The sequence below is a fragment of the Fringilla coelebs genome (genome assembly GCF_963513975.1).
Source record: "Fringilla coelebs genome assembly, chromosome: 27".
NCBI lineage: Eukaryota > Metazoa > Chordata > Aves > Passeriformes > Fringillidae > Fringilla > Fringilla coelebs.
Genome location: NC_140053.1, coordinates 3,698,816 through 3,768,301, shown reverse-complemented (window position 1 = coordinate 3,768,301; position 69,486 = coordinate 3,698,816). Strand labels below are relative to the sequence as shown.

Here is a 69,486-nt window from a genome sequence, read left to right as displayed (position 1 = left end):
CAATAAAGCTGCAGAGAGCAGCAGTAATCAGGCTGGTGTACAAGATCCCCACAGACATTGTTAATGGCAAGGGAACTGGGATCATCTATTGAAAAGTTTGAGAGGATTGTTAGAGAAATTAAGAACAACTCAGAAGGAAATGCAGGAACCTGACTCCATGTTCTTAGAAGGCTAATTATTATATATTATATTATATTATATTATATTATATTATATTATATTATATTATATTATATTATATTATATTATATTATATTATATTATATTATATTATATTATATTATATTATATTATATTATATTATATTATATTATATTATATTATATTATATTATATTAATGCTATACTAAAACTATACTAAAGAATACAGAAGGGATACAGACAGAAGGTTGAAAGATACTAATGAAAAACTCATGACTCACTCCAGAGTCTCTCCACAGTTTGACTGTGATTGGTCATTAAGTAAAAACAATTCACATGAAACCAATGAAACAATCACCTACCACATTCCAAAGCAGCAAAACACAGCAGAAGCAAATGGGATAATATTGGTTTTTATTTTTTCCTTTTTCTCTGAGGCTTCTCAGCTTCCCAGGAGAGAAATCCTGGCAAAGGGATTTTTCCAGAAAATATGGTGGTGACAGTAGAGTAGCCCATCCAAGTATCTGAATTGTTTCCCAGATGCAACATCTGTATTGTGAATTAAAGATGATGATTTCAAATGGTTTGTGCTTTCTATATTTTACATAATTCCTTCTGTTTGCAATGAAATTATGCCAGCACTGAAAGGATTTTCTAATCTTCTGTTACCTGGTGTCAGCTTTGCCTCAGCATTTCCCCCTGGCTGGGATGGGTTAGCCTCAGTGAGTAACCAAATTCCCACTCACACCTTCCACCCCACAGTGGGAAAAGAGGAAAAACAGAAACAAAAATTCTCCTAGATTGAGATAAATACAGAGAGATGGTTTGCCAATTTCTACCAGGAGTGAAACACACCGGATTTGGGGAAAACCAATGTCATTTATTGCCAACTAAGATAGTTTAGATTGTGAGAAACAAAATTAAATAGTAAATACCTGAATAAACAAGTTCATTCATTCATTCCAGAGTACTCCAGCACTGTCCCAGGTGGGGAGGGTTATGGTCAGTGCATGTGGGTCCTTCACAGGCTACAGAGAACACACTGAGCTACCAAGCCACAAAGCAAGTACAGAAATACCATTCTTATTAATATTTTCATTTTTAGAACTTCAGCTTCCACAAAGCTGTGTTTACAATCACTACCATACACACTGAACCCGTCAACAGAATTCCTTGTCCTCCCTCTAGTTCAGTCTAGGATAATCCTGGATCCCAAGCACAATTCATGGAACATTTTGTTTCAGTCTCAGCTGTAAAGGCATTTCCAGGTCTGGGGCTGGCTTTGGCTGTGTATAGTGAATCCAGAAATCTCCACCAGTAATTTTTACAGCTGTGTGGATAGTCAGGGGAACTTGGAATGGTCCTTTCCACTTTTGCTTTAGTGGTTTTTCACTCAAAGTCTGGACATATCCCCAGTCTCCTGGACAGTGAGACTATGGTTGAACATCCAAGGTCACTGATGATGCCAAAACAATAAACCTATGCAAGGATGAGAGTGTTCTTTCCCAAAGTTTCCCAACCCTCTCAGATTGTGATTCCTTACTGTATGTTTTTCATTGGGTATAATTACAGCCTGACATGTGCCAACAACTGGGACTCTCAAAGCTCTGAATAATCTTCTCAGTTTTTTTTTACACTGTTGTGACTCCACTGCTCATCTGCAGTCTGACAAATAGAGAAGTGAAGGATACTCTGAGCAAAGTGATCAAGAAATGTGAGTAATTCCTAAAGCTTAGGGAACTGGGAGCATTTTATCCCCTAGAAAACAATGAAACCAAATAATGTATTTGAGAAAAGCTTCTTGTTAAATTGTTAGCCCTCAGAGCCTGTGACACTTGCTCTTGACTTTTTACTATCAAATTGGCTAATCTGAGTGACTTCAACTGCCCAAAGTGAGGATGAGGCACTTTTCTGTGGGAAAAGGTTCTCTCTTTATGAAGTGCACTAGTTCCTGGATGTCCAGTTCAGATTTCATCTCAGCAGTGATCCCCCAAATCAGCTGACTGCAATCCCACTCCTCTGCACAATGTCCCATTTCACTCTGTCAGAGTTGTTAAGGACCACTGAATCTTTAGATTCATAATTTAGATTTAAGGAATAATTTTTTAGACAGCTAAAGATAGGTCTAAAGATGAATGAATCAAATTCAGAGGGAACAATCCAATCTCTTGTTTAAAATAACTATACCAACATAATTGGTATACAATTGTCTCAGTGGATGTGAATGCTAGACAGCTGCAAGTGGGAATATTTTTTCAAAAATTAAATTACATGCTAGTAATTCTTAACTGGTTCCACACTTTTAGACATTTCATATTAATTTTAGCTGTTTTCTGCCAAACTTCAAAACTTTTCTTTTCTAGCCCAAACACTGATGGCAAAAGTTATCATGAGTTCTACAGCCATGTAGAATTTACCAGCATCCTCTTTAAGGTTTTTTCTCACAGAGCAGAGAGGGATGTGCTGAAGCTCTGATAGGACAGAGGACAGGGCCTGGGGTGTTGCATTTCAACCTGCACGTTTGAATGCAGGGCTCAGCCAGAGTGGGGTGGAGGGAGGGAGCTGGGGGGTGCTGCTGGGTCCTTGAGGGGTCAGCAGGGTGTGATACAGCCACTGTCTGCTGCAGTCACAGTGCTGCAGTCACAGTGCTGCAGTGACAGTGATGCAGTCACAGTGTTGCAGTCACAGTGAATTGCAGTGTCAGTGTTGCAGTGACTGCATTGCAGTGGCAGTGTTGCAGTCACTCTGTTGCAGTGACATTGTTGCAGTGGCAGTGTTGCAGTCACAGTGTTGCAGGGACATTGTTGAAGTCACTCTGTTGCAGTCACAGTGTTGCAGTGGCAGTGTTGCAGTCACTCTGTTGCAGTCACTCTGTTGCAGTCACAGTGTTGCAGGGACATTGTTGAAGTCACTCTGTTGCAGTGGCAGTGTTGCAGTGGCAGTGTTGCAGTCACTCTGTTGCAGTCACAGTGTTGCAGTGGTAGTATTGCAGTCACTCTGTTGGCAGTGACATTGTTGCAGTGGCAGTGTTGCAGTGACTGCATTGCAGTGACAGTGTTGGCACTCTGTTGCAGTGGCAGTGTTGCAGTGGCAGTGTTGCAGTCACTCTGTTGCAGTGGCAGTGTTGCTGTTACAGTGTTGCAGCTGCAGTGGCAGTGTTGCAGTGACAGTGTTGCAGTGGCAGTATTGCACTCACTGTTGGCAGTGACATTGTTGCAGTGGCAGTGTTGCAGTCACTCTGTTGCAGTGGCAGTGTGGCAGTGGCAGTGTTGCAGTCACTCTGTTGCAGTGGCAATGTTGCAGTCGCAGTGTTGCAGTGACTGCATTGCAGTGACAGTGTTGGCAGTCACTCTGTTGCAGTGGCAGTGTTGCAGGGACAGTGTTGCAGTCACTCTGTTGCAGAGGCAGTGTCTGGGCTGAGCCCTGCAGCTGACACCTGCAGGGCAGGCTCTGTCTCTGCCCAGTGTTTGGCAGAGCAGGTTTGGGTCCGTGGCATTTCCTCTGCCCTGCCTGGGGGTGATGCTGACAGAAAGCACCACCTCGGCCCTGCCTGGGCCCTGCTCTGGGACCTCTGAGAGGGAAGGATGGTGCAGGAGAAGTTGGAGGCTTGCTGAGCTGTCTGTAAGCAAAGTCTGGGAGTCTGTGCTCTAATGAGCCCTGCTGGGAACACTTTGTCCAACTCTGTTTCTGTCTCTCACCTCTCACTGGGCCCTATTAAAGCTCCCAGTAAGTTTGTTCCTGCTCCTGCCTTGTCATTCCCTCAAGGCACCTTGCCAGACTGTGCCACAGCCAGGAGGAACTGGGAGCTGGTACCACAGTCCTGCAGGGCCTCATTAAAAAGCTGACAGCCATAATGAGCTCTGTGATTGTTCTTGTGCTGGAAGCATTGTGTGGTTAATTAGGGAGCTCCCAGCGGTGTTTCAGTGAATACCTACAGCTTAATTTCTGTTTGTCTTTTGTTCTAATTAGGTGTGACAGGGAGAATGGAAATGGAAACATTTTAATAGGGAATTAGTCCTGTTTATACCCTGGTGGGAATCAGGCACAGAGAGGAAAATATCTTTGGGATCAAGCAGGGAGAGACCTGAGTCAAAGTTTGATTCTGTGCTGGCAATAAGACAATTCTTATTCCAGCCTCTTCTGTTACTGCAACCCACAGAAGAGCCAAAGGCTTTGTTTGTAAAGCCTTTCTCTGCTCTAATTAGCACTACCTTTACCTGCTGTACTAATTATACACAGAGACAGAAGCAATATTCATCACCATTGCAAAAGGCTTTCAAGGCCTTTTTTAATGAGTGAAAGAAAAAAATCTTAATCAACAAATAATGTCATATATTTTACTCTGACCTCCCTGGGCTCCAGTTTTCCCAGGACATGAACCCTGAAAAGAACTGGCTCAGTGGGGAGATGGACAGGTGATAGAAATTTTCAGGCCCAATTAGAAAAAGAAATATTTAAACAATGAATTAGGAAAAACTGAATATCTGCCTCGAGATCATGAGTCGTGTCACTGAAATGTCTGTACTGGGGCCTGCTGCACACTACAAGACTAATAAAATAAAATTATTCTTTTAAATTAAAAACCAGTAGATAAACCACTTAGTTATTAGAATATATATAAAGAAGCTGATTAGCATCTTAATTATTAGATAAGATATAAGAAAGAAAATCTTTATTTTGAGGGTGTGAAAACAATTAAATGGGCTGCCCAGAGAGCTTTGGATGCCCCATCCCTGGAAACATTCAGGGTCAGGTTGGATGGGGCTCTGAGAAATTTGCTGTAGCAGAAGGTGTCCCTGTAGTGCCAGCTGGGGGCTGTGTACAAATCACAAATGGGACAGGACTGCTGTGGATATGCCTTGAGCTGTTTTATTTCCCAGCATCAGTCTCATTACATGGGTATGAGAATGGGAAGATGCCAGCAGCTCACATCCCAGACAGCAGACAAAGAACTTAATGCTGCAACTCACTTTAAAAGTGTTTTGACCAATCACACAAAGCAGAAGCACATTGACAGTAGTTCCATCCAACCGCTGTAAGCACAGGTACCTTTGGTTAAAACAATGCTTGTTTATTTCTAATACAATACCTGCTTGTGAGCCTTAAAACACAATGCACAGAGCTCCATTATTAAGCTTCAAACTTCCTAATATCTTGCTAGATAAACTTTTCTGCAGCTTGGGGAGTTATTCTAGACAAGCATCAATACACAGACCATTGTTCTATTTGTCCTTGCTTTTCTACTTTTTAAATAATTTTTCTGCTGGCCAATCTCATGGCTACTGCTTGGCTCTAATCACAGTTCTGCTGTCTCTGAGGCCTGCCTTTTGCAGCTTTCCCAAACCCCTCTGATTTTATGGATTCCCACTTCCCTGCTCATTGTACAGGGGATGAATTACATGATCCCTTACTACTCAAATTATTGTAGGATGCTGTTTCAAATAGCTGGAGGGAGGTGATGCTTCCCCTCTGCTCTGTACTAGTGAGGTGACTCCTGGAGTACTGTGGGGTCTGAGCTCCCAGTAAAAGAAAGACACTGAACTGGGGAGAGCTCAACAAAGTGGCCTGAAGATGATGGAGGGACTGGAACACCTTTCCCATAGGGAATGCCTGGTACAGCTGAGTTTTTACCCTGGCAGGTTGTGCTGGGACATTATGGACATAAATCTCTGAAGGTAGGATAGAAGAAGAAGAAATACAGGTTCATTTCACAGTGGTGTGCAGTGACAGGACAAGAGGCAATGGGCACAAACTGACACATGAGAGGTTCTGTCTGAGCATCAACAAACACATTTATTTGTGAGGGTCACCAAGCACTGGTACAGCTTGGCCAGGGAGGTTGTGGTGGCTCCGTGCTCGGAGATGTTCCAAAAACACCTGGAACTGGTCCTGAGCAATTGGTGCTTTAGGTGGCCATGCTTGAGCAGGGATGTTGGACCAGAAAACAAGTGAAGGTCCCTTCCCACCTTGACCATTTTGTGTGACTCTAGGGCAGTGTCAGTGTGCAGCAGAGTAGAAAACAGCTCCAGTTCATGCCCTGGTGACCATCTGCATGCAAGGTTTCCTGTGCATGACCAGTGGTTTGCAGACAGTGTCTTCAGGGTGGGGAAGGCTATGGTGGTGGCAGCACAAAGGTGGGGTGATGCCACCAGAGCAGGAAAGGGAGGTGGGGGTGAGCAGGGATGTGGTGGTGAGCAGGGATGTGGTGTTCAGCACATTGACCACTGTGAGAACAGAGCAGGGGCTGCCTTCACACTGCTCTGCCACCAGACACAGTTCCAGAGGGTGGGACTGTGGAGCCACCGCGGGCCAGGGTTAAGCCAGGCAATGAAGCTGGTGGTGCTGGACACAGCACCCCAAGTGTGCCTCCCCAGGGCCGAGCAGAGGGGCTCGATCCCCTCCTGGACCCTCTGGCCACACTCTTCCTGATGCACCTCAGGATCCTTTTGGCCCTCCTGGCCCCAAGGGCACACTGCCAGCTCATGGGCAACCTGTCACCACCAAACCCCCCAGGTCCTTCTCTGCAGAGCTGCTCTCTGGTAGGTCAGCCCCCAGCCTCGTACTTGGGGTATTTCCTCCTCCAGTGCAGGACCCTACACTTGTTCTTGTTAAATTTCTTCAGGTTTCTCTCTGCCCATTCTGCCAAGGTCCCACTGAATGACAAAACTGCCTTCTGATGTATCACCACACACTCCCTCCAGTTCTGCATCATCAGCAAACTTGCTGAGGGTTCATTCTGTGCCTTCCTAGATAAATGATCAGGGGGAAAAAAGCCTAAAAGAAATGCAATGTGGTAGTCACCTGTCCTCAGGGCAGAGGGAGGCATGGCTCTCTCCCAGGATTTTCCTGGGGGACTGTGAGGGGCTGTGGGAGAACTCAGGGAAAATGAGAAAAAATTCTTATTTTCACTTGCTACCCTGTTGTGCACATGTGGAATGTGTTATGGAGATTGTTTACCAAAAAGTGGTTTCTTAATTGACCACTAGTAATGGCTGTTTAGATTAATTGTCCACTTGAGTCCACATGTGTGACAAAACTGCTGGGCAAAGGAAATGAGTTTCTTCTTATTAGCACAGTATAGTATAATGTGGTAGCAATAAAGTGATTAATCAGCCTTCTGCAATCATGGAGTCAATGCTAATTATTCCTTGTTCAGGGGCCTGTTGCTAAGATAGTGCAACTGTTCCTCACAAAAGTGGCCAGGCTTGTCTCTGCCAGATTTGACATTTTCTATCCCATCTCCACACCACAAGCGCATCTCCTGGCCCAGTCAGGTCTGATCAGCTGATCCAGTGGGAGAAAGTTTCCAGTTCTACCACAGGTATTTTACACGTGTAAAGGAAATGCTTCATCTGGGGTTCAAGGAGATTGAAGGCAAGACAGGGTGTGAACAGGCTGGCTGGTCTTTAATCTGTCTAAGCATCCTAAGAGGGTTTAGGTTGGTACCAGAAACCCCCTGATCTCCCCTTGCATGTGGAGATGCCTCTGTTTCTGAAAGGCTGGATAAATGTTTCCTACAGGCTGTGCCTGCTGGCTGGACTGCAAGGGGCTGACGGAGACAAGGGGAGCATTTGGGGACTGAGACCTGTCCTGCATGTCCCACCTATGCTCAGGTTCTCCCAGAGTGCCATCTCCTCATTCTCACACTCAGGGTTTGCCTCCAGCTCCCAAGAAGGCTGCAGACACAAGTGACTTTGAACATGCTTTTATTGATGGCCAGAAGCAGAGCTGGAGCAGCAGTGGGAGGAAGGGAGCAATGGGAAGCTGGGTGTGCTTGGGACCTGCATTTGTCCCTTGCCATGGAGACTCTGCTTAGTGCCAAAGCCTGTGCCTGCACCACAGGGGCTTCTCTGACTCCACTTCAGCTGCCCCTGGGACTCTCTGAGCACCAGCAGGTGTTTGATGCATTGTGGAGAAGGGGCACTGAGCATTTAGTCAGAGAATGGAAAGCAAGAAATCACCTTGCGCCCAAACCTCCTCAGCTGCTTATGGATCCAGGGCTCAAAGTGCGAGATCCTGGTGAATACCTCAGGGAAGAGGTCGTCTTCTGGTCCATAAGAAACAATGCCATGAGCCTTCTTATTGCAGACTAATGGGCCACCAGAATCACCCTGTGTCATGAAAGGAGTGAGAGGGGTCAGACATGCCACAGCTCAGCTCTCCCTGCCTTAAGCAGCAAGGTTCCTCTTCCCTCCCTCCATGTGAAGAACCTCCTCTTCCAAGCACCTCCCTCCCTCCAGACCCAGCTCTCACTGTTTGTAGCTGCCTCACTACTCCTCTAAGCCCACCCATGAAACAATTCAGGCCTGCAGGCTCTCTGAGATTCAAAAACCCTAAAAGAACATTGACCTACTTTAGACATGGGGAATATCTAAGCCATCCAAGCAAGGATATCAAAAGGATCTTACACACCAAAGCACTGGTCAGGCTGGGTAGAACATCTCCAGGTAAGTAAAAAAGCAAATGTTGCTGATAGTTGGAAAATGCACCCCAATTCAGGGAGCACATCAGCTTCAGAGCTTCTGTGAGGACCCTCAGCTCATCATTCTGAAGGTCCTGGTTCATTCTGGTGTCCTTTGGCTTTGACTGGGAACCAAGCTGAATTTCCAGTCCCAACTTCCTCCCAGTCTTGTAGCCCAAAACAACACTTACCTTGTAAGATCCTTTTATAAGGTATTCATCACCAACACAGATCATAGACTGACGCTCGTAGTTATGGAAAACCTTCTGACATGTTCTCTCATTTTGCACCTCCAGTTCCACCTCCCTCAAAACATCAGGCATATTGTTTACTGCCATAGATGTCCGGCCCCAGCCCGACACAATACATTTATCTCCTTCTTCCACACGTTCATTTTGCTCAGCAATGGAGATACATTGCACATTCTCATTGATCTCAGCATTTTCCTGCAGCTGTCAGACAGAGAGAACACAGGGTCAGAGCCAGCAAAGGATTAGGAGCAAGTTCAGACTTTGGGGAGCTGAGCAGGGGGAGATCCCTGAGGCAGGAAGGATGTGTTGGGCCATACCTTCAGCAGGACAATGTCATTTTTCAAGTCATCACGGGAATATTCAGGATGGATGACCCATCGTTTAACAGGAATCTTCTGCTGGCTCCGTTCTCGCTGCCTTATGTTGTGGGCTCCCAGAATCACAGTGACCCTCATTGTCCTGCCAGGAAACACCAACACATTCCAGCTGCATTGACTGGAACAGCCCCCAGGGCAGGTGGTTGGAGCGAGGGGGTGGTGGGAGAAACCTCCCCAGAGCAGCTCTCAGCAAGTTGTCCTCTCTCCCCTGGGTTCCTTCCAGAGCCCAGCTGAGGATCCCTCACCCCACACTGACACAGGTGGGAGCTGCCCCGTGCTGAGCACAAAGGGAAGCAGGGCAGGGCAGACCCTGGACCCTGCTCCAGCAGCAGCTCTAAGCCATGGCAGGAACCCTGAGCCTGGAGAGCCCTGGGAGCATTGCTGTCCCCAGGGACACTCAGCCCCCATCAGGCAGACAATTCCTGCTCTCACAGAGGGGAGCTCAGCTCCAGAGATCCCTGCTCTGCCTCAAGAGACACAGGGTACTGTTTCAGCCCAGAGCAGCGCTCAGGCACTCTGGCACAGGGTGAGACTGGAAAAAATCACCTGTGCAAGAACAATGGAGTCTTACCCTGGAAAATCCACACAGTGAGCTGCTGAGAGCACTGCATCTGGGCGTATCAGGAACCCTCCACAGTACCCAATAATATGGAAACCATTATAAACTTCTACGAAAGCCATGTAGGGTCTGGAGTGGGCTTTAACTGCCCTTCCACCAATGATCCTTCCTGGAAGAGAGATGGGAAATGTTAAGATGAATGTTCAATATAAATGTTAATATAAATGTTAATATGCTGCTGTTTCCCATCAAGTTTGAGGCTGCATGAAAGGAAAGAGTCATCCTCTAATGCCAGGTGCCAGTGATCCCAACAACTCTCCCTCCTGGGGCTGTGCAAGGCATTGCTGGGGCACAGTGGAGAGAAAGAGAAGCAGCACTGTCTGGGGTCTGAACACCCCTGGCTCTGGGTGACTGCAATGCCATCAAGGGCACAGCTCTTGTGCCTCTAATGCCTCACTGCTTTCAGGCACAGGCTGAGCTGGGAGATGAGAGCAGAGAGGAAAGTAGGAGAGTAGAGACAGGAGAGAAGGTGAGGCAGGAGCCTTGCCTGAGATTGACTACTCCCATCCATCTGTGCCCTTGCATGTTCCTGTCTAAGTGCCATCTCTGTGTACTCACCAGCCCCAGCCCAGGGCAGAAGGACAAAAGCATTTGTGAGCAGAAGGAGCAGCAGCATCTCCCACCACTGTCCTGATGAGCCCAAGCAGCAGCTGTGGCCCCGCAGGAGACAGGTACAGAATGGCAGGTACAGAACCTCTATATATGTCATGTGGAACTGACACAGGAAACCTCAGCTGCCTGTACCTGTGTCATTTACTGCTTTTTTTGTGGCTTGGTGAGGGGCTCATGACACCTTCTCTGTATTTTTGTCACAAACTTCTCAAAAAGGTGGAGAGATGTGGGTTGGTTCAGAGCAGCCACAGTGCACAGGGAGAGGAAAGGGCTGTCTGTTGAGGGCATCTCCCATCAGAGACCTTGGGAGAGAGAACCCCTGGGACCCTGCATGTGGGCTGATTTTTGTCTGGATTTTTTTCTTTTGGTTTTTTCTTCCCTCCCCACCCATCCTCTGATAGCACTGGGGAGATCTGGCCTGGTTCAGGCAAATTTTCTGGTTTTTATCAGAAGGGCTGACTGCCATCAGAGATGTCCTTGCGATATCAGAAACCACCAGTCAGGGTCACCAAGGGACGAGGCCAGTGGGAGCCTCATGACCTCAGCCCTGGTGTTCTAGGGAATCTGACAAGTCCATGGTGATGAGGAGGTCTGAGGTCCAGCTGGGAAATCCTTCTGTGAGCCCAGTCCAGAGCAGCAGGTGCCCTGGGCAGGTGCAGTGTGGTATTTTTGGCGTTCCCTCATCGTGGGGAAGAAAGGATGAATCTGACTCCATGTTCTCAGAAGCCTCATTTATTATTTTCTGTTACTATATTGTATTAAAGAATTCCATACTAAAACTTTTCTAAAGAAAAGAGAAAGCATTCTTACAGAAGGCTTAACAAGATAATAATTAAAACCTTGTGACTCTCTCCTGAGCTCCGACACAGCCTGACCATGATTGGTCAAGAAGTCAAAACAATTCACATGTTGGATAAATAATCTCTGACCACATTCAAAGCAGCAAAACACAGGAGAAGCAACTCAAATAATATTGTTTTCCTTTTTCTCTGAAGCTTCTCAGCTTCCCAGGAGCTAAGTCCAGGCAAAAGGATTTTTCTAGAAAATATGATGATGACAGTTCACCCTTTTTGTGTAATTAATATAAAAGGAGACTGTGTTTGTAATTCTTGTGCTGAGCCCTTGCAGAAGAGAGAGCAAACACATCTCCAGAGGTTTATCCGTTGCCAATCAAAACATCAGTCAGTTGCTGATGTGGAATTATCAAGGAGGTTCTTTTCCTGTAGAACATCAGCTTCTATCATAACACTAATACAAGGCTTACACAATATAGAAGATGCAAAAGACAACGTAAAGAATTGTTCATTGTTCCAAGTCCAAACAACTGAGTTTCAGGAGAAAGTCTATTGACTGGAGATGTTGCTCTTTGGCATCCCTAAAAGGTCCTTTTGGTCCTGAAACAGACTTGCAGAATCCTGAAACAAAGAAATGCTAAAGAAAATCTACAATTATTAAAAATCCATTGATAATTAACAACCAATATTGAGAAAATTTATGGAATGCCGTGGCCAGAGACGTTATTTGAACAACAGGGGCCCGAGGCTGATTTGTGGCTTTGAGTACTTTGCACTGATAGCTCTTTTCACCTTTTTTATTTTATTTAAATTTTTTGTTTGTTCCTTTTTTTACATAGACTGATCATCAGCAGCAGAGGGTTTCAGGACCCTGCAGGGGCCCCGGTCCTGGTGGATGGACCAGGACACCCAGACCGGGCCCACAGAACGGTGGCCCCGATGCGGTGAGGGGGATCAGAGCCCCAGACCCGGCAGCGGGCAGGGCGGAGGCCCCGGCCCAGGGAAACGAGGCGAACGGCCCCAGAGCGGCCTGCAGGGCAGGGTCTCTGTTCTCACAGCCCGGCACGCCATGCTGACACTGCCTTGGCAGCAGGAGCGACCGAACGCCTCCTCCCGCTCCCCTCAGAACCAGCGGCGCACGCCGGCGGCTGGGAAGGAGAAGCTTTCCCGGAGAGCCCCATCCCGGACCTGGGGGTCGTCTTTCCCCAGAGCAGGCGGACAACGCTCGCTTTCCGCTGTTTCTCTCGGCCCGCGGTGCGAGCAGCAGCGCTCCCGCTTTCTGCCCCTCAGCACCACCCCCGTCCCGTCCGGGCCCGGGGCCAGAGGCAGCGCCTCAGGGAGCCGCCTCCCCCGGGTGCCCGGGCCACGCGGGGGGACTCGGGCATTGCGAACCCCAGCGAGGAGCCCCCGAGCAAACACCAATCGGCCCGCGAGAAACGCCGTGTCCCAGAAAAACCCTGAGTTTGGACGTGTCCAGCAGGGAGGTGCCTGCAATCAGCTGTCGAGCTGTGCTGCCTCCCCTGAGGGACAGGCGGCTCGCAGGCTCCGACGCCGATGCAGAGGACGGAGTCCCTGAAGGTGGCGGCACCGCCGCGGGTGGCGGCGGGGGAGCGTCCCCTGCCGGGCTGGACGCAGAGAGAGCGGCCACCGCCGACTCGGAGGCGGCGGCCGCGTCTTCTCCTGCTTCTGGGAGCAGCAGCGCAGGCAGAGCAGCGGCGGCACGGCCCCTCTCTGAGAGAGACCGCCCTCGCTCACCGCTGCTGTCCATCGCATTGCCGGGAAACCCGGGCAAAACAGCGAGAGACGGTGCTGCCGCCGGAGCTGCACATGGTCCACAGAAGCAGTAAAAAACTTCTCCTCAGCAGTGGGCAAAGCCTCAGGTCCCGCACTGCAGGGGGATGGGAGCCAGCAGTTTGTGTCCTTGCACGGATCCTTCTCCTGCTGGCTGTGGTGGGGAGGTGGTGAGTCCCCACACGAAGCGAGGTGCTCCACCAAATGGGCTCTTTTCCTCAGAACAGAGAAAGGTGCTGTAAATGCTGGATACATTCGGGGCAGTCCAAAGCCCGATTCACATTTCTCCCAAAAATAGGGATCCGTGGACTCTCAGACTCTAAGGTCCAGGGAGCATGTCAGAGCTGTAAGAAACCCATGAAACTTTGCCCATCTAAAAATCTCATAGAAATCTCTCTTCAACATGTGAAGAGACAATGAGTGACTGAGACCTGTTCTGCATGTACCACCTATGCCCAGGTTCTCCCAGAGTGTCATCTCCTCATTCTCACACTCAGGGTTTGCCTCCAGCTCCCAAGAAGGCTGCAGACACAAGTGACTTTGAACATGCTTTTATTGATGGCCAGAAGCAGAGCTGGAGCAGCAGTGGGAGGAAGGGAGCAATGGGAAGCTGGGTGTGCTTGGGACCTGCATTTGTCCCTTGCCACGGAGACTCCCCTTAGTGCCAAAGCCTGTGCCTGCACCACAGGGGCTTCTCTGACTCCACTTCAGCTGCCCCTGGGACCCTCTGAGCACCAGCAGGTGTTTGATGCATTGTGGAGAAGGGGCACTGAGTATTTTAGTCAGAGAATGGAAAGCAAGGAATATCATTGGGTGAAAACCTCCACAGCTGCTCACGGATCCAGGGCTCAAAGTGCGAGATCCTGGTGAATACTTGTGGGAAGATGCAGTTTCGAGGTCCACGAGAAACAATGCCATGAGCCGTCTCATTGCAGACTAATGGGCCACCAGAATCACCCTGTGTCGTGAAAGGAGTGAGAGGGGTCAGACATGCCACAGCTCAGCTCTCCCTGCCTTAAGCAGCAAGGTTCCTCTTCCCTCCCTCCATGTGAAGAACCTCCTCTTCCAAGCACCTCCCTCCCTCCAGACCCAGCTCTCAGTGTTTGCAGCTGCCTCACTACTCCTCTAAGCCCACCCATGAAACAATTCAGGCCTGCAGGCTCTCTGAGATTCAAAAACTCTAAAAGAACATTGACCTACTTTAGACATGGGGAATATCTAAGCCATTGGAGCAAGGAATTTACACACCAAAGCACTGGTTAGGCTGGGTAGAACATTCCCAAGTAAGTAAAAAAGCAAATGTTGCTGATAGCTAGAAAATGCACCCAATTCAGGGAGTACATCAGCTTCAGAGCTTCTGTGAGGACCCTCAGCTCATCATTCTGAAGGTCCTGGTTCATTCTGGTGTCCTTTGGATTTGACCTGGGAACCAAGCTGAATTTCCAGTCCCAGTCTTGGGAATCCCAGTCTGAACTTCCTCCCAGTCTTGTAGCCCAAAACAACACTTACCTTGTAAGATCCTTTTATAAGGTATTCATCGCCAACACAGATCATAGACTGACGCTCGTAGTTATGGAAAACCTTCTGACATGTTCTCTCATTTTGCACCTCCAGTTCCACCTCCCTCAAAACATCAGACATCATGTTTCCTATCATAGATGTCCAGCCCCAGCCTGACACACTACATTTATCTCCTTCTTCCACACGTTCATTTTGCTCAGCAATGGAGATACATTGCACATTGTCATTGATCTCAGCATTTTCCTGCAGCTGTCAGACAGAGAGAACACAGGGTTAGAGCCAGCAAAGGATTAGGAGCAAGTTCAGAGTTTGGGGAGCTGAGCAGGGGGAGATCCCTCATGTAGGAAGGATGTGCTGGGCCATACCTTCAGCAGCACAATGTCATTTTTCAAGTCATCACGGGAATATTCAGGATGGATGACCCATTGTTCAGCAGGGATCTCCTGCTGGCTCTGTTCTTTGGCATTTATGTTGTGGGCTCCCAGAATCACAGTGACCCTCATTGTCCTGCCAGGAAACACCAACACATTCCAGCTGCATTTACAGGAACAGCCCCCAGGGCAGGTGGTTGGAGCGAGGGGGTGGTGGGAGAAACCTCCCCAGAGCAGCTCTCAGCACGTTGTCCTCTCTCCCCTGGGTTCCTTCCAGAGCCCAGCTGAGGATCCCTCAGCCCACACTGACACAGGTGGGAGCTGCCCCGTGCTGAGCACAAAGGGAAGCAGGGCAGGGCAGACCCTGGACCCTGCTCCAGCAGCAGCTCTAAGCCATGGCAGGAACCCTGAGCCTGGAGAGCCCTGGGAGCGTTCCTGTCCCCAAGGACACGCAGCCCCTATCAGGCAGACAATTCCTGCTCTCACAGAGGGGAGCTCAGCTCCAGAGATCCCTGCTCTGCCTCAAGAGACACAGGGTACTGTTTCAGCCCAGAGCAGCGCTCAGGCACTCTGGCACAGGGTGAGACTGGAAAAAATCACCTGTGCAAGGATTACAGGGCTTACCCTTCTTTATCCACACAGTGAGCTGCTGAGAGCACTGCGTCTGGGCGAATCAGGAACCCTCCACAAGCATAACTTTGTGAGCCTTGTTTAATTTCTAAATAAGCCATGTAGGGTCTGGAGTGGGCCTTAACTGCCCTTCCACCAATGATCCTTCCTGGAAGAGAGATGGGAAATGTTAAGATGAATGTGCAATATAAATGTTAATATAAATGTTAATATGCTGCTGTTTCCTGTCAAGTTTGAGGCTGCATGAAAGGAAAGGGTCATCCTCTAATGCCAGGTGCCAGTGATCCCAACAACTCTCCCTCCTGGGGCTGTGCAAGGCATTGCTGGGGCACAGTGGAGAGAAAGAGAAGCAGCACTGTCTGGGGTCTGACCACCCCTGGCTCTGGATGACTGCAATGCCATCAAGGGCACAGCTCTTGTGCCTCTAATGCCTCACTGCTTTCAGGCACAGGCTGAGCTGGGAGATGAGAGCAGAGAGGAAAGTAGGAGAGTAGAGACAGGAGAGAAGGTGAGGCAGGAGCCTTGCCTGAGATTGACTACTCCCATCCATCTGTGCCCTTGCATGTTCCTGTGTACTCACCAGCCCCAGCCCAGGGCAGAAGGACAAAAGCATTTGTGAGCAGAAGGAGCAGCAGCATCTCCCACCACTGTCCTGATGAGCCCAAGCAGCCGCTGTGGCCCCGCAGGAGACAGGTACAGAATGGCAGGTACAGAACAGCAACCTCTATATATGTCATGTGGAGCTGACACAGGAAACCTCAGCTGCCTGTGGCCGTGTCATTTACTGCTTTTGTTCTCACAATCCCCAAACTGTGGTTGGTAAGGGGCTCATAACACGTTCTCTGCATTTTTGTCACAATCTTCTCAAAAAGATGGAGATGTGAGTTGGTTCAGAGCACCCACAGTGCACAGGGAGAGGAAAGGGGTGTCTGTTGAGGGCATCTCCCATCAGAGACCTTGGGAGAGAGCCCCTGGGCCCCTGCATGTGAGCTGATTCTGTCTGGGTTTTTTTTCTTTTTTTTTTTTTTTTTGTTTCCCCCCATCCTCTGATAGAAATGGGCCTGCAGGGGCTCCGGTCCTGGTGGATGGACCGGGAACCCCAGACCGGACCCACAGAACGGTGGCCCCGGTACGGTGAGGGGGATCAGAGCCCCAGACCCGGCAGCGGGCAGGGAGGAGGCCCCGGCCCAGGGAAACGAGGCGAACGGCCCCAGAGCGGCCTGCAGGGCAGGGTCTCTGTTCTCACAGCCCGGCACGCCATGCTGACACTGCCTTGGCAGCAGGAGCGACCGAACGCCTCCTCCCGCTCCCCTCAGAACCAGCGGCGCACGCCGGCGGCTGGGAAGGAGAAGCTTTCCCGGGGATCCCCATCCCGGACCTGGGGGTCGTCTTTCCCCAGAGCAAGCGGACAACGCTCGCTTTCCGCTGTTTCTCTCGCCCCGCGGTGCGAACAGCAGCGCTCCCGCTTTCTGCCCCTCAGCACCACCCCCGTCCCGTCCGGGCCCGGGGCCAGAGGCAGCGCCTCAGGGAGCCGCCTCCCCCGGGTGGCCGGGCCACGCGGGGGGACTCGGGCATTGCGAACCCCAGCGAGGAGCCCCCGAGCAAACACCAGTCGGCCCGCGAGAAACGCCGTGTCCCACAAAAACCCAGAGTTTGGACGTTTCCAGCCGGGAGGTGCCTGCAATCAGCTGTCGAGCCGTGCTGCCTCCCCTGAGGGACAGGCCGCTCGCAGGCTCCGACGCTGATGCGGAGGACGGAGTCCCTGAAGGTGGCGGCAACGCCGCAGGTGGCGGCGGGGGAGCGTCCCCTGCCGGGCTGGATGCAGAGAGAGCGGCCACCGCCGACTCGGAGGCGGCGGCCGCGTCTTGTCCTGCTTCTGGGAGCAGCAGCGCAGGCAGAGTTTGCCGCGCGGCTGAACCATTGCTGAGCAACGCGCCGCAATCGCTGAGGGGCGGCGGGGCCGCGGGCGGGGCCGCGGGCGGCTCAGCAGTCAGCGGGGCTGGCGGGGCGGGCGCCGCCGCAGCTGGAGGGTGTCTGTCTGAGCCCTGCGAGGGGTGACGGAGGCGGCACAATCGGTGCAGGGTCGGCCCCAGCCGGGCCCGCCTGCACTGTTGTCGTGACTGCAATTGCCGGCTGCGATGCACGGGGACCGGACGTGCTGTGCAGCCCGGCGCTGCCGGCCGCCTCTCTCAGTCAGGCTGGGAGCGGCTCCGCGGCCTCCCCAAGTGCGGGGCACGGAGAATCCCGCGGCAGAGCCGGCCGGGGATCTCCCTCCGCGGCCGCTGGGGCATCCTCAGGCGGGCAGAGAGCAGCGGCAGCACGGCCCCTCTCTGAGACAGGCTGCCCTCGCTCACCGCTGCTGTCCATCGCATTGCCGGGAAACCCGGGCAAAACAGCGAGAGACGGTGCTGCCGCCGGAGCTGCACACGCTCCACAGAAGCAGTAAAAAACTTCTCCTCAGCAGTGCGCAAAGCCTCAGGCCCCGCAATGCAGGAGGATGGGAGCCAGCAGTTTGTGTCCTTGCACGGATCCTTCTCCTGCTGGCTCTGGTGCAGAGGTGGTGAGGCCCCGCACGAAGCGAGGTGCTCCACCAAATGGGCTCTCTTCCTCAGAACAGAGAAAGGCGCTGTAAATGCTGGATACATTCGGGGCAGTCCAAAGCCCCATTCACATTTCTCGCAAAAATAGGGATCCGTGGACTCCCAGACTCTAAGGTCCAGGGAGCATGTCAGAGCTATAAGAAACCCATGAAACTTTGCCCATCTAAAAATCTCATAGAAATCTCTCTTCAACATGTGAAGAGACAATGAGTGACTGAGACCTGTTCTGCATGTACCACCTATGCCCAGGTTCTCCCAGAGTGTCATCTCCTTATTCTCACACTCAGGGTTTGCATCCAGCTCCCAAGAAGGCTGCAGACACAAGTGATTTTGAACATGCTTTTATTGATGGCCAGAAGCAGAGCTGGAGCAGCCGTGGGAGGAAGGGAGCAATGGGAAGCTGGGGGTGCTTGGGACCTGCATTTGTCCCTTGCCACGGAGACTCTGCTTAGTGCCAAAGCCTGTGCCTGCACCACAGGGGCTTCTCTGACTCCACTTCAGCTGCCCCTGGGGCCCTCTGAGCACCAGCAGGTGTTTGATGCATTGTGGAGAAGGGGCACTGAGCATTTCAGTCAGAGAATGGAAAGCAAGAAATCACCTTGCGCCCAAACCTCTTGAGCTGCTTACGGATCCAGGGCTCAAAGTGCGAGATCCTGGTGTATACCTCCGGGAAGAGGTCGTCTTCTGGTCCATAAGAAACAATGCCATGAGCCTTCTTATTGCAGACTAATGGGCCACCAGAATCACCCTGTGCCAGGAAAGGAGTGAGAGGGGTCAGACATGCCACAGCTCAGCTCTCCCTGCCTTAAGCAGCAAGGTTCCTCTTCCCTCCCTCCATGTGAAGAACCTCCTCTTCCAAGCACCTCCCTCCCTCCAGACCCAGCTCTCACTGTTTGCAGCTGCCTCACTACTCCTCTAAGCCCACCCATGAAACAATTCAGGCCTGCAGGCTCTCTGAGATTCAAAAACCCTAAAAGAACATTGACCTACTTTAGACATGGGGAATATCTAAGCCATCCAGGCAAGGATATCACAAGGAATTTACACACCAAAGCACTGGTCAGGCTGGGTAGAACATCCCCAGGTAAGTAAAAAAGCAAATGTTGCTGATAGTTGGAAAATGCACCCAAGTTCTGGGAGCACATCAGGCTTCAGAGCTTCTGTGAGGACCCTCAGCTCATCATTCTGAAGGTCCTGGTTCATTTTGGTGTCTTTTTATTTTCACCTGAGAACCAAGCTGAATTTCCAGTCCCAACCAATCCCCAAGCTGCAGCCCAAAACAACACTTACACGCCACGTTGCTTTTTCCCTGTTTTCATCACCAACACAGATCATAGACTCAGGCTGGTATTTACTGGAAATCTCCTGACATCTTTTGTCATTTTGCACCTCCAGTTCCACCTCCATCAAGACATCAGACATTTTCCCTTCCATGGATGTCCAGCCCCAGCCAGGCACAATACATTCAGCTCCTTCTTCCACACATTCATTTTCCTCGGCAATGGAGATACATTTCACATTCTCATTGATCTTGGCATTTTCCTTCAGCTGTCAGGCAGAGAGAACACAGGGTTAGAGCCAGCAAAGGATTAGGAGCAAGTTCAAAATTTGGGGAGCTGAGCAGGGGGAGATCCCTCATGTAGGAAGGATGTGCTGGGCCATACCTTCAGCAGCATGATGTCATTTTTCCCATCTTTATAAGAGTACTTAGGATGGATGACCCATCGTTTAACAGGGATCTTCTGCTGGCTCTCTTCTTGGGCACTTATGTTGTGGGCTCCCAGAATCACAGTGACCTTCATTTTCTTGCCAGGAAACACCAACACATTCCAGCTGCATTGACAGGAAAAGCCCCCACGGCAGGTGGTTGGAGGGAGATGGTGTGTGAGAAACCTCCCCAGAGCAGCTCTCAGCAAGTTGTCCTCTCTCCCCTGGGTTCCTTCCAGAGCCCAGCTGAGGATCCCTCAGCCCACACTGACACAGGTGGGAGCTGCCCCGTGCTGAGCACAAAGGGAAGCAGGGCAGGGCAGACCCTGGACCCTGCTCCAGCAGCAGCTCTAAGCCATGGCAGGAGCCCTGAGCCTGGAGAGCCCTGGGAGCATTCCTGTCCCCAAGGACACTCAGCCCCCATCAGGCAGACAATTCCTGCTCTCACAGAGGGGAGCTCAGCTCCAGAGATCCCTGCTCTGCCTCAAGAGACACAGGGTACTGTTTCAGCCCAGAGCAGGGCTCAGGCACTCTGGGACTGTGTGAGATTGGAAAAAATCCCCTGTGCAAGAAAGACAGGGCTTACCCTTTTTTATGCACACAGTGAGCTGCTGAGAGCACTGCGTCTGGGCGAATCAGGAACCCTCCACACTTAGTAGTTTGTTTGCCACGTTTAATTTCCAAATAAGCCATGTAGGGTCTGGAGTGGGCCTCAGCTTCACATCCACCAATGATCCTTCCTGGAAGAGAGATGGGAAATGTTAAGATGAATGTTCAATATTAATGTTAATATAAATGTTAATATGCTGCTGTTTCCTGTCAAGTTTGAGGCTGCATGAAAGGAAAGGGTCATCCTCTAATGCCAGGTGCCAGTGATCCCAACAACTCTCCCTCCTGGGGCTGTGCAAGGCATTGCTGGGGCACAGTGGAGAGAAAGAGAAGCAGCACTGTCTGGGGTCTGACCACCCCTGGCTCTGGATGACTGCAATGCCATCAAGGGCACAGCTCTTGTGCCTCTAACGCCTCACTGGTTTCAGGCACAGGCTGAGCTGGGAGATGAGAGCAGAGAGGAAAGTAGGAGAGTAGAGACAGGAGAGAAGGTGAGGCAGGAGCCTTGCCTGAGATTGACTACTCCCATCCATCTGTGCCCTTGCATGTTCCTGTCTAAGTGCCATCTCTGTGTACTCACCAGCCCCAGCCCAGGGCAGAAGGACAAAAGCATTTGTGAGCAGAAGGAGCAGCAGCATCTCCCACCACTGTCCTGATGAGCCCAAGCAGCAGCTGTGGTCAGGCAGGAGACAGGTACAGAATGGCAGGTACAGAACCTCTATATATGTCATGTGGAGCTGACACAGGAAACCTCAGCCTGCCTGTAGCTGTGTCATTTACTGCTTTTGTTCTCATAACCCCCAGACTGTGGCTTGGTGAGGTGTTCATGACACGTTCTCTTCATTTTTGTCACAATCTTCTCAAAAAGGTGGAGAGATGTGGGTTGGTTCAGAGCACCCACAGTGCACAGGGAGAGGAAAGGGCTGTCTGTTGAGGGTATCTCCCATCAGAGACCTTGGGAAAGAGCCCCTGGGACCCTGCAGGTGGGCTGATTCCAACTGGAATTTTTTTTTCTTTTGTTTTTTTGTTTCTCCCATGCCCCCATCCTCTGATAGCACTGGTGAGAGCTGGCCAGGTTCAGGCAAAGTTCCTGTTTTTTATCAGTGGGGCTGACTGTCATCAGAGACGTCCTTGCAAAATCAAAAACCACCAGTCAGGGTCACCAAGGGACGAGGCCAGTGGGAGCCTCATGACCTCAGCCTTGGTGTTCTAGGGAATCTGACAAGTCCATGGTGATGAGGAAGTCTGAGGTCCAGCTGGGAGGTCATTCTGTGAGCCAAGTCCAGAGCAGCCCAGTCCTGGTGTCCTGGTTTACGGCAAAATTGGGAGAAAACCTCCAAAGGAGGCCCCTCCAGAAAGCAAACCCACACGGCCCCTCCCCACCACCGGTTCAGGAAGGATTCCTCGAGAGAAGTGGAAAGAACCTGTTTATTTAGCAGGCAAAGCACTCTCCAGCACACAAAATGAACAATACCAGATGACAACACTTTTTCACTGCTCTGAAAAAGATGGCAAATTCAGAAAGTCTCTCATGGGATTGGTCACTTAGTTATGACTCCAGCGCTGGGGTAGCTGCTGCAGGCCACAGGGTGCAAACTCTTTGTGTTTCCCATGTCCCAGTCCAGAGCAGGCTTGAGTGGTTCCAAAAAAGGGAAAGGAAAAACAGTTCAGGGAAAAAATCAGACTGCTCAACCAAACTCACTAACAAGCAGAAGGAAAAAGAGAGAGCAAAGCAGGAGCAAGAGCAAAGTGAAAGCCAAGCGAGAGCCGCACTATGTACTGCCCCGTCTCTGTGTCCCACCAGCCATGGGGGAGCAGGCTGGTAACCAAAAAATCCAAAACTTTCGCTTTTCAGAGCCAATCTTGAAGTTACAGAACGTAATATCCAGCAAAACAGAACACACAAATGGGGATACAAGCATCATAACGTCACGCTAGGACAATCTTCTCAAAAAGCTGGAGAGGTCTGGGCAGGTTCAGAGCACCCACAGTGCACAGGGAGAGGAAAGGGCTGTCTGTTGAGGGCATCTCCCATCAGAGACCTTGGGAGAGAGCCCCTGGGACCCTGCATGTGGGCTGATTCTTGTGTGGATTTTTTTTCTTTTGGTTTTTTCTTCCCTCCCCACCCATCCTCCAATAGCAATGGTGAGAGCTGGCCAGGTTCAGGCAAAGTTCCTGGCTTTTATCAGAGGGGCTGACTGCCATCAGAGATGTCCTTGCAAAATCAGAAACCACCAGTCAGGGTCACCAAGGGACAAGGCCAGTGGGAGCTTCATGACCTCAGCCTGGTGTTCTAGGGAATCTGACAAGTCCATGGTGATGAGGAAGTCTGAGGTCCAGCTGGGAGGTCATTCTGTGAGCCCAGTCCAGAGCAGCAGGTGCCCTGGGCAGGTGCTGGCCTGGCTGAGACACAGCTGGAGCTCAGGTCAGGACCAGACTCAGGGTGTCCCTATGGGAAGGGAGCAGCCCTGCCTGGGGCCTCCCTGAGTCCTCCCTGGCAGCTCTGCTTCAGTGTTACAGCCTGGAAGGGACTCAGCCCCTGTTTCCCTGACCCTCCTTTGGCCATGAGCCAGTGAAACCTCCAGGATGTTCCCAAGTTTACGTGGCTTTGATGTAGAGAAAGCCCACAAATAAATCCTCTAGAGCACACCTGGCATTGCCCCTTACCCTGTGTTCTAAAAAGACCATGGGCTGTTGTAACATCTTGGATACAATAACCTGCATTTTGAAAAGCCACCTGAAGTCCTGAGTCATACATCTGACAGTTGAACCCATGACAGAACACTTTTGGTTTTCCTCATTTCTCATGTCTTTACCCAGTCAGGCAGCTCTCTTGCGTCCTGTGTCCACTGGCAAGCACAACCCTGAGACCGGATCAGCTGAGAGTGTGGCAACAAACCAAAAACGGGACGGGTGCGACTGGAGTGCAAAAAAATCTAAGGAAATAATAAAGGAAAATAAAGGAAAATATTTTCTTTTTAATAAGGAAAAATAAAAGGCACACTAACAATACCTAAGAAAAACATAAGCTGCACACTGTAGGGAACTCCTCCAGAAGACACTGAAATGAGGCAAACTCAAACTTATATAGAGGGCAGAGTACCAATGAACAATGAGAAACCAAAACCATACCTTATATAGAACACAAGAGTAACCAATCAGAAAGCAGGGTTCATAACATAACCTTATATGGCATAACTTAATCTGCATAACTGCTCCCATCATTCCTTTCCTCTCACCCGAAGGTGTTTATACTTTCCTGGGCCTAAGGCTGTAGACTGTCCTTGCATTTCAGGCCTGGAGGGATTGTTTTGTTTGCCCAAAATGTGAAGACAGTTAACACTCTGTATGGAGTTTAGAGTTCTACGCTAATGCAGTGCAGATTTGAAAAATATAAAACTAAAATCCTAAGGCATCATGGCACGCATTGGCTACATGCAAGAGGAGAAAGTGCTGCACCTAGAGAGGGGTATTATGGGGTGGAATTTGGGTGCAAAGGGCTTTTCTTGGGTGGCAGATCAAAGCCAATGTGGTGTAGGACTGGATAGAAAGTGAGGAGGGGGCATGTGACAGACTGTGGGCATCGCTTGGTCCTTTCTCGCCATGTCCCCATCCTCTTGCCACCCAACTCTGAGATATTTATATGCATTTCTGAGATTCCCTCTCATTCTTCGCTTTCTAGACTGAACAGGCCCAGCTCCCACAGTCTTTCCTCACCAGAGATGCTCTGTTAATTATTTTGTGGCCCCTGCTGGACCCTCTCCAGCAGCTCCTTTTCTTTCCTCTTCTGAGAGACCAGGCCGGGACACAGCCCCCAAGTGTGCCTCCCCAGGGCCGAGCAGAGGGGCTCCATTCCCTCCTGGACCCTCTGGCCACACTCTTCCTGATGCACCTCAGGATCCTTTTGGCCCTCCTGACCCCAAGGGCACACTGCCAGCTCATGGGCAACCTGTCACCACCAAAACCCCCAGGTCCTTCTCTGCAGAGCTGCTCTCTGGTAGGTCAGCCCCCAGCCTGGTACTTGGGGTTATTCCTCCTCCAGTGCAGGTCCCTACACTTGTCCTTGTTAAATTTCTTCAGGTTTCTCTCTGCCCATCCTGTCAAGCTCCCACTGAATGACAAAACTGCCTTCTGATGTATCACCACACACTCCCTCCAGTTCTGCATCATCAGCAAACTTGCTGAGGGTTCATTCTGTGCCTTCCTAGATAAATGATCAGGGGGGAAAAAAAGCCTAAAATAAATGCAATGTGGTAGTCACCTGTCCTCAGGGCAGAGGGAGGCATGGCTCTCTCCCAGGATTTTCCTGGGGGACTGTGAGGGGCTGTGGGAGAACTCAGGGAAAAAGAGAAAAATACGTATCTCCCCTGTTGTGCACATGTGGAATGTGTTATGGAGATTGTTTACCAAAAAGTGGTTTCTTAACTGACCACTAGTAATGGCTGTTTAGATTAATTGTCCACTTGAGTCCACATGTGTGACATAACTGCCAGGCAAAGGCATGTAGTCTCTTCTTATTAGTATAGTATAGTATAATGGAGTAACAATAAAGTGATTAATCAGCCTTCTGCAATCATGGAGTCAATGCTAATTATTCCTTGTTCAGGGCCCATTCCTACGATAGTGCAACTGTTCATCACACAAGTGCCCATGCTTGTCTCTGCAATGCAGCTTTTGCCTCAGTCATATTTGACATTTTCTATCCCATCTCCACACCACAAGGGCATTTCCTGGCCCAGTCAGGTCTGATCAGCTGATCCACTGGGAGAAAGTTTCCAGTTCCACCACAGGTATTTTACACGTGTAAAGAAAATGCTTCACCTGGGGTTCAAGGAGATTGAAAGGAAGACAGGGTGTGAAGAGGCTGGCTGGTCTTTAGTCTGTCTAAGCATCCTAAGAGGGTTTAGGAAACCCCCTGATCTCCCCTTGCATGTGGAGATGCCTCTGTTTCTGAAAGGCTGGATAAATGTTCTGTACAGGCTGTGCCTGCTGGCTGGACTGCAAGGGGCTGATGGAGACAAGGGGAGCATTTGGGGACTGAGACCTGTCCTGCATGTCCCACCTATGCCCAGGTTCTCCCAGAGTGTCATCTCCTCATTCTCACACTCAGGGACTGAGACCTGCCCTGCATGTCCCACCTCTGCTCTGGTTTTTCCATAGCGTCATCTGTGGCAGTGGGGGTTTGAAGGCATTTGGTCTCTCCCTGCTTATACCAGTGGGGGTTTGAGGAGTATGTTTAGTCTCTGTCTGCGGTTGTTTGCACCCTGTCTCGCTGTGGCAGTTGATAATTCCAGATTTTTCCCTGTCTATCCTCAAAAATCCTGCCCCTGTAGACCCTCCTTTATCTCAAGAATTCGCTGTCAGTTACGATTTTTCCTTTCTGCCATTGGTCTGTGACTTTCCTGCTCTAGGCTATGTTTACATTTGTCCCCCCCAGTCTCCTCCTAGCTAGCCAGACAGTCCTTTCCCAGGATTCCATTCCCCCCTCCATAAAAGACACTCTTTGTTTCCCCACTCTCTGCCACTGCCCCCTCTTCGAGCCGCTCAGCTTTCATGCCCGACCAGCACCTGTGCCCTGCTGGCACCCATGCGGCGCAGCTCTTTGCAGCTGGCACCGCTGTCCGCCGTGAGAAAGAAGAACACCCGCGTGGCATCAGCTGCTCCGCTCCTGCTGCCGGAGAGATCGCTGTCGCCCATGCAGCCGTGGCTCCTGCCGCAGGAGAGATCGCTGCTGCGGCCACCACCGCCCGCGTGGCCGCCGCTGCCACTGCCCGTGAGTGCTGCGTCACCTCCCTCGCTTCGGCGCTGCAGCTGCCGCGGGAAAGAATAACTCCTGTGCCGCGAATCGGCAGCGCTTCTGCGTGGGAAAGAAATACAGCAGCTGGAGTGTTCCAGATTGCAAGGCAAGATGTATTCTATTGCTATCTGTATGGCAGTTGTCTGGTGTCAAGTGGGCAATGCTCCTTATCTCTCTTCCTGAGTGATCATAATCAACAGGGGACATGTGCTGATAAGAGGCTATTGAATGTCACCACATGACTGATAAGAACTATAGCATCCCATTGTGAGATGCTCCGCCTAGAGGGAGGAGCCAAGCAGTGCCATGCAGATATAACCTGCAAGGTTCTGACACCAACTTAGCTTTTGCTCCACTGGACTGCCCAGAGGAACAGCAGCTGCTACTTCCACGCATCTGCGGAAGAAGAATACGCCCCTTTCCTACAGGACTCCCTTGCTCCAACAGAACCACGTCTGACACTCCAAGAGGACTGCAGCCCTTTCCCAACCGGACTGCTACCAACACCCTGACCCACAGGGTGTCAGGTTGTGTTCTGACTCTGTCAGTGTTGTTCTGGTGTATTACATTGTTGTATTTTATCATTTTATATTTTTTCCCTTCCCTATTAAAGAACTGTTATTTCCTGCTCCCATGTTTTTTGCCTGAGAGCCCCTTATTCATAGCAATTTGGAGGGGTGGGGAGGGTTTGCATTCTCCATTTCAGGGGAGGCTCCTGTCTCCTTTAGCAGGCAACTGTCTTTCCAAACCAAGACATGGAGGAAGCAAGCAGAGAGTCCTTCCTGTCATAAATGACAATCGTACCATGTAAATCTCTCCTTTTTAAGAAGAATTTATTAGATTAAATGAAAAGTAAGCAGTGGCAAGCAAAGTACAGCGCTGGGCGGCCGGGAGTCTCCGCTCTCCTACGGCACGCGCTGATCCACCCCCAAGGTTCGCCTTTTTTTGCTTCCTTCTCTCAGGTTCATGGATGACGTGTTCTGTCTTCTGTGCTTGCTCCTCAGGTTGCTAGGGAGTCTTTTTCTGCCTTCTGGTGGTCGTGGGATGAAGGCTCCAAGTCTTCCTCTTTGACTGCTGGGTGAACCTTGCCTTATAATGCATATCTATAACATGAGAATTCTCCAAGGCACTATACATTTCCTGCAAGCTAAGCAATCCTTGCGAGGTTAGGGATTGTTACCATATGGGGTATGTGGCTGCACAGTTACATATTGTATGCTACTGAACAAGCAGTTTTAACTGTATAGCTCCTGCTTTTATATTATAAAATTATTCAGCTATTGACTTAATTAATGAACAAACATATTGCTACTTATTACACTTCCCATTTCCTTTGCACTGATCCTTTGACGTTGGGTCTACATTTATCGGCCGTCTCTGGTGGTCTGGATCCCAGGCAGTGACCAAACCCCGACCCTGCCTGCCGGCGGCAGAGGCAGGGCACGGCCCCTCTTGGAGCACATGCCAATCTCCTCCCATGACTGGAACATGACATCAGTCATCTCCTCATTGTCACACTCAGGGACTGAGACCTGTCCTGCATGTCCCACCTTTGCCCAGGTGTTGGGAAGGATGAACGTTTGACAAGAAAGTCTCACAGATATGTGTGCTTAGCAGAAAGATTTTTAAATGTGGAGTCTGATGAAGGAATAGAGATGGAAGCAAGTTTTGATATAGAAGAAAAGGATTGCTGAGCCAGTCTTGCTGGATAACCAAGAAGGCAAAGGGTGTGTGAGTTAGAAGGGGTTTTTATGACTTAGAGCAAAGGATAAACCCACCCCAAACAAGAAGATGTTTTTACCAAGCAGAAAGAGAGCACAGGCAAACAAGCCAGCCGATGTGGCAAGTAGAAAAAAGGTCTCAGAATTTTCCACTGCAAGAAAATGGAAAAACAATTTCTGGCTTAAACTGCAATGTGCTGACTTTTAGTGGTTGGAGAACAGTAACATGAATATGGCAATGATAGTGGTTATGATAGGCTAGAGATAAAAGTTAAGGGATAGATTGGTTCTACTGTATGAAGATGCTCAGCAAAGAAAAGTCTATAATTCATTGTAACCAAAACCAAAGGGTCTCCAGGCCTGCCTGCAGCTGGAGCTGACAGCTGTAGGCACAGCTCTGTCACCCACGATCCTAGATTGCTGTAACCTTGTGGATGGAATATACTGCATTTTGGAGAGGGGCCTGGAGTCCTGCATCCCTCATTTTGGCTCTTACACCCAGGTATTTCCAGAGTGTCATCTCCTCATTCTCACACTCAGGGTTTGCATCCAGCTCCCAAGAAGGCTGCAGACACAAGTGATTTTGAACATGCTTTTATTGATGGCCAGAAGCAGAGCTGGAGCAGCACTGGGAGGAAGGGAGCAATGGGAAGCTGGGGGTGCTTGGGACCTGCATTTGTCCCTTGCCACGGAGACTCTCCTTAGTGCCAAAGCCTGTGCCTGCACCACAGGGGCTTCTCTGACTCTACTTCAGCTGCCCCTGGGACCCTCTGAGCACCAGCAGGTGTTTGATGCATTGTGGAGAAGGGGCACTGAGCATTTTAGTCAGAGGAGGGAGAGCCAGGAATATCTTGGAGTGCAAACCTCCTGAGCTGCTCCCGGATCCAGGGCTCAAAGTGCGAGATCCTGGTGAATACCTCAGGAGAGAGGAATTTAGGATGTCCATAAGAAACAATGCCATGAGCCTTCTTCTTGCAGACTAACGGGCCACCAGAATCACCCTGTGCCATGAAAGGAGTGAGAGGGGTCAGACATGCCACAGCTCAGCTCTCCCTGCCTTAAGCAGCAAGGTTCCTCTTCCCTCCCTCCATGTGAAGAACCTCCTCTTCCAAGCACCTCCCTCCCTCCAGACCCAGCTCTCAGTGTTTGTAGCTGCCTCACTACTCCTCTAAGGCCACCCATGAAACAATTCAGGCCTGCAGGCTCTCTGAGATTCAAAAACCCTAAAAGAACATTGACCTGCTTTGGAATTTGGGAGTATCTAAGCCATCCAGGCAAGGATGTCACAAGGAATTTACACACCAACCAAAGCACTGGGTAGGCTGGGTAGAAGGTCCCCAGGTAAGTAAAAAAGCAAATGTTGCTGATAGTTGGAAAATGCACCCAATTCAGGGAGCACATAAGCCTCAGAGCTTCTGTGAGGACCCTCAGCTCATCATTCTGAAGGTCCTGGTTCATTCTGGTGTCCTTTGTCTTTGACCTGGGAACCAAGCTGAATTTCCAGTCCCAACCTCCTCCCAAGCTTGCAGCCTAAAACAACACTTACCTTGTAAGTTGCTTTTTTACTGTATTCATCACCAACACAGATCATAGACTGACGCTGGTAGTTGCGGAAAAACTGCTGACATGTTCTGTCATTTTGCACCTTCAGTTTCACTTCGTTCATCACATCAGTCTTATTTCCTGTCACAGATGTCCAGCCCCAGCCAGACGCCGTGCATAAAGTTCCTGCTCTCACACGTTCATTTCTCCTGGGAATGGAGATAAACTGCACGTTCTTGTTGATCCTGGCACTTGGCTTCAGCTGTCAGGCAGAGAGAACACAGGGTCAGAGCCAGCAAAGGATTAGGAGAGCTGAGTTAGGGGAGCTGAGCAGGGGAAGATCCCTCATGTAGGAAGGATGTGTTGGGCCATACCTTCAGCAGCACAATGTCATTTTTCAAGTCATCACGGGAATATTTAGGATGGACGACCCATTGTCCAACACGGAACTTCTGCTGGCTCCGTTCTCGCTGCCTTATGTTGTGGGCTCCCAGAGTCACAGTGACCCTCACTCTCCTGCCAGGAAACACCAACACATTTCAGCTGCATTGACAGGAACAGCACCCAGGGCAGGTGGTTGGAGGGAGGTGGTGTGTGAGAAACCTCCCCAGAGCAGCTCTCAGCAAGTTGTCCTCTCTCCCCTGGGTTCCTTCCAGAGCCCAGCTGAGGATCCCTCAGCCCACACTGACACAGGTGGGAGCTGCCCCGTGCTGAGCACAAAGGGAAGCAGGGCAGGGCAGACCCTGGACCCTGCTCCAGCAGCAGCTCTAAGCCATGGCAGGAACCCTGAGCCTGGAGAGCCCTGGGAGCATTCCTGTCCCCAGGGACACTCAGCCCCCATCAGGCAGACAATTCCTGCTCTCACAGAGGGGAGCTCAGCTCCAGAGATCCCTGCTCTGCCTCAAGAGACACGGGGTACTGTTTCAGCCCAGAGCAGGGCTGAGGCACTCTGGCACAGGGTGAGACTGGAAAAAATCATTTATGCAAGAAAGACAGGGCTTACCCTTCTTTATCCACACAGTGAGCTGCTGAGAGCACTGCGTCTGGGCGAATCAGGAACCCTCCACAAGAAGAACTTTGTGAGCCTTGTTTAATTTGTAAATAAGCCATGTAGGGTCTGGAGTGGGCTTTCACTGCTCTTCCATCAATGATCCTTCCTGGAAGAGAGATGGGAAATGTTAAGATGAATGTTCAATATTAATGTTAATATGCTGCTGTTTCCTGTCAAGTTTGAGGCTGCATGAAAGGAAAGAGTCATCCTCTAATGCCAGGTGCCAGTGATCCCAACAACTCTCCCTCCTGGGGCTGTGCAAGGCATTGCTGGGGCACAGTGGAGAGAAAGAGAAGCAGCACTGTCTGGGGTCTGACCACCCCTGGCTCTGGATGACTGCAATGCCATCAAGGGCACAGCTCTTGTGCCTCTAATGCCTCACTGGTTTCAGGCACAGGCTGAGCTGGGAGATGAGAGCAGAGAGGAAAGTAGGAGAGTAGAGACAGGAGAGAAGGTGAGGCAGGAGCCTTGCCTGAGACTGACTACTCTGAGTGCATCTGTGCCCTTGCATGTTCCTGTCTAAGTGCCATCTCTGTGTACTCACCAGCCCCAGCCCAGGGCAGAAGGACAAAAGCATTTGTGAGCAGAAGGAGCAGCAGCATCTCCCACCACTGTCCTGATGAGCCCAAGCAGCAGCTGTGGTCAGGCAGGAGACAGGTACAGAATGGCAGGTACAGAACCTCTATATATGTCATGTGGAGCTGACACAGGAAACCTCAGCCTGCCTGTTGCTGTGTCATTTACTGCTTTTGTTGTGGCTTGGTGAGGTGTTCATGACACGTTCTCTGCATTTTTGTCACAATCTTCTCAAAAAGCTGGAGAGATGTGGGTTGGTTCAGAGCAGCCACAGTGCACAGGGAGAGGAAAGGGCTGTCTGTTGAGGGCATCTCCCATCAGAGACAGCACTGCCTCTAAAGGCACCAGGCCAATTAACAAAGGCAGCATCAGGCTGGTTCTGCCCCTGGAGTCACACATCCCTTGATACTTCAGCTGCTGCTCAGACCTTTCAGGTTAACAATCAGTCCCCAGCTGGTGAGGATGCAGAGTTCACAGCCCTGGGCATGGAAGAGATGAGATGCCTGTGTCTGGAGGAGTCCCTCTGGTCCCACTTTCCAGACAGAGAGGGAGGGCTCCATCCAGAGCAGAATTTCATGTTTGCTACATCCCCTTACCCACAGAGGGAGAACAACCATCCCTGACAGCTCTGAAATCCGATTAAATCAACCCCACCTCTAGGGGATTTAGGGATTTCAAGACTCTATTTAAGCAGCAGAGGCAGCTCAGCTGTTCCCTTCACGGGCAAAAAATAGAGATGCTTTGAGGTCTCTCCCTTTCCAGCTGCAGCCTGAGCTGCAGCTCCACCTTTTCAGCTTTCAACTGAGTTGAAACAAATCTAACAAATTCCTTTTCTTCCTCTCTGTGAGACAGGTCCTGGGCTGACTTTCTATGGTATATGCCATGTGCTAAAGTCAACAGATTATTCCAGCTGTGGCAGAAGAGCATCTGCATTTAAAATAATTTTTAATAATTTTTAAATAATTAAAATAATTTTTACTCATTTTTAATCTGCAGTGGAAGCTGACAGTAGGAACCATCAGCCCAACATTCCTAATGTAAGAAAACAAGGAAAATACTTCTATCAAAATTGGAATGAGCCATTTTGGAGGCACTGAGTGGCAGAATTGCTGCAGGTAGGACACTTTGCTTCAAAATCTCTATTGTGGATGTAGAAAGAAAATCCAGTGAAGAGCTAAGGCCAAAACTTATTACAAAAAGAAGTTTATTCTTTTTTACACAAATTACATAAGTTGAGGGTTGTTTCTGAGAGGTGTTCTGAATTAGGGAATAGGAGATAAACTGCCAGTAAAACAGTGGCTGCTGTGAGTGCTGTTGAGTTTATTAAGGAATAATGATCACAGCAACAGTCTAAACCTTTCACATGGGCTTGGAGGGCAGAGTTAGGTATTTCCACTTCAGCTACATGGATCTCACAAATTAAAAGCAGTGTGAATGAGTGCTGTTGGAGACTGCAGGGAGTTTTTCCTGTCATTCTCTGTCATGCACAGGCTGTATTGAGATACCACTGCAGAAGTGTCCTTTCATCCCTGTGTTAATGGAAACAGCCAAACCCAGAAAGATCCCTTTAAAATACATCAGAGCACCAAATGTCTGAGAATATTGGGGGTTTCTTTATTGTGCTTTTGTGTTAAGGTCATCTGTGGCTCCAGGATCCGCAGCTTTGTGTTCATGTCATAAAACCCAGAGGCAGAGGACATCCTGTGTGAGCCACAGACAGAGCAGTGTCACCACATTTCCCTTCACAGAGGAAAGCAAGGCACATCTCCCCAAGAATATTTCTGGGTTTCACATTCTCTGAACCTCAGAGAAAGGAAACACAATTCTTATCATTTACTGTGCCTGTGTTTGTGCCACAGCAGAATGCAATATGGAGATTGTTTACCCACAGGGATGGGGTTTTGTTTCCCTGCCCTGCCAGGGCCAGGTGTGTGTGTGTGTGTGTGTGTGTGTGTGTGTGTGTGTGTGTGTCAGGACTGTCACTGACAGTGACGAGATTCTGTGCAGTGTGAGCAGAGCTGAGTGCTGGGCAAGCTCAGTTTAGATGTAATGTAATTTAGTGTAATATAGTATAGAATAATATAGTGTCATAAAGTAATTAATTAGCCTTCTGATAAGATGGAGTCAAATGCATCATTCCCTCCCCTTGTTGAGGGGAGAGAGTATAGTATATTAAATAATATAGGGTAATATAGAATAATATAGTGTAACATAGTAATAATATAGTGTAATATAGTAATATATATAGTGTAATATAGAATAATATAGTGTAATACAGTAATAGTGTAATATAGTATAGAATAATATAGTATAATAAAGTAATTAATTAGCCTTCTGCTATCCATGGAGTCAGATGCATCATTCCCTCCCCTCATTGGGGGGAGAGAATATAGTGTAATATGGTAATAATATAGTGTAATATAGTAATAATATAGTGTAATGTAGTGTAATATAGTAATAATACAGTGTAATATAGTAATAATATAGTGTAATGTAGTGTAATATAGTATAATATAGTGTAATATAGTAATAATATAGTGTAATATAGTAAAAATATTGTGTAATATAGTAAAAATATAGTGTAATATAGTATAATATAATGTAATATAGTAATAGTGTAATATAGTATAATGTAGTGTATTACAGTATAATGTAATGTAATACAGTAATAGTGTCATATAGTATAGAATAATAGAGTATAAAAAAGTAATTAATTAGCCTTCTGATAAGATGGAGTCAGATGCATCATTCCCTGCCCTTCTCAGGGGCAAGAATATCATCTGTAGAGCAGCCCAAGGGTGGCTGGTGCTGGCAGAGCTGGGGGCTGCTCTGGCTTGGAGCTGTGTCCTTCTCTGTGTGCCAGCTCTGCTGATGGGTCCTTGTGTGTACAGAGCCAGAGGTGCTTCCCTCTCTGTTCATGGATACATTTCTGGTGCCAAAATGCATTTTGTGCCTTGAGGTTTGCTGCTGTAGGGCAGTGGCTGGTGGCCCCTTTGGTAAGAGATGCTGGGTCTGAAGGACACTGAATTAACCATCCTTTCTCCTCTGTGGCAGGCTGATCTCTTCTCTTCCTGTGCCTCAGTTTCCCATCCTGGGCAGTGAGAAAACAGAGCTGGCCCAGCACTTTGTGAACATCCCTCACACAGGAGCCCTCCTCAGGGGAACGAGGCCATGTGAGTCATGAATGGATGGTCCTGAGCTTCTCCCTCTGCCCTTCCTCCTCATTCCCTGGGGGCACCTCTGCCTCGAATGATTCCCTCTCCTTTGCCTGCCTACAGACAGGATTTTTTGTTTGGTTTACTTTGGTGCTGCATTCTTTGCTCTGTGGGTGCTTTGGTGGACAGGAGTTGGCTTAGGTCTTCCCTTCACAGCTTCTCCATTTGGGAGTGCTTTTCCCAAAGCTGGGCTCTTGGAGGGATTTCTGTCCCCCTGGCAGCTGGGGATTGATGTGAGTGTGAGCCAAAGCCTCCCACAGCCTGAGCTTCCCTGGCTGTCATCTGAAGTTGGGTTGCCCTGAACTTCAGATGTCCTGGGGGAAGCTGCCTGCCCTGTCAGCCCACTCAGGAGGAGAACCAGAGTGCAAGGAGCGTTGCCCACTGCTCCCCAAGGTAGCACAAGGGTTTTGCTTTCTTTCTGTGGTCTGTGGGTGTCTCAGTTGTCACCTGGGCGTTCCCCTGACTGCAGGAAGTGCCTGTGGGAGCAGTGGGAGCACAGACCTGCCATGTGGGGCAGGTCCTCAGCATTAACCCTGCACCCATGATGGAGCCACCCCTTCAAAGCCAGCTCCTCTTGGTCAAAGGCTCGGTGACACCACCAAACAGTGACACTGGGAGGGCACTGGCACCATGCACTTCCAGCCGTTGGTGCTCAGCCCAGCCTGCTCTAGACTTCCACCCTCTGATCCAGAAGCTCTCCAGGCATCCCCAAGAGGCTCCTGGTTGGAAGCAGTGACTACAGCTCTGACAGTCTGTCTGATTCCTCCCAGATGGAGCCAGGAGAGGAACAAGATGCAGGAAACCACACCTTGCTGACTGAATTCATCCTCTCTGGATTGTCCAGCCAGCCAGAACTCCAGCACCTGCTGTTCTTCACAATCTGCTGCATTTACAGCCTGACTCTCATCGGGAACCTCCTCATCTGCATGGCCACAGCTCACCCCACCCTCCACACGCCCATGTACTTCTTCCTCCGTGTCCTGTCCTTCCTGGACATTTCCACAGCCTCAGTGGTCGTCCCCAAGATGCTGGTAAACACCCTGTCAGAGGACAGGAGCATCTCCTACCTGGGCTGTGTCACCCAGCTCTACTGTGTGGTGTTCTTGGCCTCCACGGAGTGGTACCTGCTGGCAGCCATGGCCTACGACCGCTACGTGGCCGTGTGCCGCCCGCTCAGGTACCCGGCCATCATGAGCGCCAGGGCTTGCCTCTCCATGGTGCTGCTCTCCTGCTGCGGGGGCAAGGTGGTGTCGGTGGTGCAGACAGCCTGGGTGTTCACTCTGTCCTTCTGTGGGCCCAGGAGGATCAACTACTTCTTCTGTGACATCCCCCCGCTGGTGCTGCTCTCCTGCGCCGACACGTCGCGCTACGAGCGGCAGCTGATCTCGGCCACGGTGCTCGTCATCTTCACGCCCTTCTGCCTCATCCTGCTGTCCTACACCTGCATCATCTCCAGCATCCTGAGGATTTCCTCTGCAGAGAGCAGGCACAAGACCTTCTCCACCTGCTCCTCACACCTTACCGTGGTCACGTTGTACTGCGCCAGCGGGACTTTGATTTACTTACAGCCAAAATCCAGCGATTCGCAGGAGGCTAAGAAAGTCCTGGCTCTCATATACACAACTGTAATTCCCACTTTAAACCCCCTGATTTACAGCCTGAGGAATAAAGAAGTGAAAGAAGTACTAATCAGAGGGATAGCTGTGTTGATGAAGAAATAAAGATTTTCTTGTCCATGAATGTGTGGATTAAAAACCTTATTTCCATTTTTGGTGAGCTCTAATGGTTTACTAGTTCAGGGGAAACTACAGGCACAAAGATCTGTTTCCCACTTGTAAATAATTTTTCTTTATTGTTTGCTTCAGAAGCAAATTATTTAGAATTTCTATCTCCATCTCTTCCTTAGGAGTACAATATATACCAGACATATCTTCTAAAGCAGAGCACTTACCATGTCTAATTCAGGTATCCAGGCTGCAACTCCTCACTTCCATTGCAGGAGTTCTCCTCACCCTCTCACTGAAGAAATCCTTTTATAGGGAATTTTCCAGGCTAAGCACACACTAATTGATAGGGACTACATGTTTTGCTCTGCCTTTTTTCCCCATGTTATATGTTTTCCATTCCTTCCAGCAGAAAAGAGGTCCACTGAATGAAAGTGGTAAGGAAATCAGTTCACTTCTTTCAGAGCCTTGTGTTTTTCATTTAAGGTGTGGGGAAAGGGAAGGAAAGGAAGATTAACTGGTGGTCATTCCTTATTTCCTGCAAGAACTCAGCATTTAATGCAGTGCCCACACCCTCCGAGCACTGTGGAGTCTGAGCCATGGGATCAGAAAATTCTGCAAGTCCCAGCTGGAGAAATTCATCCAGGCATGAAAAGAAGAATTTCCAGGGGATTAGCTGAGACAGAGGATTAGCACAGAGAAAAGGGCTGCTACAGCCTGGGAGTGTTTATTTGGGAGGGTTTTGCAGTTTGTTCTGGGTAGAAGAGGTGCTCTGGCTCGGTGGATAGCCTGGGCCAGAGCCTGCAGCATCAAACTGGACTTTCCATGCTGAGCTCAAGCAAAAGAAATCTTCATTCCCAATGTGGCCATGCTGACTCAGAGGTCTCTCTGTTTCATCTGACTTAGTTACCTGGCCAAAAAGGCAGAAAAGGGCACTAAAATTGAGTATAGTGTTCTTTTTTAGGTTTAGTTTGCTTGTAAAAGAGGAAGGCAATGTAAGACACCTCAGGATGAAGTCTGCCTGACTTCAGAAACTTCACAGCAAGGAGTTAATGACAGAGTGTTAATTGCATTTGGCAATCTTGTTTGCTTAGACTCCTCTAGGGAACTTAACTTGTCTCTGTATTGTTGAAACTTTTTTTTTTCATAATTGGAACACTGGAGAAAGAGTTAATGAAACTTCATTTACATTTCTACAGACTTTGCTTCTGGGAGTTGATCTACTTTTACCTCTGAAAAAACAGAGAATTTTTTTCTTGTTTTATTATTCAAAAAGATAATACTGAAAAAATCATTTCTTAAAAAAATGTTTAATCACTCTAGTGTAATAACAGTAGTGTTAATCACTTTAAGGGGCATTGCATTCCAAATGGTTATTGCTTTTAATTTGCCTCTTTTAAAGATGTTTCAGACTCTGGTGCAAGGAGAATGAGACATCCAAAATTACTCATCCATTTGGAATAAACCTTTTTTATTCCTGCTGCAGTTCCCTCCCACCAAACCCTATCAGCAACTTTCTGTTTTTCCTGAATTCCTGTTCCCACATGTGCACAAAGGAGTCCCCAGACAGAAGCTGAGGTGGTGGCAAACAAGGCAGGTTTTTAGCTGGTGTAAATCAGAATTTCACCTCCAGCAAGGATCCCTGATTTTGGTCCCTAAGAAACAGCCATGGGTTGTGCTAGAGCTGAGCTCACACTCACACCATCCTGTCTCCTCTATAAGAAAGGGAAATTCTGGTTAAATTTTGCCATTCAGTGGATCACAACTTCACAAATAGACCAGGGCAGAAGTTTGTGCCTGGATTTATCTCCCCATCCCCAATATGTGAACTGTTGATTCTGGCACTTTTATGGAAGAATGCATTTTAAAAAATCATATCTTTTAACATTTTAATTTCTTTCTATTAATTATTTTCAGAAGTCTGTGTGAAGGGGTATTTAATAACTAATTAATTCCCTTTTTCTGGCAAAAATTGGTACTGATTTAAATGTCTGTCTTGATATGGGCTGCTGAGCTCAACGTGCAACCACAGTTTATGGTTCTGTGAACCACCTCCTGTCAGGGGTGCACTTGATCTCCTGAAGGAAGCTCCAAGAAAACAGCTAAATCAGTCATTAATTGTGTGCTGCTGGTGCAGTAGTTGATTCTTCCCTTTAGAACCACATAATGAAGTTTTAGGATTGCTGGAATGTGCTTCTTTAATTCAGCTTATGGCATTAAAGGTCAGTGTTGAGTTTAATTTTTTATTTGCATTACAAGGAGGTTATTAATATACATGTATCTTTGTATAGAATGGAAGGGAGAGAGAAAAAAAGAAAAAGAAAGAAAGAGAGAAAGAAAGAAAAAGAAAGAATAGAGAGAGAATTGCTTGATTTATTGAATTTTTGAACTAATAAATGATCTGGAGAATTCTAGACAATGGCTTCTAGAGGCCACATGGTTCAGAATTATGTAAGTTACAAGAAATAATAAATACAATAAATAACTACAAATAAATTAAAGCACCTTAGAGCTTTAACTAAGGCACCTGAGTTAGCACTCCAGAGCCACAGCTGATGCCACAATTCTATAATTATCACCCCTGGAGCCAGAAACAACCAACACACTGAAGAGACAAAGAAAACTTTATCTAATGTAATATAGTATAGTTTAATAAAGCAATTGTTCAACATTCTGAATCAAGAGAGTCAGACCCCAATCATTCCCAGAGTTGGGGGCACCCCACATTCTTCTATACAGGAATATCAGTGATGAACAGTATCACTTTATGACTTTATCAGGAATATCAGTTTTGTCATGGCAACTCCAGTTTTGATGCCTTTGCATCTACAGTCCACTCTGGTTTCTGCTTTCCTGCTGACAGAAATATTTTCCCCAGTGTTCTCCTGATGGCCTTTTTCATCTCAGTGTTTCTGAGTGTGTAGATCATTTGGTTTAGCATTGGAGTGACCACAGTGAAAACAACAGAGACCACCTTGTCCCCAGGGGATTTCTTGTAAGGCTGGGCGTAGGTGAGGATGCAGGGGACGAATGTTAAACTCACAACAGTAATCTGTGTTCCACAGGTAGACAGAGCTTTGCCCTTCCCTTCTGTGATGCTCATCCTTATCTTCAGCAAGATGAAAATGTAAGAAAGAATCAAGATGACAAAAAGGCTGATGAGGATCACTCCACTGTTAAACACCATCTGCAGCTCAGCCCTGCGAGGGTCAGTGCAGGCCAGTTTGATGACCTGAGGGACGTCACAGTAGAAATTGTCCAGTACATTTGGGCCACAGAATGGCAGCTGGAGGAGAAGGCCAGTTTGTGTAACAGAATGCAGGAATCCCCCCAGCCATGCAGCTGCCACCAGCCCCGTGCAGGTGCCCCAGCTCATGATGGCCAGGTAGCGCAGGGGCTCGCAGATGGCCACGTAGCGATCCACCGTCATGGCCAGCAGCAGAAACGCCAAGGCACCTGCAATGAAATGGAAGAAAAACATCTGGAGGAAACACTGGTTGAAGGAGATGACTTTGTGCTGGGTGAGGAGGCCTGACAGGAGTTTGGGAGTGTTGACTGAGGAATCGCTGACGTCAAGGAAAGCGAGGTTGGCCAGGAGAAAGTACATGGGGGTGTGGAGCTGGTGGTCCACAGCCACAGTGGCCATGATGGTGAGGTTCAGCAGCCAGGTTAGAACATAGATGAGAAGGAAGATCACAAAGAGACAATACTGCAGCTTGTGGCTCTGTGTCAGGCCCAGCAGGACAAATTCTGTCACAGTGGTGGTGTTATTCTTTGATTCCATTCTTTATCCCTGCACAAACAAGAGCAACAAAGATGACTGTAAATGTATGTAGGACTAAAGAATTATTAAAACACAAAATCATAAAATCATTTATGAATAATCCAGGAGGGATTTCTGGAAGTCATCAAGTCTCACAAACTCTGTGGACTGTTCAAGTATGTAACCAGTTTTATAGGGAAAAACCAAACCAAAACAAAAAAAACCAAACCAAATTCCCTTGCATTTAGTGAGAACTCAGGATGTTCCAGTTCGTGTCTGTTGCCTTTCATCTTATTGTTGTACACCTCCAGGAAGGCTCTATCTCCTCTGTATCCTCATCTCATCAGCTAGTTTTACACAGATATCAGGTTTCCCCTCAGCCTTCTCTTCTGTATGGGTGAGCAAACCCAGCTCTCTCAGCCTCTCCTTGAATGTCATGTGATCCAGCCCAGTGATTAATTTGGAGACCCTCCAAGGAAGCCAGTCCAGTGTATGTATGACTGTCCTTGTCCTGGAGTGCTGTGGTCTTGACCCAGTCCTGCACTGAGCAGGGCTGGGATCATTTCCCTGCACTCAGCAGGGCTGGGATCATTTCCCTGCACTCAGCAGGGCTGGGATCATTTCCCCACACTCGCTGGCCAGACCTCTGCTGGCAGAGCTGAAGACAGAGCAGACCCCTCTGACAGAGGAACACATTCCCTTCTCCTATTCAGCTGTTTGTCTGCCAGGGTCATTACCTGTGGAAGAGGTTTTGCAGTGAATTCTGTGAGCCAGAGAGAAGTTTGATCAGAGGATCCATGTTTACCCCTGAAAAAATTTCTTATTAAGGTCATTGGCAGAGAAACCAAGAAAGAAGGAAGGATAAATAAGAGAAACCTGAACTGCCTATTCCAATGAGCACTGTGTTTGTCTGAGTAGTGAGTAAAGTGTAAACTGATGAGTTTTGTAAGAATGTATAAAAAGCATGCATGTTATAATAAATTTGGGTTGAAGCCTTCTGAAAATGGAGTGTTGCTTTGTCCTGAGTCCATCTCAACTATGACAATTACCTACAAATCTGCTTCCTGGCCTCTGGCCCCTGCAGATTGCACAGGCTTGTCCTGTCCCAGATGTAAGATGACATATTTACCTATGTCAGACTTTACAACGTTCATGCCAACCTGTTTCTCCAAACTGTCCCTACAAATGCCAGCCCTGCCATCCAGTGTGCTGACTCCTTTCCCCATTTTGCTGTCCTCAACTCCTATCACCACATCAGTTTGTGTAAAGTCCCTCTCTATTTCTCTTGTAGCCACTTCCTGGTACTGGAAGGCTGCTGAATAATTCCATTTTAAATCCTTGTATACTTAATCTTATTTTTGCTTGAAAATTGCAGACTTTTTTCTACAGATCCAAAAAGGAAAGCTACTTTTGGTAGGAAATCACATTTTCTAACAGTCCACAGTTAATACTGTGGATTCTTTGTTCTCATTTCCCATTAAAAAATAGTATTTTCACAGAAGTTTGCAGAAGAGAAAAAGCAATTTGCTTTCAGCTCTAATCCAACCTTTCTCTTTTGCCTCAGTAATCTCCCTAACATAAAAGTAAGATTGAGCTCCTGCAAAAACCTGAAATACAGAAATGGTGAGAGAGGTATGACTCATGCCTGCCTTCCCTCAGACCTCTCCCAACACATGGAGTGTCTCTGAAGATGACTCTTTTAAGTAAGATTTTATATTAAAAGTGATAAACAAGCATTTTCAGGTCATTTTCTCTTTCACAGAATAATCATTGCCACTGGCAGCATGGGGAATTATTCATCCTTCCAGTATTTTTGGCAAAAAGAGCAAATACCTTCAGCAAACTCCTGTTTCTGTGATCCAAGTTCACACAAGCTACAAGATATCATTCTCTAGGTACAAGATAAAACAGCACAGCTCTGCTCAGAGGAGATGATTGCAAACCTACCTCCAACAGAAGACTCCAACAACCTTCCCTTACAGGATTCATGATACTTTTGTTAAGGGAAATGATGGGATTCAAAAAGGAAGCAAAATCCCAAATCACCTTGCACTTCTGGTCATTCAAAAAAGAATAACAATAATACAATTAGCAAAACTAGATTTTGTCACCATGGGGCTAATTAAAAAGTTTTTGTAGTGCTTCATGTCATGTGGATCAGGACACGTGCAGATGAAGGAACCTTGTGATAATTGGAGCAGAACTAAAATGGGAATTTTCATGGCAGTGTAGTCACTCCTCCCCTTTGCAAGATGAAAAAAGGCAGATTATAACTCACCCAACCACAGACTCTCAAATTGTAACTCTCACAACTTGCTGCCCTGGAGCTCAACTGTGCTTTGAAATAAAAAAGTACAGTCATTGCTACAGGACTGTTCTATCAGTAAAGCCTTCAGGGCAGTGATTAAAACACTTCTCTGCTCCTTTACAAAGTGAGTTTTTCTGGTTATACAATAAAAACTCGGTCTACACGTACACAAAGGGGCACAGATGCCCACCAGCAGGTAGGGAAACCAGAGAGAAACCCAGCCAGAGAAATGGACACTGATCCACCTCCTCCAAGGGCTGTGCCAGGAGATCCAGCAGCCCCTGGCTGGGTGTGGGACCTGCTCCAGTGGGTCAGTGGGAACAGCTCTGGGGGCAGCTCACAGCCTGAGGCAGAGTTGGTGCCCAGGAGATACAGGAGCATCATGGAATGGAGAGGGAAAAGCATCTCAGATGGTTCAAGGTTTACTAGGGATGTTTAGGGGAGGAACCACACTTGTCTGGCCATGCCCTGCTCCTGCTCAGTGCAGTCAGGATTTCCTGGCTGGGTGAGGGATCTCTGTTCTGTGCTGTGTGCCCACGTGTCCATGGTGCCAGGTGCCCCTGGCCTGCCTGGGCACACTGAGCTCACTCTGAGCCCCTGTCAGCCAGCATGCCCAGGTCCTTGCAGCTTTCCAGGCCCTCTTCCCCGAGCCTGGAGCACTGCATGGCCGTGTTGTGACACAGGTGCAGGGCCCTGCACTTGGCCCAGAGGAGCCTCCCCACCCTCCCACAACCACCATCCACGCTGCTGTCTGCCAGCTGACTCAGAGTGCACTCAACCCCCTGTCACTGTGATGTTTTGTGAAAAATTCATTCATCAGGATTTCTTCTCCTGGCAAGATGAGAAGCCTCAGCTTCTCCAGGTTTTGCTCCTCTGCAATGTGATTTGGAGAATTGTTTACCCAGCATTTGAATTGTATGTAATTAATGGCCAATCCCAGTCCAGCTGTGTCAGGACTCTGGTCAGTCACAAGTTTTTATTATTCATTCTTGTCCAGCCTTCTGATGTCTCCTTTCTCTTTCTTTAGTATAGTTTTAGTACATAATTTTCTTTTACTATAATATCAAAAAATAATAAATCAGCCTTCTGAGAACATGGAGTCAATTCTCATCTCTCACCTTGTCCTGGGGACCCTCACAACACCACAGCCCCCATCCAGATCAGTGATGAAAGACACTGAAAAGGACTGGTCCCAGTACTGAGCCCTGGGAACACCAGTTGTGAAGGGCCACCAGCTGGGTTTAACCCTTTCCCAGCACACTTGGCACCCAGCTGCCCAGACTGGTTTGTACCCAGTGGAGGGAATGTGCCCATCCAGGCCAGGAGAGCACTGTGGAAAATGGAGTCAAAGGCTTTCCTGAAGTCCATGGTTCAGGGGAAATCAAGGGGTACAAGGAAGGGAAATACCAACTTTAATTAGGGAATCAGTGTCTTACAATTAGTGAAAGAATGTGTAAAGCAGATTAACAATACAAGTGGTGCAGAACTACGACTGGTACAGAAAACTCTGAATTAAGCCTTGCTGTCTTTAATACAGTGTTGCAAGTTAGCAGCCAGCCCAGAGCTAACCCCAAAGCAAGGCAGCAGTGCAGATCACTCAGCTCTGCCAGGAGACCAAAGCTCCAGATCAGCCTGCTCACAGATGTCACACAGGTGTCTCCAGTATGTACTGAGCAGAGACAGGAGAGTGGGGCTTCTAGACTTCACCAAGACTGATCCTTCAGCTACTCTGACTACAGCATGGCATAAACCAGAAATGAGTGGACTGCTGCTGTTCTGGATGGCAAAGGGGAGGTTTTTATCTGCCTGAAGTGCCTTTTAATAGAATTTTCTAGCCCCAGCTTATATCACACTAGGAGTATTTCCCCAGAAGTACTGCTATAATAAACTTCACTGCTCTGTGGACTTCACACCCTGCAAACCACTTTGGGATATGGAAGTGGGTCAAGGGAAGCACATGGATACATTTTCTACCACTGTGAGATAATGGAATTGCAATCTGCTTCTCAAGGGAAGAGGTACTGCTTCCCTAGGAAGACCAGGCAGCTTGGATATCCTCAGTGCCCAGCCAGGGGGAACACCCTGAACACAAGCACCACCTCATGGGATCAAGAAAAGAAAACCACCCTGGTCTGAGGGAAGCACAAGGAAGGCAACAGCTGAAATGCTCCTTTGGACTAAAGCTGTGACTGAAGCTCACACAGTGAGGTACCACCCAGCTTTCCTGAGCTCAAGCTTAGATGGGCACTCAGCCAAGGCAAAGCAGTCCAGGGGCCCCAGTCTGATTGTCACCCTTTCCTCTACAGGCTGGCAAAGCAGCATTCTCCCTCACCCCTGCCACAGCACAAGGGGTATGGAACCCTGGAAGGGTATAACTGTGGATTAGACTCAGCTGGAGGCACTGAGACATCAACTTGGTACCAGCCACAAGAAGAGAGGGCAGAGTCTCCAAGGAATTTGCATTCAGCACCCTAAGATGCATCTTCTCCCACAACCACCAAGACCAAGAAAGAGACTTTAGCTCTTCTGCTTTGCCTGTCATCATGGGGAAAAACGGGAAGGGCGACTTCCAGTACCACAGAGAATTACAACAGCATTAGGACCTGTTTCCTGCTGCCACATCTCTCAGGGGAGAAGACATGACACCCCCAGCTGCTTTGCCAGCAGGTCACACACACCCCATGCAAAGGGAAGATGGGCAATTCCAGCCACAGTCGTGTGAGGGGCTCCTGCCCTTCCCCAAATGCAGGTGATGTTAAGATTTGGGTGGCAGTAAGAGGGATGATTCCTAAACTGGGGATGCACACAGTGAGATAATGGGGAAAGGATTGCCCATCCCTTCTGTACATGGACAGGGAAGCATCAAGGGGCAGGGCTCCCCTCTGTGACGGGAAGGCATGTGAGCTCACACAAACAGGGCCCAGCCCAGCCCAGCCCAGCCTTAAGCCACAATGTCCTTGAGAGCTGCGGGCAGCTCAGGGAAGATGAAGCGGTAGCCGCTCTGCAGGGTGCGTTGGGGCAGCACCCTCTGTCCCTCCAGCAGCATGGCCGCCCGCTCAGCCCCAAAGACAGCCCGCACGGCCCAGGCGGGCACCGGCAGCAGCGCCGGCCGGCCCAGCGCCGCCGCCAGCTCCTGCGCAAAGGTGCCATTGGAGGTGCCAGCGGAGGAGGGGGACACGCCGTTGAGGATGCCGTGCACAGACTCCTTCTCCAGGGCGTGACACACAATCCCAGCCAGGTCCTGGATGTGGATCCACGGGAAGGGCTGCAGTCCAGAGCCCATGGGGCCTCCAAGTCCCAGACGGAAAGGCAAGAGCATCTGAGAGATCGCACCGCCATCTCGACCCAGCACTACGCCTGTGGGGACAACAGAGTGACACCAGGCGCCCCTGCCCAGAGGGCAAAACCCCTTCACACCCACACCTACAAGCAGGAGAATCCCTAGAGGGCTGGCCTGGAACAGCCCCCCAACAAGGAGAGAGAGAGGAACTGCTGCCCTTTACCCAGCTCTTCCCACTCTTGCCCCAGCAGTAAAGCAATCACCATTAACAGGCACGATGCCCCACCGCACCTGATCTCACCACAACACCACGAGTTTGGCTCCCAGGGATGAGAGCTGCAGCCTCCCACGAGCTCACCAGGCGTGAGAAGAAGTCAAAATCCCCTCCTGGACTGTCTTCAGTGTACTCAGCCGTGGGGCTGGGGCGGTAAAAACCTGCAGGGTGACAGCAGAAAGGGGGTCAGGGCTGAATGATCACACCAAGCCCCCCCTTCCCCCATCAGACCATCTTCTCTGCCTCCAGGAGCCCAGAACTCCTGTGAGGAAGGGCTGAGAGAACTGGGATTGTTCAGCCTGGAAGAGACCTAACTGCAACCTTCCAGTACCTGAAGGGAGCCTCCGAGAAAACTGGAGACACTACAAGGGCCTGGAGTGCCAGGACAAGGGGGAATTGCTTCAAACTGAAAGTCAGTTTAGACTGGCTATTTAGGAAGGAAATCTACCCTGTGTGGGTGCCCAGGGTGCCCAGAGCAGCTGTGGCTGCCCCTGGACCCCTGGCAGTGTCCAAGGCCAGGCTGACAGGGCCTGGAGCACCCTGTGATAGCGGAAGGTGACCCTGCCATGGCAGGAGGTGGCACTGGACGGGCTTTAAGGTCCCTTCCAACCCAGACCATTCTGAGCTTGATCACTCCAGCAGGGACATCCTCACAGGAACAGCACAGGGTCTCTGATGGCAATGCTGACAAGGTTTTGAACTACCAATGTGCTCTACAGGTTCAGCAGGATGCACTAACACTCAGGCAGCCCCAAAACCCAAACAGGGCTGCAAGCAACACACTGAGCTGGCTGGAAGGTTCCTGGATAAACCACTGCTTTAAAGATAAAGCTCAGCTTTAAAGACTGCAGCAAGCAGGAAGCTGGAGATTATGCAGAAGGCTTCAGCTGAGGCCTTACTGACACAAACTGATTCTACAGGATGCCTAAAGGCTTTCACAGGAAAACACAGAAGAACTTCTGCCCTAGACAAAGCACAGGGACCCAAATTCCTCTCCAGCAGCACTAAAAGCTTATCAAGGTTTGCCTAAACACAGTGACAGTGATGACAATAAAGCTGACATTTCAAGGCAAGACAGGTGCTCCTGAGGAACTGTCTGCAGGGAAGGCCTCTCCAGGTCAGCATGAGTGCTGTCTTGGCCAGGCCCAACCAATACCTACGCCAGTGACGAGGACCCAGGCACGGGGAGGCTGCTCAGCAGCAGCAATGGCTTTGGCCAAGGTCTTCGTGGTCTCCACCCGGCTGCTGATGACCTCCTTGCAGAAGGCATCACTCCACCTGGGAAAGGGAGAGCCAGGGATCAGACAGCTCACAGGACACCCCAGGGAACCCTGCCACCAAGGGGGGCCAGCCAACACCAGCTCACAAGCACAGGGTGATCCCTCAGGTTTCAGCTTTTCTATTTTCAGGGTCTGTGCTGCTTTAGTGGGTGGGTCTGGGTTCTCATGAGGGGATGGTGAGCTCTGTGCACAGAGCAGGGAGACAAAACAATTCCTTCTCTAGCTGGGGACCAAGGACAACTGATCCAAATCTCAGCCCAAGAGCACAAACAATGTGGGCTGAAGAGAGAAACAAGCAGGGTGGGACTGCAGGGGCTGGAGCTGTAATCAGACAATTAACTCCAATATGCAAATGGACCAAAAGTTATAAAATGTGAGACCCTGTGACCAGTGGGGCATTTTGGTTCATCGTGGGTGCAGCCCTGGCTGGGCTCTTGTGCTGCCCAAGGTGGATCCATTGAGCCCTCCTAATAAACTTTATCCTTTAGCTCTGTCAAGTGTCTGTGCTAGAGCAGCCTTCACAAGGCATCAAGGAGAAGTCACAGAACTGCCCTCACCCCTGAGCAAAGGGAGGACAGGTTATCTTCCAGCACAAAGGCAGGGGAACTTTGGGAGATGGTGGCTCTTCCCTTACAAGACTGTGGGGTTTGGAGTGCCTTCAGACAAAGTCAGCAAAGGATCTAGACACCAAAGCTGGTGTTCCTCCCAGAAGTCAAATTCTGGATGTAGGCATGCCACCCAATGTCCTTTGGAAATGTGGAACTAATGTTTCTGGCCTCCAGTGTAGATGCAGGAGGGAACCTTTCTTCCAAAGATCTCTCAGAACCTACCAGGCACACAGAAATGTTCTGGGTACTTGAGGGTGCAAATCTCAGCAGCTGGTTAACTCAAAAGCTTCCTGGTCATGTTGTTTCCTCCCTTTCCACATTCCCTGACAACACAGGCCTGTCTTGCCTTCACCTTGTCCCAAGAGCACTATGGAACATCAAGTTACCTGCGGAAAGGGTTGAGGACATTTTCTCCAGCCAAGTTGACCACAGCTTCACACAGGGGCAGCCCAGAGCGGGACAGCTCCTCCTAGGCAGGAGTGACAGAGACATCACACATCAGGCCTCCCCTCTGCTCAAGCCTTCCCTGCAAATAAGCAGAGCAGGCTCCCAAGAACTTCAACCAGGTTCTTCCTGACATTTGCAGAGACAAGCACAAATGGAGAAGGTTTTACTTCTTAGAGCTACAGCAGTACCCATTCCAATGACTGTGACCCATGGAGCACCCAGCAAAAGGACATCCAGAAGAGCCAGACCTCCCCTGGCAGTGTCCCTCCATGCCATGGAAAGCCAGGGCATGCAGCCCTGTCACATTACCCCAGCTGTGACCGTTCTCATCTCATACCCAGCTGATCCGATCCTTGCCCCCTCTTCGCGACACATGGGTCACTTGGTGCCCTCGGCTCCGCAGCAGCTGGGTCAGGGCTCTGCCCACGAAGCCTGTCCCACCACCTGGGGGGACAAACAGGCAGACTGTCACGGCTGTGCCCCTGGGCCATCACCGCCCGGCAGCAGAGGCAGCCCGTGCCTGGGGTGCATCACCGCAGGCCCAGCAGCACCGCCCGCGCTCACGGACAGCCCCCAAACCCGGGGGGGAAGCGGCAGCCTGGCGGCAACCCAGCGGGCAACACCCGCAATCCAGGCCCGCCTGGCCCTTCTCCGGAACTCCGTTCCGCTCAACACTCCCGCTCCCTCACGGGACCTGCACCCCCAGACCGCCACTCCCTCACGGCCCCGCTCCCTCGGGCTCCCGCTCCCTCAGGTTCCCGCTCCCTCGGGCTCCCGCTCACTCGGGTTCCCGCTCCCTCACGGCCCCGCTCCCTCGGGCTCCCACTCTCTCACGCTCCGCTCCCTCACGGTCCCGCTCTCCGGGCCCTGCACTCACCCACCACCACCCGCATCGCCGCGCCGCGCATGCGCCGAGCAGCGCCCACCGCGCGTGCGCCCCCCGCCGCGCACGGCGCCCCCCAGCGGCGCGGAGGCCCTGAAAGAGCCACGGGCGGCGAACCGGGCCGGAACCGGGCTGGGGACGGGGGGAGCGGCCCGGGGCTGAGGGGACACTCGGGGAGCGGCCTGGGGATGAGGGGACACTCGGGGTCCGCCTGGGGCCGAGGGGACACTCGGGGAGCGGCCCGGGGCTGAGGGGACACTCGGGGTCCGCCTGGGGATGAGGGGACACGCGGGGAGCGGCCCGGGGCTGAGGGGACACGCGGGGAGCGGCCTGGGGATGAGGGGACACGCGGGGAGCGGCCTGGGGATGAGGGGACACGCGGGGAGCGGCCCGGGGCTGAGGGGACACTCGGGGAACGGCTCGGGGCCCAGGGGACACTCGGGACCGCCTGGGACTGAGGGGACACTCGGGGAGCGGCCCGGGGCTGAGGGGATTCTGTTATTCTGTGAAGTGTTTTTAACATTGCTGATAGAAAACCAAGAATGGTGCAGTTGGGAATTAGGCAGGGGCTGTTCTCGTTGACCCTGAGTCTCCCTTCTGACACCTGCTTGCGTGTCTCCTTGGGGTCATGGGAAAAGAAATTCTTTCAAGGATGTGATTCTGCCTCTGGGCTTGAAATGTCTCTTCTGCGATGCCATGAAACACACATTGGAGACAAAGCCTCCACCTGCAGGCAGCTGGAGCAGCCTTTGCTTCACGCAGAGTTGCCTGTGTTGTCAGCTCCTTTTACCTGTGTCCTGTGAGGAACAGAGGGTGACAGCAGCCTGTAGGCGAGATCTCTACACATTGGTGGCTCTTCTGGAGCAGGAACAAACGCCAGAGATATTTCTAACTACCTGTCCAGCTTAGTCACCTAATGATCTATCCTTGTCTGCACATACAGCCATAGCCATTGCACTGTCTGTCCACCCATCCATCCATCCCTCCATCATCCATCCATCCATCCATCCATCATCCATCCATCCATCCATCCATCCATCATCCATCCGTCCATCCATCCATCCATGGTTCCATCCATCTATCCATCCATCCATCCATCATCCATCCATCATCCATCCATCCATCCATCCATCCATCCATCCATCCATCCATCCATCCATCCATCCTCGTTCCCCCAGTCCGTCTGTCACTCAGTCACAGAGCCATCAAGGTTGGGAAAGACCTGCAGGATTGTTGTGTTTGACTGAACCCCACCATGAGCTGAATCCTGGCACCAAGTGCTGTGTCCTGTCTCTCTCTGAGCACTTCCAGGAGCGGTGTCTCCCTTGCTTCACTGAGCAGCCACAGCTCTCCTTATCCCCCTGGCCACCAGCTCTATGAAAGTGCCATGTCCTGTGGTTAAGAAAAGAAGAAATGGGTTTTCTACAAGGAGCCAGCTTGGAAATTTGGGATTTAAGAGTTATTTGCAGAGGGAGACACATCTCTGTGCTTCACTCTTGTCTGACTCAATTTAGCTGTGGATGTGCAGAGTGAGAATGCCTCCACCTGAACTGGCTGTGTTCCACTGCACAGAAATAAGTGCCAGAATCTGAGTTTGTGTCCTGATTTACATGTTCAGTACACTTAGGTGTGGCAGCAGATTCTGCTGCCAGGATCTGAGTTTGTATCCTATTTTACATGTTCAATACACTTAGGTACACTTCAAATTGTCCAACCCATAATGTTAATTATGGCTTTAAAATGCTGGTATCTTTTGAATGGCTATAAGAGGCCTCTAAATTACAGATCAGATGTAAATGTCTAATTATGGTTAAGTAAAGCATCACTTTCATCTGCTCTAGAGAAAGAATAAAGCTAGCCAGAGAAGAATAGGAAAAAAGAGATACTTTTGTCCACAATATTGGAAAAGAAGACGTCACAATTGTGTGTCACTGTGGTCAGCCATTTAACAGATGTGTGGTCTTGGCTTACTTAATTAATCTTACTTTTAAATTCTTATTTTTATTCTGGCTTTATGTGTAAGCATAAATGATTCAAGTGTAATAGACATAAACCTATGAAGTAATTTCATAGAAATCAAACATATTGTCCATTGAAGGATATCCTACATCCAATCAAATTTTTTTTTGGTTAAAATAACAATTACTAGGTTCTCATAGATTTGTTTATATATCCTGCTTTTACTGAAAAAGAAGCACAAAACACTCTTGAAAGCAGCTCCTGGTGTCCTTTATTTTACATCCTGTCCTTTATTTTACAATTCAGATCCTGATGTTCTTTATTTTACAAACTGGACACCATGCTCATTCTCAACTTCAGGAAAGATGCTTAAAAAACCCTTTCCTTTTTAACTGTTTTTTCAGGGCCCCTTTTACCTCCCTGTTTCGGAGGGTGTAAATGAAAGGGTTCAGCATGGGAATAACAACAGTGTAGAAGATGGAGAGGGTGTTGCTTTTTCTGGGTGAGGATGCAGCTCCAGGCTGAGCATACAAGGAGAACACTGTCCCAAAGAACAAGCAGATTGTCACCATGTGAGAGGAGCAGGTGGAGAAGGCCTTGTGCCTGCTTTCAGCTGAAGGCATTTGGATGATTGTGATGATGATATAACCATAGGAGACAAAAACCACCAGGGCAGTGCCCACAATTATTGGTCCACACACGGCCAGCATTACGAGCTCATTGACAAGGGTGTTGGAGCAGGAGGTGTGGATCACTGCAGCAACTTCGCAGAAGAAGTGGTTTATTTCTCTGTGCCCACAGAAGGACAGACTGAAAGTGAAGCCTGTCTGGATGGTGCAGTTGATGCAGCCTGACAGATAAGAGCCCAGCACCATGAGCACACAAAGCCTTCTGCTCATAATGACCTGGTAGAGCAGTGGGTTGCAGATGGCAGTGAAGCGGTCATAAGCCATCACAGCCAGGAAAAAAGCTTCTGTTGTGCCAAAGAGAGAGAAGAAAAACATCTGTGAAGCACAGGCAGTGTAGGAAATATTCCTTTTGCCCAGCAAGAATGCCAGTGCTGCCCTGGGAGCGATGACAGAGGAATAACAGATGTCCAGGGTGGACAGGTTCTCCAGGAAGAAGTACATGGGCGTGTGCAGGTTGGGCTCCATCCTGATGGTGAGGATCATGCAGATGTTCCCCACCACAGTGACAAAGTACATTGTGGAGAAGAGAATGGAGAGAAGGACTTGGGATCCTGGGTGGGATTTGAACCCCACCAAAATGAACTCACTTATCCTGGTGTGGTTTTCCATCTTTGCTTTCCAAAAGGAAAATAGGATGCAGCAGATTGCAGATAGTTTGCCTGGATAATATATATATTTTATTTATATATAAATATAAATATAAATATAAATATAAATATAAATATAAATATAAATATAAATATAAATATAAATATAAATATAAAATAAATATAATATTATATATATAATATATATGATAACAATCTAAATGTCAATATACGATATCAATACATATAGATATGATATGATTGTGAAATAGAAGAAATATACATTAATAAAATAAATTTTTGTTATTAATTATATGTATTAATTATATTAAATAATATAAAATAACATTTTAAATATTTAAAATATTACTATAATGTAAATAATGTATATAGTTATGGATATTATATAATATGTATAACTATAAATATAGCTATAGATATTGTACCTATATAATTATATCTTAATATAACAATATAATTGTATCTTATTTTAATTAATGATACCTAATATTAGCATGATAATGATAATATTAGGTATCATTAATTAAAATAAGATATAATATACTAATACAAGTATTAATATGACTAATAAACATTAATTGTATGTTAATACAGATACATATTATTATGAATATAATATAATATATAATATAATGTAAGATATGTAATATATAACAATATATTGACTCTATTATATTTATATTATTATAAAATAATTATTAAGTAATAAAATTAAATAGAGATATGGGAAAAAGTATAAAATTTATTGATATATAATATCTTCAGATATTTGTCAACTATTACAGGGTATTGGTAAGCTAATAATCCTGTAATATTATCTTCAGTATAAAAAAACATTCTGCATGCAGCTTATCCAACATATTTTAATTTATTAAACTTAAGAACAACTTCAGATTTAACTGGCAGAAAGAAATCTCATTCAAAGATTGCAACTAACCCACAAAAGACTGCTTTCCCCTAAAGAAAAGAACAAGGAACGATGCTACTTCAGGTGATGCAAAACAATTGAAAATATATGAGCCAAGAAATGTATTAATATGGATAATTGTTTAAAAGAATTCCAATCTTTTCTTTTTTTTAAAAAATTGAATTTTTTCTTTTATAAAAGTACTTGAAGAAATCCCCTGCAGATATTGAGATTTCTGAAATAAAATTTCTCTACTCAAATGTTAACTCACGTAGCATGTTAAAAATGGATTAATTGACAGAATGTTTCAAGTAATTCCTTTTCAATTGTATTTAATAATTTTATTTTCATATGCTAGTTGTCCTCTCACCTAGGCTTGAAAATATCCTGTGGGTTGATGCCTACATTAGAACTCATAGTTTGGATGCCTTTAAATTCAGTGGCCAGAGACAAACACTCCAGCTTTAGAATATTTACTGTAGAAGGAGATTTTCATATACTGAAAAATATGAATCATATTTTCAGATTTTCTGCTTTTCTCCCTTGATCTAAAGGGAAGTGCAGCTGTTTTGTGTGAAAAGGTGGATGTAGATGTAAAAAGCTGAGTGACAGAAATGGTATTTTATTTGGTTTGCTGACGTTTCCATTCGATAATTTTTCTTAACCAGCATATACTTAATCTTTTAAAAGCATTGAATTAATTTTTAACAATTTCTCCATCTATCCCTCCAAGGTCCTTGAAATTTAACCTCACCTCTAAGTACCCTCAGAAGGTATTTAATATATTTAATCCTTTGTTCTATTTAATCCCTTGTTCTTATTTACCCATGAGCCTTAGGAAAGGGAAATACCCTTGGGGAAAGAATTTCTCTTTGCATAACCTTGCTCATCAAATACTTTGGTGAGTTTTCCTGGGGATTTTTGTGTGCAGAGAGCTCAGGTTTAGGCAGTCAGGTCAAGTATCCAGTCAAAGCCTTTTCAAGCTTGTTGTCTACAGTTTCCACAATTCCTGAAGCTTCCCATTTTATCAAAGAGATAAACAGATGCATCCAGAGTGTGATCCTTCCACTCTCACCCTACCTGTTCATAACAGGGGAAAAACAGTTCCTTAGAAGTAGCTGTCTTTGATAAAAAATTAATAAAGCCAGCCAGAAGAGAATAAGGAAAAAAAAGATACTTTTGTCCACAATAATGTAAAAGAAAATATCAAAATCCTGTGTCATTATGGTAAACCATTGAACAGGTGTGTGGTCTTGCTTATGTATTTGGCCTTATTCCTATATTCTTATTTTTGTTCTGATTTTATTTTTAAGCATCAATGATTTAAGTGTAATAGATATAAACTTATTAAATAATTTCATGATAATCAAATATATTGTCCATTGAAGGATATCCTACATCCTATCCAAAATTGTTTCGTTGAAATAACAATTACTACTGCTTAATTAAATGGCTTTTAAAAGAGGCTAACAAAAACTTCAGGCTAAGAATGAAGATGCTGCAGATACTTTTCAGCCAGTGAGAGAGGAAGATTTTTGATTCACCTGAGAAGTCTCTGGATCTGTCTGTCTCTTGATTGATCAAACAAAAAGTCTAAATGCAGACACATTAAAAACTGGCTTCCTGATAATGTACTTAATTTCCAGAAGAACTAACTGTATACATAAGCCCTGATTACTACATTCTATATAATGAAAAAAAGAGAAAACAGCAACTTTTAGTCCAGTTCTGTCACTGCATTTAACAAAGCAAAGCTCAGATTTCACACACCACAATACACATACCTTGTAACACAGTTATTAAACCAGGTTTGGTTTTTTTGGAATTCAGGTTTCTTGAGCACATTGCCAAAAAATCCTGAACATTTTTTCTACTCAGCTGATTTTTCAGTAGTCTCTGGTAATCAATACATCACTGGCCATTCCTCTGACTGCTGCTAAGAGCATTCTCCTTAGCATCTTGCTTATATATCCTTTAATAAGTGTACATAATAAACACCAGGGGTTCAGTTTCCAGAGTCCTGGACCTTCACAGCAAACATCTGAAATCTCAAATGAGATATTTTTCCCTTGTGCCATTTTTCTTTCCCTGCAAAAGAAGAAAGATATAAGGAATAGAAGAGATAAAATAACAAACACAAGCAATAAAGTGTAAAGCTGATTCTGTTTGTTTCCTACCCCTGCATTTTTCACTGCTTCTTATGCAGAACCCTTCCTGCCCCTTGTAGATTTTTTTTTTCTCCTAAGCAAAACACTGTGGACCTAATCAAGGTCTCATTAACCATTAGAATCTGCTTCCTTCTGTTGTAGTGGAGACAGAGACAACACAAAGCAACACACTCCATTTTCAGAAGGCTTCAAACTGTTTTTATTATGGCATGCATGCTTTTTATACATTCTTATAAAGCTCATAAGTTTACATTTTACTTATTGGTCTCAAAATACAAGCAAAGTGCTCATTGGAATAGGCAGTGGAAGTTTCTCTTATTTCTCCTTTTTTCTTTCTTGATTTCTCTGTCAACAACCTTGGTAGAAAATTCTTTCAGGGGTAAACACAGATCCTCTGAACAAAATTCTCTCTGGCTCATAGAAGTCACTGTAAAACCTCTTCCAGATTATCAAAACAGAACAGACACCCTTGCCTTCTCCCCAGGCAATAATGCTTCTCTTCTCTGAACAAAAGCAAGTTTTCACTAAATGTGTTCTCTTCTCTGACTCCAGGAGTGCACTCACCTCTGAAATGTAGAAGTCTGGTTCAGGTGAGGACCCAGCCTGGAAGGGAACACTGCTCTGGGGTGCAGCAACCACTCCAGGAAGGGAAAAACATCTCACAACTGCGTTTGGATATCTCACACACCCTAGGACAGGGCTGTTTGCAAAAAGCAAACTTGCATTCTTCACAGCACAGGAGTGTCACATTTAGTTACAGCAAACTATATTAAATTTTCTTTATTTTTGGTTTTAAATAAATCTGCATGAAATAGATGTTTCTGTTCTTGACATAATGGCTTCCCAAATTTTGTGACAATTGATCAATATGTTCTAAACCCAGACTAGCTTACATTTGCATACATTCCTATCAGTATATCTTATCTGCAGGCAGAGAGTGAGATTAAAAGAGAAGGAAAGTTTCTCAAAAGCTGAGATTGGACTTAGTTTTACCTTCTTTACTTGTGGGTGGTGACTTATTTACAGTACTTTAAAAGTACTTGACTTTGTGAGAGTGTTTATTAGGAAAACTTCCAGAAATAAGCCTGGATGCAAGAGGGAACTTGCATTCTCAGAAGGTTTGTGTTTGTATAAGACTTTTCTGTGTTCTCTCTTCCCCTAAGGAACCCCTGTTGAACAGGTTATGAATTATTAGTTTCAGGTTATCTAACAATATTATTATTATTGTACATAAACCCCATAGTAATTGGATGAGAATCCTCTTCACAGTGTATTGGAAGGATTTTCCTGACATAATTTCAAAACAATCACTTCAGATCAGTGCTTTAAAATCAGTCAATGTGTGTAGCCAAATCACTGCATTAAAGGAACTTCATACCTTGCAAAATTTCAATGAAAAACTCACTAAGGAGTTCTGAAATTCTATGGTTGCCACTTTATACATGAAAAACTGAAATAAGAGAATAAATAGGTGGTGATTGTTGGTGTATCAGTACTTTAATATGTTGCAGTAAGAATGAAGCAAGTCTTTTATCTTGGATAGAGTTAAATTACTTCACTGTAGCTTGAATGGGACTAAATTCTGGATTTATGATGAAAACCATATTGAGAACTCAGGAATGTTTCAGTTATTGCTGAGCAGTGCTGCCACAGGCTGGGAGGGAGCAGGAAGCTGTGAGGGGACACAGCTGTCACACTCCAGCTGTGACACTCAGAGAGACATTCCAGACCATTGGCATCATGCTCAGCAAGAAAAACTGCAGAAAAAGGAGAAAGGGATGTCCCTTCCAAAGTGACCCTTAGGTGTGACCCCCATTTCCTTGGAGATGGCCCCAACATAAAAACATATGTTATAGAGAAATAACATATTTAGGGGGTGAAAATCTATATCCATGAGTAGTGAAGGAGCTTAGGTGTCTAAATAGACATGTCTAAACTTCAGGTATTTTCAGAAGAATATCTATATTTGTATCTATATGAATATCTGTATTCTATATCTATATTCATATCTAGCTGTATCTGTGGCTCTTGATTTTTAATGCAAATCTAAAGAGCTACTGGATTTTTTCTTTTTATTCCTTTACAATGGTTCATATTGCACTGTATATTAATTTTGTGTTAATTACCTATTTTCTCCTAGCAGATTTTCTGCTAATGCCTGCATTACAGCCAGCACCCTGCATTTCAGGTGAGAATTCCCCACCATTGTTAACTTCAAGCTGTTCCTGACATCTCTCCTTATATGTGCTCAAATCCTCAAAAATGTCTTGTTTGAAACAATTGGCACAGTATGCACAGACAAGTTTCTTCCAGGTTTCTTCCCTGGAAATCTGAATGTTTCATCTGCCAAACTGGAGAAGTCAATATTTTGCTAGTGCAGAGCACAGAATATCAGATACCATGGTCTTAGTCATAAACTCAAACCCAGATTTAATATGCTCACATGGAGATGCACTCTGCTGACAGATTTCTTTATTTGTTTGTTTATTACAGAATATTAAACATCCAGAAGCACTGTGATAGTCTGAACACAGAGCAGTTTTCTTAGAGGCACCATTTCATTTCTAACTGATAATCAGATTTTCTCCCAGCCAATCCTTGTTTAGCTCAGATTTAGCAGCTGTTTCCAGACTCCTGCCTGAGATCATCCTCCTGATGAAATACTGCTGGCTCCAAGGCTCCTGCAGCCTTGAGGGAATATTGAAGTGATTTATCCTTTGTCTGAATTTCTTCATGGAAGACATTATTTGGTGTGCAGTGAGTTTATTTAGGGTAACTTGGTCCTGTTGTGGAGCTGAGACAGAGGCCAAGTTACAATTCAGCTGTACCATGTGAATATTCACATTATACCTTCCCTAATGCCATATTAGAAAAATTTTCTTCATCAGAGGATGGTTCTTTTATCCTACACCAGATATCTAAGAATGTTACAATTACCCATCCTTTCTGCTGCCTATTTATCTGAAGGAATAATAACAAAATCTTGGACTAAATAAATCACACATAGCTGATTTTCACATGCATTTTACAATGTTTTCTGGACTCTATGCCATCTAGAGCAAACAAATCTGGGGTTCATTTTCCAGCATTTCCAAACATCTTTAAAAACAGAGCAGTCATTCAGTTGGAGACTTTTAAGAGAGGGTGACAGCATAGATTCTTAGGGGGAAAACAAGCAAAAAAACCCCAAACCCACACATCTCAAGTCAAAACCATAGTATATACATAGATATATCAAGATTTAGTTCAATAAATATGAGTAGTGGTTGCATGGATCAAAGTTTGGACCTCCTGACCTCATCTCCTCAGCGTTGCCAGGGGATCTTCATGAGCAAAGCCCTTCTCTGGGACTCTTCAGTTGATTTCTTTGGTGTCTCTTCTGCAAGTAAAAGTCTTTCTCATGGCAACCCTGACTTCTTTATTTCTAAGGCAATAAATGAGAGGATTCAGAAGTGGCACCACCACTGTGTAGAGGACTGACACCAGCTTGTTGGCACGATAGGTGTACATGAGCTTGGGGTGGGCGTAGGTGAAAAGAGTGGTGGAGTAGAACAAAATCACCACAGTCAGGTGGGAGCTGCAGGTGGAAAAGGCCTTTTGCCTCCCCTGGAAAGAAGGAATCTTCAACACAGTGAACAGGATGCAGATATAGGAGGCCACCACAGTGCACAGAGGCAGCATGATGACCAGCAGAGCCAAGGTGAAGTCCACGAGCTCGGCCAAAGAGGAATCGCTGCAGGAGATGTTCAGGAGGGGGGAAATGTCACAGAAATAATGATTGATTCTGTCCACATCACAGAAGGAGAGCCTGGCTATAAAGCTCAGCTTGATGGAAGAGGTGGTGAAACCACACACCCAACAGGCAGCCACCAGCTGAGCACAGAGCTTGTGGCTCATGATGAGGGGGTACCTGAGGGGTTTGCAGATGGCCACGCAGCGGTCGCAGGCCATCACAGCCAGCAGGACATACTCAGTGCAAACAAAAGTCACAAAGAAATGCAGCTGGGCCATGCAGCCCTGGAAGGAGATCCTTTTGTCGTGGGACAGGACATCTTTGATCATCTTTGGCTCAATGACAGAAACATACCAGATCTCCAAGAAGGACAGATTCCCTAGGAAGAAGTACATGGGTTTTTGCAGGCTGTGGTTATTCCGGATGATGAGAATGGTAAGGAAGTTTTCCAACACAGTTAATAAATAAACCACAAGTAAAGCAGAGAAGAGAAGCAGCTGTAGTTCACCATTGGTGGGAAAACCCAGGAGAATGAAATACATGACTTTGGTTTCATTCCTCCCACCCATTCTGTAGAAGAAAGATGAACCTTATCCACCTGCAATAAATTGATACAATGACACCTAACTACCAGGCTTAAATTCATAGCCATAAGTTACACCACCACTTAAAATCTCTGTAAAAGCTCAGACTTTTTTTTTGCTGAGTTTTTAGAAATGAACTTTGTGAAATTTATCTGCTCAATTCAGTTTTTTTTTCATTTTAAAAATTAAAGCATGCTTTTAAATTTACATTTCATGCAGATAAATATACATTACAAATTTACATTTCATGGAGATAAATATACATTACAAATCTCACCTTAGACAAATAATGACTGATGCTAATATATTTTCCATCCAGTATAAAGAGGTGACAGGTTATGAGCTTACAGACAGACATTCACATTTCCAATGCTTTAGTTTCTACATCTAAACATTTCTAAAGTTATATTATATATATTCCATGAACCTTAAGAGAAGTGTGAAGCACCACAAGGATATATTCATTTTGATAATAAAAAACCCCTCCAAACACATCTGAAGGTGCCCACTAGAAGTTTCTGTATCTGGCTCTGAGCACACTTACATCTATACAAATCTATTGAGATGGTACAGAGAGCATCTCAGATACAGCATAAGTGCAAGCAAATTCCAATTCTGCCTCTGGTTTGTTTGCAGCTAACTCAGATTAATCCTTCCAAAATAAGAATGGCTCAGCCTGTGCTGTTAAAAACAAAACTGTTCTCAACCTTCTGTAGTGGGAATCCACTGGTCCTGCAGAATGTGATCAGTAGGGTACAGCTGAATGTGGACTGATATGTCAGGGCTGTGATTTATACCACACAGAGAAATCAACACTCTATTTACCTGGGGTGTCTCATGAGGTCTGATTCAGAAATTGTAGCTCCCAATGGAAGCAATCACAGAAAGAAGAGGGATGTTATTGTTTCCTCTGTGATTCCATGCAGAGCAGAAGAAACTCTGAAGATTTTTTCTGAGCTACTGAACAATGAAAGAACACCAGCTAGTGGCTACTGATTTTTAGAGGGCAGAGGAAAGTAAAAACATATCCTGAGGCAGAGGATATGGCAGTCTTTTACCAAAAGGTAATCTAGAAAAATATTTTAGTGCCCTAATCTAAACCAGTGACCTTAATTGGTAATCACATTTGGAGTGGGTGATTTTGGGTAAGTGTGATTTCACCCACACTGCAGTTATGTGTAAAATCTTCAGAGACACAAATAGCCAAGCTATGCATTTTCTAAATTTTCTAATGCAGTGTAAATATGTTCAGAGCAAAAGGAGGATCAGAGATAGCACTGATCTGTCCCCTGAGGAGGTCAGCTCCCTCCCAAACAGAGCTGAGGAGCTGCTGCAGGATTCTGTAGCATGAAGAGTACAAATCCTGATGTGGTCCCCTCCTTGCTGCCAGGGGGGAGCAGTCCCTGAGCCAGCTGTTTGTAAAATCTCCCTCCAGCTGGTCTCATGTGAATCAGATATCTTCCTTAGGCCAGACCCATGACTAAAATTACATTCATACAGTGAGAATATTGGGAATTCAGCATCTAGGAGAGCTGGAATTACAGAAGTTATTTGGCTGTTGGGGCATAGTTTGATTTATTTTGCAAATATGTAAGAATCTAGTGACATTTGACATATCTTATGGTGGGCTGTTGAATTCTAACCTCTGGCCAAAGCCACATGTGCATGCTCAGGAATGTAAGGGCATCTCATGAAGAAAACAACTTTAAAATAATGTCAGTGCATGGAGAAGGGAGAGTAGTGTTAATTCTTACCTCATTTCTGTTAGGCTGGTGAGGATCCAACTACCATGGACCGATTTTGGGATCCCTGCAATTCAAGGAAAATGTGGATAAACTAGAGAGGTGCTTACCAAGGCCTGCTAAGATGTGAAGATATGACTCAGGGTATGTGAACCATGAAAATAAGTTACTGGGTTTGTTCAATATGGGGTTTTGGAGGCTGTGCTGTGGTCTAACAGTGACAAGCTATAAAAAGGGACAAAAACAAGGATTTGCAGCTCAGTAGCTGCTATTTAGGCCATTGGATGTGAGGTCAGAGCAGTGCTTAAACAGCTTCCCTGAGAGATTTTAGTACCTCTGACATTTTCAGCTCTCAGCTAGACCAAGGCACAGCTGATATAACAGAGACATGGGCAGAGTTATGCTATAAAATTAGAAATTATAAATATATTCACATCTGGAGTACTGCACCCAGCTCTTGGCTCCCCAGTGGAAGAGTGACATGGATCATCTGCAGAGCATCCATTCCCTGGATAGAACTGAACACATTGCTCACAGTTGAAATCTACCAGATTCACTTCCCTAAACATCAATTTCTGTTGCAGTTTGAGATGCCACAGATTTTTCCATTTGACATCCACACCAAAGAATCATACAAAAACTTGAGCTGGAAGGACAGAACTTTAAGTCCAGAATATTTTAACTCACTCTGCTGTCTCAAACATATTTCAGGGTGGTCAGGTTTTTCAGGGACTTGTCAGGTCAAGCTTTGCAAAGCTCAAAGGACAGAGATTTCATGACCTTTCTGGGACTGTCTTGTGGTGCTTCATCACTCTATCTTATCTAAATTTAATTTGTGGGAACAAGTTCCTGTTGCTTTTGTCTTTTCAGGCATGCACAATTAAGAATTGCCCCTATCTCCTCTGTAACCCTCTTCAGGTGGTGGCAGACTGCCGCTAAAAACCTCCTCAGCATTCACTTTTTGGAAAAAGTGGAACCTAAAAACTGCTCCTATCTGTCTCTCTCTGTGTGCTGTGTGCTCCCACCCTTCTGTCATCTGGAAACTCTGCTGGAATGTCCATTTTGTCCTTCTCCTAGTGGGAGGTGCCAAACTGGACACAGTAATGTTGATGAGGTCCTGGGTGACAAACAGAGCCCAGGATCATTTACCATCAGATTTTGTGTCTGTGTGTTAAATTACCTTAAAGTTCTTCCTGACCCTCTCCTCTCAATGTTCCTTTAGGAAAGATCTGTGTTTAGACAACTGATTCTTCTCTTAGTGCTTACATCTCCTCATGTAATGTAGAAGAACCACAGGAAAATAACATTTAAAAATCAGTAGGTTCCTTTAGCATTTAAAATGGAAATTAAATGATGCAAATTAACTCTCTTCCCTGAAAGTAAAGGGGTTTTTTTCTGAATCTGAGCTATTTCCCAAAGTTATATTTGAAGTTAATGAAGAAGAAACTTCTCAGTGGTGGTTCATGGCCTCCTATCACAGCTATCTAAAATGACTGGTTTTATCTGAATTACTGAAATTCCCATCCTCATTCCTGTGAAGAAAGCTGACATAACTATTTATTTGGTGCCTCAAGTTCTTGAATCCTAGTTTCATGTTAAGTTGAATCAAGGTCAGAATGCAATTTTGTTCTTTGATGCATACCAAAAAAATGCATTAAAAGAAGACAATTATGCTTATTGCCTTTTCCCCTCCTCAGGAATGATGTGTGATGTGTTCAGTTAGAAAAACCTTTTACATTCACATAGATTCATAGATTTTAGCTGAACATGCAGACTGACTCCAATAATTGGAGAACCCCAATAACCCTTTCTATCAAAGTAAAAATCTTGTTAGGATTCAGACACATTCAGTTGTTAGATCATCTCCCAAGCATTCCTTAGTGGTCAGAGGCAGAAACTCTGGAGAGAGCAGTCCTGCCACACAAGACCTTTAGTAAAGTGTCCTTCACCTCCTGGTTCCTCAGGCAGTAAATGCATGGGTTTAGCATTGGGGTGATAATGGTGTAAATGATGGAAACCAGCTTGTTGAGATCCCTGGAGTCCGCACTCCTGGGCCGAGCGTACATGAACAGCGTGGCTGAGAAGAAAATGATCACCACAGCCAGGTGAGAAGCACAGGTGGAGAAAGCTTTCTTCCTGTTCTGGGCCTTGGGGATGAGCAAAACAGCTCTGATTATGCAGGCGTAAGAAATGATGATGACAGAGAGGGGGATCAACAGAGTAAACAAGGCCGAGATGAAATCCACCAGCTCAGCCAGGCGCCGCCGCGCGCACGAGAGGTTGAGCAGCGGGCTGATGTCGCAGAAGAAGTGGTTGATGACGCCGGGCCCGCAGAAGGAGAGCTGGGAGATGAAGGAGACCTTGAGCACGGCGATGAGGAAGCCGAGCAGCCAGGAGGCCGCGGCCAGCTGCAGGCAGGCCCTGCGGCCCATGGCCAGGGCGTAGCGCAGCGGGGCGCAGATGGCCACGTAGCGGTCGTAGGCCATGGCGGCCAGCAGGACGCACTCCGTGCACACCAGGGCGATGAAAAAGTACAGCTGGGCCATGCAGCTCGTCAGGGAAATGCTCCTGTTCCTCGCCACCAAGGTGAGCAGCAGCTTGGGAACGGTGACTGAGATGTAGCAGGCCTCAAGGAAAGCGAGGTGGCCCAGGAAGAAGTACATGGGCTTGTGGAGGTGGGGGTGGGTGACGATCAAAGCGATGATGACCGTGTTCTCGGTGACAGTCAGTAAATACACGGCCAGGAAAATGACAAACAGCACGGCCTGCAGCTCTCTGGAGCTGGGGAATCCCAGGAGGATCAACTCGTGGATGTGGGTATCGTTTTCTTGTGCCATGATGACCTTGAAGACCTGGAATGTGGTGGTATTCACATTTTCTGAAAAATCCTTTTGCTCAGCATTTTTCTTCTGAGAAGCTGAGAAGTCTCACAGAAAAAGGAAAACAATTGCTATTTCATTTGCTTCTCCTCTGTTTTGCTCATCTAGAATGTGTTTGGAAATTGCTTACCCACAGGTGATTGTTTCTTTGGATTCTGCTGTGAGTTGTTTTGACTCATTGGCCAATCAGTGCCAAACTGTGTCAAGACCCTAAAAAGAATCACAAGTTTTCATTATTATCTTTTTTAGCATTCAGTAAGTATCCTTTCTCTATTCTTTAGTATAGCATAATATAACATAATATAACAAAATATAATATAACAAAAAATATAATATAATATAATATAATATAATATAATATAATATAATATAATATAATATAATATAATATAATATAATATAATATAATATAATATAATATAATATAATATAATATAATATAATATAATATAATATAATATAATATAATATAATATAATATAATATAATATAATATAATATAATATAGCCTTCTAAGAACATGGAGTCAGATTCATCATTCCTCCCTGCCACAAAAATCCCTGCAAATACAACAGAATGTATGAGGAGCAAAAAGAAAATAAATAAGGGAACATTTTGTATTATCTCCCCCAAGCACCCTCTTCATGCTGGACTTGCAAATACACAGTTTAACTAGAGATTCCACACCAGTTATTTAATTGACATCCCTTAATATTTAACCAATTCTGCAATTTTTTTGTGGCCTACAGCAGGTTTGGTTGTTCGGATCCTGGCTCCAAGAAAATATTTAGGCTTCACTGATTTATTCACAGACCTTCTTACCCCTATCTTCACTTGAAACACAGTCAGAGGGGAAGAGACAACATTATTAAATGTGTATTTGATCTCAGTTTGTGCAGCCCCCCAGACAGAAGCACAGTCCTGCACTCATGCACAGCAAACTTGGGCTGGTTTATGTCTCCCTTACTCCTGAATATTTGCAGAATATTTTTTTTTTTAATATTTTGCTTTCAAAATTGGAAAGGACCTGTGCAGCTGAAAATTTCTCTCATTTTCAATGGATTGACTAAAATAGGCCTCTTCTCCCCCAAATAACAGCTTTTACATAGTCTTAGACTACAATAATTACACTAACCATCCATCATTTTTCTTTTGCATTAATTGATAGAATTAATCTTGATTTTTCACAAAATACCAGAAGTTTGATGTTTATGCCTCATTTTTTCCCCTTCTTAGGGAAGATTTCAAATAACATTTTTTAGATATTCCTGCACATTCCTATCCAATACTCAACTGACTCTCTGGAATGATGTTCAGTATTTGTTATTCACAAAATATTTTTCATATAAAACATTAAGAGAAAAAAATCCATTCATGTTCTGAAGAAAAGGAAATATATATTTTTGTGATATCATTATTTATCTGTCTTTGAGTTTCAAAATATTTATTTCAAATTTGGATTTTTTTCTTGCATATGGATAATCTGTGTAGAATCAATCTGATTTCACAACTTACTTATTTTATTACAAGTACATCATTGCTGCCAAATAATAAAGTGACAGAATACTAAATATTATTTCAATTTTAATGATGGTTTTCATGTCTCCCAGCTTTCCATGAGATTTAAGCTGTGGTAAATACTGACAGGAAAGGCAGGTAACTCATTTTCCAGTGTAGCCACTAGAGGTTCAAGCAGTACAAGGAAAAAACCTAGTTTAAGTGATTTAGCATGCTACAGAATACAAACCAGAATTGAAAAGTGCCTGAACCAAAAGGACAGCAAAAAGAGAAAAGAAAAATTATAGTTCCCCATTCTATTATTGGCTTTAAAAATTCCAGATTTACATTTTAGTACCTTAGAATATTGACTAGCACTACTTTAATTTTAAAAGAGTGATTAATTGGAGCATTTCAGGTACCTGCCCTCAACTAACAGATCACTCTCAGGTGGCACAGCAAGAGAACTTCCATATATCAAGAATTAACCTTTTCAATGTAAAAATAATGGTGAATATTTCTTACATTCTAGTCCACTGAAAGTAGAATAAAAATGCCTTTTTTACCACATAAACATGCTCAGAAGTGCTGCTATTGCATAGAAAACACAGAGTGAGGAAAGGTTATATTTAACATTACACTCTCAACAGAGGTTGTAGGATTTTTAAAAGCACATAAAGTACAATAAGAAATTTCCATATTTTGAGTCTTTTAATCTGTTAAATCCAGCTTTGCTTTCCTTTCCAAGCAATCCCTCTCTCTCCTCTCTCCCACTTTGAGAAACATGTCCATGTTTTTCTTGTAAAGTGCTCACAGCATCACAGAATCCCAGAATCACAAAATCCCAGAATCACAAAATCACAGAATCCCAGACTGGTCTGGGTTGGAAGAATTTTAAAGCCCACCCAGTGCCACCCTTGCCATGGCAGGGACACCTCCCACTGTCCCAGGTGGCTCCAAGCCCTGTCCAGCCTGGCCTTGGGCACTGCCAGGGATCCAGGGGCAGCCCCAGCTGCTCTGGCACCCTGTGCCAGGGCTGCCCACCCTCACAGGGAAGGATTTCTTTCCAATATCTCTCCTAAACTTATTCCTTTTCAGCTCCCCTTTGTCCTGTTGCTCCAGTTCCTGATAAAACTAGGAATGCCATTTCCAAGACACTCACAACTTATGCTGGAATTCTCAGAGCTCAGGTGAGATCAGATGAGAAGAAACACCTCCAACAAACCTAAAGAAAAAGAAATTAAAGGCTTTTTGTCTAGCAAGTGATCATATCTGTGCTTTTCTCTCTTCCATTTAGCTAAACCTTACCCCTGTGCTGTTCTGTTTCTCTCCAGTGGCTGGAAGCTGCTTTGTTGGTGGCTGCTGTGTTAAAAGCTGTGAGCACAAACAGTTCCTGCAGGCTTTTGTCACTTCAGCTGAGCAGGAGATTTCCCAGGATGCTAAAATATCTCTCAGTACATTATCCTTCAAAACCCAAGAGAGCTGGGAACAGAATTAGAGGGAATAATTTCCCCTCTTTTTTCTAAACCTCATGGAAGGTGTTGCTCTGCTGGTGGTTTGTTGTTTGCTTGTTAATTTTTTTATGTGCTAATTAGTATAGCACTATTCATACTTTTTTTCTCCCTTCTCCCAGGTCACTGCTGTCTGTGTGACAAGGCATCAGAGCAGAACTCAGGACATTTGTACCTTGCTGGTGGCTCATGATGGGGAGCTCTGACCAGTCAAACACTTCACTTATCAATGCCTTAGTTTCTCTGTACATTAAATTGTGGAAGAGGTTTTACAGCAACTTTTTGAGCCAGAGAGAAGTTTGATCAGAGGATCCATGTTTACCACTGAAAGAATTTCCTACCAAGGTTGAAAACCAAGAAAGAAAGAAGGATAAATAAGAGAAACCTGAACTGCCTGTTCCAATGAGCACTTTGTCTCTGGTGACCAGTGAGTAAAGTGCAAACTGATGAGTTTTGTAAGAATATATAAAAAGCATGCAGTTTGAAGCCTTCTGAAAATGGAGTATGTTGCTTTGTGTTGTCTCTGTCTCAACCATGACATTAAATAATTATTGCACTGGTCTTGACTATTACTTGAAGTTCCACAGAGACAGCAGTACCCAAGCATAAAGTAGCAATAATATTTTAGGCAATAATATTTTAGGTGTGAAAGTCACCATTCAGAGGGGAAATCCAACTCCCTGCACGTGCCTCCAGCTTAGAGTGAGCTACAGCCCAGAGAGAAGACACCCAAATATTCAACACACCCCCATATTCAAGCAATACAACACTTTTCATCCCCTGAATTGTGTCTGGCCTCTGCTTTTGGGTGACCCACAAAGGCTGCAGTGTCAGGGAATAACTGGCTGCTGCAGGTTTCTTGTTGTTTCCCCATTGCTCAGGTGACAGCACTCCCACAAAAGGGGAGGATTTGGGTGGAGGTTCCTGCTGGCCCTGAGCCCAGGGCTGACACACACTGAAGGATCTGGGAGCTGGTACTGGTTCAGCAGGGCTGGCAGCAGCAGAGAGCAGCAGCTGCTGGGCTGTGAGCACTGCCAGAACCACAGGTGAGTGCTGGAACCCTGGAAAATGAGAATTTGGGACTTTCTGTGCTGCCAGGCACTGACCCCCCCAGAGAACACTGCACTGACCTGAGGCTGTGGAGAAGCTTCCAGAATGGAAGGACAGAACTGGGACTGTGGGTGTGGAGTTTGAACAGAGTGTGTGAGATCACATTGTGGGAAACTTAGAGTTTGGGGTTTTAGAATATAGTAATAAATGTAAGCAAGATGGAGGTTTTAGGGTGGTGGCTGATCTTTCTTCTCTTTCTCCTTCTTTCTCCTTCTCCTTCTTTCTCCTTCTCCTTCTTTCTCCTTCTCCTTCTTTCTCCTTCTCCTTCTTTCTCCTTCTCCCTCTTTCTCCTTCTCCCTCTTTCTCCTTCTCCCTCTTTCTCCTTCTCCCTCTTTCTCCTTCTCCCTCTTTCTCCTTCTCCCTCTTTCTCCTTCTCCCTCTTTCTCCTTCTCCCTCTTTCTCCTTCTCCCTCTTTCTCCTTCTCCCTCTTTCTCCTTCTCCCTCTTTCTCCTTCTCCCTCTTTCTCCTTCTCCCTCTTTCTCCTTCTCCCTCTTTCTCCTTCTCCCTCTTTCTCCTTCTCCCTCTTTCTCCTTCTCCCTCTTTCTCCTTCTCCCTCTTTCTCCTTCTCCTTCTTTCTCCTTCTTCTTTCTCCTTCTTCTTTCTCCTTCTTTCTCCTTCTCCCTCCTTCTCTCTCCTTCTCTTTCTCCTTCTCCCTCTTTCTCCTTCTCCCTCTTTCTCCTTCTCCCTCTTTCTCCTTCTCCCTCTTTCTCCTTCTCCCTCTTTCTCCTTCTCCCTCTTTCTCCTTCTCCCTCTTTCTCCTTCTCCCTCTTTCTCCTTCTCCCTCTTTCTCCTTCTCCCTCTTTCTCCTTCTCCCTCTTTCTCCTTCTCCCTCTTTCTCCTTCTCCCTCTTTCTCCTTCTCCCTCTTTCTCCTTCTCCCTCTTTCTCCTTCTCCCTCTTTCTCCTTCTCCCTCTTTCTCCTTCTCCCTCTTTCTCCTTCTCCCTCTTTCTCCTTCTTCTTTCTCCTTCTTCTTTCTCCTTCTTCTTTCTCCTTCTTCTTTCTCCTTCTTTCTCCTTCTCCCTCCTTCTCTCTCCTTCTCTTTCTCTCTCCTTCTTTCTTCTCTCTCCTTCTCCTTCTTTCTTCTCCCTCCTTCTTTCTCCTTCTGTCTCCTTCTTTCTCCTTCTCTCTCCTTCTCGTTCTCTCTTCT

General features: G+C 46.8%; 7 protein-coding genes across 7 annotated transcripts; 1 reads left to right on the top strand and 6 right to left on the bottom strand.

Moving 5' to 3' along the window:
* Positions 1–6,171: 6,171 nt before the first annotated feature.
* LOC311163400 (duodenase-1-like) lies at positions 6,172–10,465 on the bottom strand (the record flags this gene model as incomplete). The annotated part of the gene is made up of 7 exons (XM_084222238.1): positions 6,172–6,401; positions 7,745–7,817; positions 8,103–8,252; positions 8,794–9,054; positions 9,171–9,312; positions 9,802–9,958; positions 10,408–10,465. 7 exons carry the CDS (start codon positions 10,463–10,465, stop codon positions 6,172–6,174), a joined length of 1,071 nt encoding a protein of 356 aa, XP_084078364.1.
* A 3,148-nt stretch (positions 10,466–13,613) lies between these two features.
* LOC311163305 (cathepsin G-like) lies at positions 13,614–16,253 on the bottom strand. Its single transcript, XM_084222100.1, has 5 exons — positions 16,149–16,253; positions 15,563–15,716; positions 14,933–15,074; positions 14,556–14,816; positions 13,614–14,004 (listed from the first exon to the last, which is right to left on the bottom strand). The coding sequence occupies exons 1-5, from the start codon at positions 16,204–16,206 to the stop codon at positions 13,825–13,827; spliced, it is 795 nt and encodes a 264-aa protein (XP_084078226.1). The 5' UTR covers positions 16,207–16,253; the 3' UTR covers positions 13,614–13,824.
* A 2,466-nt stretch (positions 16,254–18,719) lies between these two features.
* Positions 18,720–21,167, bottom strand: LOC311163254 (granzyme B-like). Its single transcript, XM_084222024.1, has 5 exons — positions 21,065–21,167; positions 20,462–20,615; positions 19,833–20,001; positions 19,459–19,716; positions 18,720–18,916 (listed from the first exon to the last, which is right to left on the bottom strand). The coding sequence occupies exons 1-5, from the start codon at positions 21,120–21,122 to the stop codon at positions 18,737–18,739; spliced, it is 819 nt and encodes a 272-aa protein (XP_084078150.1). The 5' UTR covers positions 21,123–21,167; the 3' UTR covers positions 18,720–18,736.
* A 13,084-nt stretch (positions 21,168–34,251) lies between these two features.
* Positions 34,252–36,107, top strand: LOC311163306 (olfactory receptor 10A5-like; the record flags this gene model as incomplete). The annotated part of the gene is made up of 2 exons (XM_084222101.1): positions 34,252–34,344; positions 35,157–36,107. Exon 2 carries the CDS (start codon positions 35,157–35,159, stop codon positions 36,105–36,107), a length of 951 nt encoding a protein of 316 aa, XP_084078227.1. The 5' UTR covers positions 34,252–34,344.
* Positions 36,108–38,904: 2,797 nt separating this feature from the next.
* On the bottom strand, positions 38,905–39,894 carry LOC311163253 (olfactory receptor 4D9-like; the record flags this gene model as incomplete). The annotated part of the gene is made up of 1 exon (XM_084222023.1): positions 38,905–39,894. The coding sequence occupies one exon, from the start codon at positions 39,892–39,894 to the stop codon at positions 38,905–38,907; it is 990 nt and encodes a 329-aa protein (XP_084078149.1).
* Positions 39,895–43,570: 3,676 nt separating this feature from the next.
* SDR39U1 (short chain dehydrogenase/reductase family 39U member 1) lies at positions 43,571–48,978 on the bottom strand (the record flags this gene model as incomplete). Its single annotated transcript, XM_084222099.1, has 6 exons — positions 43,571–45,538; positions 45,753–45,896; positions 46,892–47,013; positions 48,010–48,092; positions 48,408–48,514; positions 48,948–48,978. The coding sequence occupies 6 exons, from the start codon at positions 48,976–48,978 to the stop codon at positions 45,123–45,125; spliced, it is 903 nt and encodes a 300-aa protein (XP_084078225.1). The 3' UTR covers positions 43,571–45,122.
* Positions 48,979–51,268: 2,290 nt separating this feature from the next.
* LOC311163252 (uncharacterized protein) lies at positions 51,269–64,180 on the bottom strand (the record flags this gene model as incomplete). Its single annotated transcript, XM_084222022.1, has 3 exons — positions 51,269–52,210; positions 58,747–59,587; positions 63,267–64,180. The coding sequence occupies 3 exons, from the start codon at positions 64,178–64,180 to the stop codon at positions 51,269–51,271; spliced, it is 2,697 nt and encodes an 898-aa protein (XP_084078148.1).
* Between the last annotated feature and the right edge of the window lie 5,306 nt (positions 64,181–69,486).

Coding starts and splice junctions, on each gene's coding strand:
- LOC311163305 (XM_084222100.1), bottom strand. CDS start 16,206: ATGCTGCTGCTCCTTCTGCTCACAAATGCTTTTGTCCTTCTGCCCTGG. Junction 15,075..15,562: donor CACTGTGTGGATAAAGAAGG/GTAAGCCCTGTA, acceptor GTTTCCTGGCAG/GACAATGAGGGTCACTGTGA. Junction 14,817..14,932: donor ATGACATTGTGCTGCTGAAG/GTATGGCCCAGC, acceptor TCTGTCTGACAG/CTGCAGGAAAATGCTGAGAT.
- LOC311163254 (XM_084222024.1), bottom strand. CDS start 21,122: ATGCTGCTGCTCCTTCTGCTCACAAATGCTTTTGTCCTTCTGCCCTGG. Junction 19,717..19,832: donor ATGACATCATGCTGCTGAAG/GTATGGCCCAGC, acceptor TCTGCCTGACAG/CTGAAGGAAAATGCCAAGAT. Junction 18,917..19,458: donor GGGAAAAAGCAACGTGGCGT/GTAAGTGTTGTT, acceptor TTCCTGGCACAG/GGTGATTCTGGTGGCCCATT.